The sequence below is a fragment of the Cyprinodon tularosa genome, unplaced genomic scaffold (assembly GCF_016077235.1).
Source record: "Cyprinodon tularosa strain WSP-4 unplaced genomic scaffold, ASM1607723v1 ctg830, whole genome shotgun sequence".
Classification (NCBI taxonomy): Eukaryota; Metazoa; Chordata; class Actinopteri; order Cyprinodontiformes; family Cyprinodontidae; genus Cyprinodon; species Cyprinodon tularosa.
Genome location: NW_024039597.1, coordinates 47,004 through 107,951, shown reverse-complemented (window position 1 = coordinate 107,951; position 60,948 = coordinate 47,004). Strand labels below are relative to the sequence as shown.

Sequence of the window (60,948 nt, the reverse complement as noted above, 5' to 3'; positions counted from 1 at the left end):
AGCAAAAATAAATCAAAGCGCTGAGCCAGTGCAATTAAGAAATAATTTTATTCAGTCTTTTTTTTTAAATCACATTCCTACTTTCTCCAATTTACTGCAAAGCACCTTGTCCCTGGGACACCTGAGCCAATGTTAAACATATACTTTGTATGATTAATGTCTTTCAAATAAAATAATAGGATGATTATGTACAATATGTAATACCACCTGTCTTCACACTTTTCATACCCTTATTCCTGTGATTCAGGATTTGTAAATATTCAAGGACAGGGTGTGAGTAAGTTGGCATACTTTTAGGAACTTCTGTGCAGTGACATAAAACAGAAAGAGTTTGCTAAGGGCGGGAACTACATCAGAAGCAAACTGTGTTTATCAGCTGCCATCTCAGACGACACAAAGGATATAGAAAACATTTAATGGCTTGGAATCACACAGAAGATCCACACTGAGCTATAGGTTAAATCACTTAGAAATTGGTCAAAAAGATCTTTGGTTTTCTGTCCACCTTCTATTTATTCTCTCTGTGTATTGGAAGGTGTTCTCTTTCAAGGCATCATTTAAATTTAGAAAAAAAATGAAGAAAATGCTTTCTGTGGAATCCTGGAACAAGAGGAGTTTTTTTATCCTACTTATTATTCTGACCTTGGTTTTGATTGTGCTAATTGTAGGCACTGCAATGACCACTCATAAAGGAGGTAAGTCTGTAGTTTCCTTTGATTATCTCTGTTTAAACAAGATTACATTTGAACTATTAACCAGTTTTTGTACTTTATTGTCTATCAGTAGTGAAATTCAGGCGCAGCACCATAAAGTCACAGGCAAGCTTAATCATTCAGTTTTATAGGTACAATTTTAAGAGAGTAAAAATAAGAAATTGTTCAAATTTACAGTATAAGACAAAATACTGTCTTCCTGATGAGCTTAACTAAATATCCCCTCCATGCTATATAGGCCCACTACCGCTCTAACATACCATGCCATAGTGTAGACGATAGCTGATACCCTAAAAGAGACAAAATGCTTGTACAGGAGACCTCCCAGCATTCCTAAAGACCATAGGGTCCTTAGCAGTTAGAGACACATCTGATCTTTCTTTATCAGTTCTGTGATGTCATGCCAATTTGTTGTTGGTAGGCACCAAAGTGAACACCAAGGGACTTACATGTTTTTAGAATCTGAATGTCACTGGATGTCTCACTGTATACAAAAACAATGAAACACCTGGAGGCAAAAGGGGCAGCATATTTTGTTAATCATTTGAGAAAGTAAATGGTGTGTGCAATAACATTACACAGAGAATAAATGTTCGAGAGATAAGTAAAATACACTCCATTCAGTGATTGAGGAAGTGAAATTCCTAGGGCGTTGTTTTTATCACTTTTCTTATTGAACCTGAGCCAAATTCTGTATTTGTCCATAAGAAAAAAAGACATTTGAATGAATGAGTCAATGAATGAATGAATGAATGAAAGGAATTTATTTCAGACGATTAACAAATACTGAAAATAATAATAATAATAGATAAATCAATTTCTAAAAATATTTCAAACAAACAACCATGTACACACTAAAAAGCAATTGGTTACAGGTCAAACATTAATTACATTTTTAAGTTTGAAATTAATTAAATTTATTTACCACATAAATACAAGCTAAGCAAATAAACATCATTTTTAATAAACTTGTCAGTGTATATCTTGAGATCTGACATTGATTATTCATGTTTGAGTATTGATTCATTTATGTTGTCTGAAAAGGGGTATGAAGAAGTAAAACTCATTTTAGTAGCTTAAGTAGCCTTAATGCTTAACTTCTCTGTTTTGGACCCAAAATTAACAAAACAGAACTTTATGGTATTGGGGCGCTGAAAATACTGCGCTTTAACAGGCTTCTGAACCCAAGCGCAGGTGCAGACAATTAGAGGGAAGATGGCGAATGTAACGAACGAGATGCAGCTTCCACCAAATTCGGTGAGATCCTTATTTATCTACCCGTTTGCCAGAAGAACATCCCTGTTGTAGGATATGAAAATTTCATGTCATGGTTATTGTGACTGTGACGAATCCACATCCTCTAACTTTGCGCGCCACACACACATTCCTGTTATACTGTGTTTGTGAGGACTAATACACTCGCGCTGAGCCCTACAGTAGCGGTCCATTAACTTAAAACACACAAGCTGTCCTGGTTACCTACTGGCATATTGAGGGTGCACACTTAATATTTCAGTGGGGTTAGCCGTGTGTGTGTGTGTGGGGGGTGTGGGGGTGTACGTGTTTATGCTATGGGGAGTTGTCATCTTCAGTCTGGCTGCGTCTTTGCTGGTTTCAAACCCAGTTTGGTGTAATTGAATAAGTCAATGAATCTGTGTAAAATAATTAAGTTGTAAAAATTATTTGTTTTTGGATATCAATTATTTGTGGAGGTGATATATGGACAAAACTGATTTATGAGAAGAAATCAGAAATAAGAGAGCCTGAGGGGAGGGGCTTAAACTATTTAATGAGGGCTGTGGGAAGAAAAGCGGCAATTTTTGTTTTCTGTTTCTTTGTTACATTGCTGGTAACTGGAGGGAGGCTGAGGCCCAGAGGATCTTGTACATGTTTAGTTTCTTTTGCACCCTGTTTTGAGTTTTTGAGCACAATAAATCACCAACACCAGTAACCAGGGGCGGATTTAGGAAATTTGGGGCCCTAGGCAAAGACAGGCACGGGGCCCCCTGAGAAGAAAACCCATAAAACAGACCCATTCTGCAGATAGAGAAATGTTAATAGAATAGACATCCATTATTTGTTCTAGGTTTTGTCCCTCTCTTCTTGTCCCTTTTTCCTCTCTATTTATCAGTGTTCTGATGGCATTTTAGCCAAAGGATTTTTATCAAAAACATAATTAATGTGCACAAATAAGGATTAGTTGTATTAACCATACATGGAAACAGAGTTTTATGGGGCCCCCAGGAACTTTGGGCCCTAGGCAACTGCCTAGTATTGCCTAATGGTAAATCCCCCCTTGCCGGTAACCCGACTGAGCCTGGATTCTTGGAGGCCAAAGAACCCTGTCACAGTGACCCAAATCATCACTGTTACTGTTATTATGTGGGTTCTCTCCAGGTACTCCAGCTTCCTCCCAAAATTAAAAAAGATGACTTTCACCCATAGACTGCTGAAGAAAGGCAAAGGCCTCAGCGTCCTAGAATTCATAACCACTTTTACGGTACTGTTGTTGAATATAATAATAATATAAAATCAAGGGGCCAATGTAAAAAAAAAAAACGGTGTTCTCCTTTAAGTTCTGTTTGTGAAACGGAAAACTCTGAGTTTCCCTGATTTCAGGTTTAAAAAACTTAGGCTGTTTCTCAATATGTGTACTTGTGCACTCGTTAAATGTCCTCAGTCTCAGCTCTAGTACTGTTCCACTCTTTGAGTTTTTACTGCTCTAGTGGCTCGTTTTTCTGACAGTAGGCGAACTGGACCACAGGTCGGATTCGAATCAAGTCACCCGCAGCGAGGACTAAAGCCTCCGTACACGTTTGTGCACACTAACCACTGCGCCACCTCCACACACTAAATCCATTATTTAAATCTGGCTATATTCATAGTCTTAAGCAGCAAAAGCACCATCATTATGACTAGTCAGTGCATTTCTCTGTTCCTCTTCCCTACCAGACATTTCTGGCTTTATAAACTTTTAAACTTGATCTTTATATCATCTTTCTTTTGAAGCTTCTGTCAAAGTGGTTAGAAATAAACCACAGCAAACCAGAGTGTGGTCTGAGGGGGCCATGGTGAATCTCCAAGATTGTTTTTAATGCTCTGACTGGAACATGTTCAAAGCTGCACCAACCTATGACAACAAAATAGATGCCATGACCGTGTCAGCCTACGTCAACAAATGCATTGAAGACTTAGACTTAGACTTAGACTTAGACTTCTTTATTTGTCATTTTGTATGCACAGGGTGCATACAGAACGAAATTGCGTTACATACAGCTTATGAACGTTGCATTGATATTTCACAATGGCACGAGTTATAGAAAAATACAAAAAGTGCAGCAGTGGTCAAAGTGTGAACAGTGCAGAGGATAAGAGACAGTGTGCAAGTTGCAGTGGTTCAGTGCAAAATGGCATTTGTGCAAAAAATGCGTTATTGAAAAATACAATGAGATGAACAATTTAAAGGGCTAAAAGTTAAAAGTTCAGCAGCATTTGATGCCCGATAATGTGCAATAGGTGCAGAGTTCGGATTGTGGATCAAAGGTTCAACAGTCTGATGGCAGTGGGGAAGAAGCTGTTGCACAACCTGGTGGATCTGCAGCGGATGCTGCGGAACCTCTTTCCAGAGGGCAGCAGGGAGAACAGTCCATGGTGGGGGTGTGAGGGGTCTTTGATGATATTACGGGCTCGGGACACACAGCGCTGTGATGAAATGTCCTTAATGGAGGGAAGAGGAGCCCCAATGATTCCTTCCGCTGTCCTCACCACCCTCCTCACATTCTTCCTGTGATGTCAGCATCACAAAGAACATCACCAACTGGGCAAACCAACAACCCTGGATGAATGGGAAGGTTTGGAAATCACTAAAAGCATGGAACTCAGTTTTCAAGTCTGGTGATACAGAGGCACTGAGGAAAGCATGTGCCATGTTGAAGCGTGCAATTAGATCAGCGAAGCAGAGCCACAGCTGGAAGATTCATCATCTTTTCCATGACGCCAAACTACAACACAACCTCCTCCCCAGTAGATGCACCTAATGCTGACTTCCTAAATGAACTAAACAACTTCTTTGGTAGGTTTGAGGCACTAAACAGCACTCCAGTCGTTAAAGCTTTTCCACACTAGGAACAGGAACCAGTAAATAGCTGAAGTGAGGAAAACTCTGAGGACAGTCAACCCAAGAAAGGCCCCGAACCCCGATAACATACCTAGGCAGATATACAAGGAGAGTGCAGGTCAGCTGGCTGGTGTCCTCACAGACAGTTTTAACACCTCATTAAAAGGGCACAAAAGCGCATGTACTTCCTGTGGAGAATGAGGAGAGCCCACCTGCCCCCACCCATCCTCAGAACCTTCTACATAGGCACCATAGAGGGCAGTCTGACTAGCTGTCTCACTGTGTGGTGTGGAGACTGCAGCGTCGTAGACTGGAAGAAGGGGAGAAGAGTAGTGAGAACAGCAGAGAAGAGTCCCCTTTTCCCTCAAAAAAAGACATTTCATCTCAGCACTGCGAGTCGCGGCCTGTAACATTGTCAATGAACCCTCACATCCCCACCATGGACTGTTCTTCATGCTGCCCTCTGGGAAGAGTTTTGCAACATTTGATGCAGGTCCAGCAGATTCTGAAACAGCTTTTTCCCCACTGCCATTGTCGTATCTCCTATTTTTAAGAGAATAAATCAGCGCGGACCAACTGTGTCTTGATGTTACTCCAAAGCTTTATTGAACAACCAACTTCCTCAGACGTAAGGCGTCCCACACCCCCGTGATCCCACACACACAATCCTATTGGTCTACAGTACTCCCTGTACGTAACCTGCGTAAAGCATTAACCCTTGATGCACAGTATTCAGATACACCACAGCCATCAGACAGCTGATCTGTTGAGAAAACTCTACATCATGTCACAGACATTGCATCACACTGACAACACCAAACCAAAACACTGCATAATTGCACCATATATATTTATTGCTCTGAACTTCCATATCAATGCATTTTTTGCACCATGTTTTTTCTTCCACACTGTTTACATTTTATCACTACTGCAGTTTAAGAAATGGAAATGTCATGAAAGCTGGACAAAACGAAAGTTTGTTTTTTATGCACTCTGTGTATAAAAAATGACAATAAAAGTTGTCTAAGTCTAAGTCATGTGTCACAAAAGATATTAAAGCATAATTGAAATAAGATGCCTAATATTTACTTCAGTGTTTAACATAGACACCCAGACCCTCTTGCATTATTATGTTGATAGCCTAACCATGCCTAATCTGTTCACTCCTGTTCTGGAAAGCCAACATATTCTTACACAATACTTCAAGTACCATGCAATAAACATTTGACTTTTAAAACACATACAGTTCTGGCACAGTATCTTCCTTTTCAAGCACCTGCTCTCCATCTATCTCTCTGTTCACTGCTCCTCTTGCTGCTAGGCCCAAAACTTGGTTTGACTTGGCATTTTTCTCCCTATCCTGTTTTCATTTCATCATATTAACATGAAATGAAATCTGTTTTGCAGGTTCCAGAGCAGCGATAAACAGGATGAATAATAAATATTAAATAAACAATATAAAAAATGCAAATTTAAGAAATTATATAAAATAAATGAATATAGGAGCCATTATGGAGACCCTTGAAGTTAGGGCAAGTTACCACAGAAAATATTTATTTTGAAAATTAAGAGGATGTTTTATTTTGTTTCTGCGCAGGACTTACTGTCCCGCACAATGTGCTCTGTGACATCTTGCTGCATTATGCTTCATCAACAGAACAGGTGTTCTATCAGAACAGCATACACTGTCAGATGGGCATACTCTTAGCTTTTATTAATCTTTATTAATTATGTTTCAACATAAAGCATCGTCAATGTTTTCATTGATTTTAACATGAAAACAAAATGTAACCAAATTTAAACTCCCTAACACATGTTTTTTTTTTTTACTACTAAAGTAACTTATTTTGCATTAATATTGAGTAAAATGATTTTAGATATACAGGCTTTTTCTCTCAACATCCCGGGAACTTCAGTCGTGTATGGCCGTTTCAACATCCTGGGAATAACAGTATAATCAAATATGATTTTACACTGTTGCTAAAATTCAATGGGAATAATTCTCTGTCGCGCATGTGCACGCATGTGTAAACTGAAAAATCAGCAATAAATATTAATTTCATTTTGAGTTCAAGAGGTCGCTAACATCTATTGCATATTGAATGTTGATTCCATTGCTTGAAATCAACTGACGAACTTTACTGACGGAGTTAATTAAACATTGGTTTGATGTTTCCTTGCTTTATGAGAAGTTTGCTGGGCTGAAAAATATTTTCTCCTTAAAATGCAGGTTTTTTTCCCCGTTATCAACACCTTAAACTTCTCTCATCTAAATTTATAGCTCGATTTGGTCCTGTTTCAGTGACTGCCATTAAGGACGAACTGACTAATGTTGTCTGTAGCCTGTGTGTGGCATGTACCATAGTGATAGTGCATGTATTCATGTTAATCTTTGCTCTTCAAATATAAAAAAACCTTGCAGTTTCGTGGGAGACCTTGATCATCGCCCTACATTCAGTTTAAGTGTAATTTATTTTTAATTAATATTACATTTTAAGCAAAATATAAATGAAAAAAATACAGATGACATGACCTCAGAGTTCTCTGTGGTAGCCTTGAGACCGGCATTAGATTTTTCCAATCAAACAATTGCTTTTTTGTTGTAGATTTTGGAAAATATTTAATCTGAACATGAATCTTACATTCAACCTAATTTTCTGTTTTCTTGTTGATTTACCAGAACTCAAAAATGGAAGGAAAAATCCTTCTGAAGAAGTAATGCCGACGCCACATTTCACTGACACGGATGAAGGGATTCAGGAAGTTTTGCAAATTAGACAGCAGAAAATTAATACGATTCATATAAATAACATGAATGCCTTGCCTCTGGACAAAGAAGGAAAAAAAGTCATGAAAAATTCCAGCACTGGAACAAAAATGTCATCCCTCAGAACAGAGATGAGCTCTACATCTACGTCAACCTTTCCACATAAAGGAGCATTAATGTCAGAGTCAACCCCAAATGAAGTTTTAACTGGGTTAAGCACAACATCAACAGTTTCCTCTTCCAGTACAGTGCATTTCCAGACTTCAGATCCAACTGTCTCTCCTGCCAGTACCCAAGATTCTCAATCAACCTCAAGTCACATCTCAAATACAACTGCGGCCAGAAGTACAACAAATTTAGACCCGTTGAATAGCCCTAACCCATCTGTGACAAACACACCCTATATCACAAACTCTTCTTCGGTTACGACAGAGAAAACGGCTGGAACATTGTCTTCTACTGAGCCAACTGCAGCAGAAACAGCTGACACAACTGCACCAAGTACAGGCCCATCAGAAAGTAAAGCAACATTTGCAACTGATTCATCCCTAACAGAGATGCAATCTACACGTTCTTCAACCTTTCCACACACAGAAACAATATTGTCAACAGAGTCAACAACAAACAATGTCACAAATGGGTTAAGTACACCAATAACAGATTCCTCTTCAAATACAGTGGATTTCCAGACTTCAAATCCAACTGTTTCTCCTGCCAATACCCAAGATTCTCAATCAACCTCAAGTCACGTCTCAAATACAACTGAGACCAGAAGTACAACAAATTTAGACATGTTGAGTAGCCCTAACCCATCTGTGACAAACACACCCTATATCACAAACTCTTCTTCGGTTACAACAGAGAAAACTGCTGGAACATTGTCTTCTACTGAGCCAACTGCAGCAAAAACAGCCGACGCAACTGTACCAAGTACAGGCCTATCAGACAGTAAAGCAACATTTGCAACTGATTCATCCCTAACAGAGATGCAATCTACACCTTCTTCAACCTTTCCACACACAGAAACAATATTGTCAACAGAGTCAACAACAAACAATGTCACAAATGGGTTAAGTACACCAACAACAGATTCCTCTTCAAATACAGTGGATTTCCAGACTTCAAATCCAACTGTTTCTCCTGCCAATACCCAAGATTCTCAATCAACCTCAAGTCACGTCTCAAATACAACTGAGACCAGAAGTACAACAAATTTAGACATGTTGAGTAGCCCTAACCCATCTGTGACAAACACACCCTATATCACAAACTCTTCTTCGGTTACAACAGAGAAAACTGCTGGAACATTGTCTTCTACTGAGCCAACTGCAGCAAAAACAGCTGACGCAACTGTACCAAGTACAGGCCTATCAGACAGTAAAGCAACATTTGCAACTGATTCATCCCTAACAGAGATGCAATCTACACCTTCTTCAACCTTTCCACACACAGAAACAATATTGTCAACAGAGTCAACAACTAACAATGTCACAAATGTGTTAAGCACACCAACAACAGATTCCTCTTCAAGTACAGTGGATTTCCAGACTTTAAATCCAACTTTCTCTCCTGCCACTACCCAAGATTCTCAATCAACCTCAAGTCACATCTCAAATACAACTGAGGCCATAAGTACAACAAATTTAGACACGTTGAATAGCCCTAACCCATCTGTGACAAGCACAACCTATATCACAAACTCTTCTTCGGTTACGACAGAGAAAACTGCTGGAACATTGTCTTCTACTGAGCCAACTGCAGCAAAAACACCTGACGCAACTGTAACAAGTACAGGCCCATCAGAAAGTAAAGCAACGTTTGCAACTGATTCATCCCTAACAGAGATGCCATCTACATCTACTTCAACCTTTCCACACACAGAAACAATATTGTCAACAGAGTCAACAACAAACAATGTCACAAATGGGTTAAGTACACCAACATCAAATTCCTCTTCCAGTACAGTGCATTTCCAGACTTCAGATCCAACTGTCTCTCCTGCCAGTACCCAAGATTCTCAATCAACCTCAAGTCACATCTCAAATACAAATGAGGCCATAAGTACAACAAATTTAGACATGTTGAGTAGCCCTTACCCATCTGTGACAAACACAACCTATATCACAAACTCTTCTTCGGTTACGACAGAGAAAACTGCTGGAACATTGTCTTCTACTGAGCCAACTGCAGCAGAAACAGCTGACACAACTGCACCAAGTACAGGCCCATCAGAAAGTAAAGCAACATTTGCAACTGATTCATCCCTAACAGAGATGCAATCTACACCTTCTTCAACCTTTCCACACACAGAAACAATATTGTCAACAGAGTCAACAACAAACAATGTCACAAATGGTTTAAGCACACCAACAACAGTTTCCTCTTCAAATACAGTGGATTTTCAGACTTCAAATCCAACTGTCTCTCCTGCCACTACCCAAGATTCTCAATCAACCTCAAGTCACATCTCAAATACAACTGAGACCAGAAGTACAACAAATTTAGACATGTTGAGTAGCCCTTACCCATCTGTGACAAACACACCCTATATCACAAACTCTTCTTCGTTTACGACAGAGAAAACTGCTGGAACACTGTCTTCTACTGAGCCAACTGCAGCACAAACAGCTGACGCAACTGTACCAAGTACAGGCGCATCAGAAAGTAAAGCAACATTTGCAACTGATTCATCCCCAACAGAGATGCAATCTACATCTTCTTCAACCTTTCCACACACAGAAACAATATTGTCAACAGAGTCAACAACAAACAATGTCACAAATGGGTTAAGTACACCAACATCAAATTCCTCTTCCAGTACAGTGCATTTCCAGACTTCAGATCCAACTGTCTCTCCTGCCAGTACCCAAGATTCTCAATCAACCTCAAGTCACATCTCAAATACAAATGAGGCCATAAGTACAACAAATTTAGACACGTTGAATAGCCCTAACCCATCTGTGACAAGCACACCCTATATCACAAACTCTTCTTCGGTTACGACAGAGAAAACTGCTGGAACATTGTCTTCTACTGAGCCAACTGCAGCAGAAACAGCTGACACAACTGCACCAAGTACAGGCCCATCAGAAAGTAAAGCAACATTTGCAACTGATTCATCCCTAACAGAGATGCAATCTACACGTTCTTCAACCTTTCCACACACAGAAACAATATTGTCAACAGAGTCAACAACAAACAATGTCACAAATGGGTTAAGTACACCAATAACAGATTCCTCTTCAAATACAGTGGATTTCCAGACTTCAAATCCAACTGTTTCTCCTGCCAATACCCAAGATTCTCAATCAACCTCAAGTCACGTCTCAAATACAACTGAGACCAGAAGTACAACAAATTTAGACATGTTGAGTAGCCCTAACCCATCTGTGACAAACACACCCTATATCACAAACTCTTCTTCGGTTACAACAGAGAAAACTGCTGGAACATTGTCTTCTACTGAGCCAACTGCAGCAAAAACAGCCGACGCAACTGTACCAAGTACAGGCCTATCAGACAGTAAAGCAACATTTGCAACTGATTCATCCCTAACAGAGATGCAATCTACACCTTCTTCAACCTTTCCACACACAGAAACAATATTGTCAACAGAGTCAACAACAAACAATGTCACAAATGGGTTAAGTACACCAACAACAGATTCCTCTTCAAATACAGTGGATTTCCAGACTTCAAATCCAACTGTTTCTCCTGCCAATACCCAAGATTCTCAATCAACCTCAAGTCACGTCTCAAATACAACTGAGACCAGAAGTACAACAAATTTAGACATGTTGAGTAGCCCTAACCCATCTTTGACAAACACACCCTATATCACAAACTCTTCTTCGGTTACAACAGAGAAAACTGCTGGAACATTGTCTTCTACTGAGCCAACTGCAGCAAAAACAGCTGACGCAACTGTACCAAGTACAGGCCTATCAGACAGTAAAGCAACATTTGCAACTGATTCATCCCTAACAGAGATGCAATCTACACCTTCTTCAACCTTTCCACACACAGAAACAATATTGTCAACAGAGTCAACAACTAACAATGTCACAAATGTGTTAAGCACACCAACAACAGATTCCTCTTCAAGTACAGTGGATTTCCAGACTTTAAATCCAACTTTCTCTCCTGCCACTACCCAAGATTCTCAATCAACCTCAAGTCACATCTCAAATACAACTGAGGCCATAAGTACAACAAATTTAGACACGTTGAATAGCCCTAACCCATCTGTGACAAGCACAACCTATATCATAAACTCTTCTTCGGTTACGACAGAGAAAACTGCTGGAACATTGTCTTCTACTGAGCCAACTGCAGCAAAAACACCTGACGCAACTGTAACAAGTACAGGCCCATCAGAAAGTAAAGCAACGTTTGCAACTGATTCATCCCTAACAGAGATGCCATCTACATCTACTTCAACCTTTCCACACACAGAAACAATATTGTCAACAGAGTCAACAACAAACAATGTCACAAATGGGTTAAGTACACCAACATCAAATTCCTCTTCCAGTACAGTGCATTTCCAGACTTCAGATCCAACTGTCTCTCCTGCCAGTACCCAAGATTCTCAATCAACCTCAAGTCACATCTCAAATACAAATGAGGCCATAAGTACAACAAATTTAGACATGTTGAGTAGCCCTTACCCATCTGTGACAAACACACCCTATATCACAAACTCTTCTTCGGTTACGACAGAGAAAACTGCTGGAACATTGTCTTCTACTGAGCCAACTGCAGCAGAAACAGCTGACACAACTGCACCAAGTACAGGCCCATCAGAAAGTAAAGCAACATTTGCAACTGATTCATCCCTAACAGAGATGCAATCTACACCTTCTTCAACCTTTCCACACACAAAAACAATATTGTCAACAGAGTCAACAACAAACAATGTCACAAATGGTTTAAGCACACCAACAACAGTTTCCTCTTCAAATACAGTGGATTTTCAGACTTCAAATCCAACTGTCTCTCCTGCCACTACCCAAGATTCTCAATCAACCTCAAGTCACATCTCAAATACAACTGAGGCCATAAGTACAACAAATTTAGACACGTTGAATAGCCCTAACCCATCTGTGACAAACACAACCTATATCACAAACTCTTCTTCGGTTACGACAGAGAAAACTGCTGGAACATTGTCTTCTACTGAGCCAACTGCAGCAAAAACACCTGACGCAACTGTACCAAGTACAGGCGCATCAGAAATTAAAGCAACATTTGCAACTGATTCATCCCCAACAGAGATGCAATCTACATCTTCTTCAACCTTTACACACACAGAAACAATATTGTCAACAGAGTCAACAACAAACAATGTCACAAATGGGTTAAGTACACCAACATCAAATTCCTCTTCCAGTACAGTGCATTTCCAGACTTCAGATCCAACTGTCTCTTCTGCCAGTACCCAAGATTCTCAATCAACCTCAAGTCACATCTCAAATACAACTGAGACCAGAAGTACAACAAATTTAGACACGCTGAGTAGCCCTAACCCATCTGTGACAAACACACCCTATATCACAAACTCTTCTTCGGTTACGACAGAGAAAACTGCTGGAACATTGTCTTCTACTGAGCCAACTGCAGCAGAAACAGCTGACACAACTGCACCAAGTACAGGCCCATCAGAAAGTAAAGCAACATTTGCAACTGATTCATCCCTAACAGAGATGCAATCTACACCTTCTTCAACCTTTCCACACACAGAAACAATATTGTCAACAGAGTCAACAACAAATAATGTCACAAATGGTTTAAGCACACCAACAACAGTTTCCTCTTCAAATACAGTGGATTTCCAGACTTCAAATCCAACTGTTTCTCCTGCCAATACCCAAGATTCTCAATCAACCTCAAGTCATATCTCAAATACAACTGAGACCAGAAGTACAACAAATTTAGACATGTTGAGTAGCCCTAACCCTTCTGTGACAAACACACCCTATATCACAAACTCTTCTTCGGTTACGACAGAGAAAACTGCTGCAACATTCTCTTCTACTGAGCCAACTGCAGCACAAACAGCTGCCGCAACTGTAGCAAGTACAGGCCCATCAGAAAGTAAAGCAACATTTGCACCTGATTCATCCCTAACAGAGATGCAATCTACACCTTCTTCAACCTTTCCACACACAGAAACAATATTGTCAACAGAGTCAACAACAAACAATGTCACAAATGGTTTAAGCACACCAACAACAGTTTCCTCTTCAAATACAGTGGATTTTCAGACTTCAAATCCAACTGTCTCTCCTGCCACTACCCAAGATTCTCAATCAACCTCAAGTCACATCTCAAATACAACTGAGACCAGAAGTACAACAAATTTAGACATGTTGAGTAGCCCTTACCCATCTGTGACAAACACAACCTATATCACAAACTCTTCTTCGGTTACGACAGAGAAAACTGCTGGAACATTGTCTTCTACTGAGCCAACTGCAGCAAAAACACCTGACGCAACTGTACCAAGTACAGGCGCATCAGAAATTAAAGCAACATTTGCAACTGATTCATCCCCAACAGAGATGCAATCTACATCTTCTTCAACCTTTACACACACAGAAACAATATTGTCAACAGAGTCAACAACAAACAATGTCACAAATGGGTTAAGTACACCAACATCAAATTCCTCTTCCAGTACAGTGCATTTCCAGACTTCAGATCCAACTGTCTCTTCTGCCAGTACCCAAGATTCTCAATCAACCTCAAGTCACATCTCAAATACAACTGAGACCAGAAGTACAACAAATTTAGACACGCTGAGTAGCCCTAACCCATCTGTGACAAACACACCCTATATCACAAACTCTTCTTCGGTTACGACAGAGAAAACTGCTGGAACATTGTCTTCTACTGAGCCAACTGCAGCAGAAACAGCTGACACAACTGCACCAAGTACAGGCCCATCAGAAAGTAAAGCAACATTTGCAACTGATTCATCCCTAACAGAGATGCAATCTACACCTTCTTCAACCTTTCCACACACAGAAACAATATTGTCAACAGAGTCAACAACAAATAATGTCACAAATGGTTTAAGCACACCAACAACAGTTTCCTCTTCAAATACAGTGGATTTCCAGACTTCAAATCCAACTGTTTCTCCTGCCAATACCCAAGATTCTCAATCAACCTCAAGTCATATCTCAAATACAACTGAGACCAGAAGTACAACAAATTTAGACATGTTGAGTAGCCCTAACCCTTCTGTGACAAACACACCCTATATCACAAACTCTTCTTCGGTTACGACAGAGAAAACTGCTGCAACATTCTCTTCTACTGAGCCAACTGCAGCACAAACAGCTGCCGCAACTGTAGCAAGTACAGGCCCATCAGACAGTAAAGCAACATTTGCACCTGATTCATCCCTAACAGAGATGCAATCTACACCTTCTTCAACCTTTCCACACACAGAAACAATATTGTCAACAGAGTCAACAACAAACAATGTCACAAATGGTTTAAGCACACCAACAACAGTTTCCTCTTCAAATACAGTGGATTTTCAGACTTCAAATCCAACTGTCTCTCCTGCCACTACCCAAGATTCTCAATCAACCTCAAGTCACATCTCAAATACAACTGAGACCAGAAGTACAACAAATTTAGACATGTTGAGTAGCCCTTACCCATCTGTGACAAACACACCCTATATCACAAACTCTTCTTCGTTTACGACAGAGAAAACTGCTGGAACACTGTCTTCTACTGAGCCAACTGCAGCACAAACAGCTGACGCAACTGTACCAAGTACAGGCGCATCAGAAAGTAAAGCAACATTTGCAACTGATTCATCCCCAACAGAGATGCAATCTACATCTTCTTCAAGCTTTTCACACACAGAAACAGTATTGTCAACAGAGTCAACAACAAACAATGTCACAAATGGGTTAAGTACACCAATAACAGATTCCTCTTCAAATACAGTGGAGTTCCAGACTTCAAATCCAACTGTCTCTCCTGCCACTACCCAAGATTCTCAATCAACCTCAAGTCACATCTCAAATACAACTGCGGCCAGAAGTACAACAAATTTAGACCCGTTGAATAGCCCTAACCCATCTGTGACAAACACACCCTATATCACAAACTCTTCTTCGGTTACGACAGAGAAAACGGCTGGAACATTGTCTTCTACTGAGCCAACTGCAGCAGAAACAGCTGACACAACTGCACCAAGTACAGGCCCATCAGAAAGTAAAGCAACATTTGCAACTGATTCATCCCTAACAGAGATGCAATCTACATCTACTTCAACCTTTCCACACACAGAAACAATATTGTCAACAGAGTCAACAACAAACAATGTCACAAATGGGTTAAGTACACCAACATCAAATTCCTCTTCCAGTACAGTGCATTTCCAGACTTCAGATCCAACTGTCTCTTCTGCCAGTACCCAAGATTCTCAATCAACCTCAAGTCACATCTCAAATACAACTGAGACCAGAAGTACAACAAATTTAGACACGCTGAGTAGCCCTAACCCATCTGTGACAAACACACCCTATATCACAAACTCTTCTTCGGTTACGACAGAGAAAACTGCTGGAACATTGTCTTCTACTGAGCCAACTGCAGCAGAAACAGCTGACACAACTGCACCAAGTACAGGCCCATCAGAAAGTAAAGCAACATTTGCAACTGATTCATCCCTAACAGAGATGCAATCTACACCTTCTTCAACCTTTCCACACACAGAAACAATATTGTCAACAGAGTCAACAACAAACAATATCACAAATGGTTTAAGCACACCAACAACAGTTTCCTCTTCAAATACAGTGGATTTCCAGACTTCAAATCCAACTGTTTCTCCTGCCAATACCCAAGATTCTCAATCAACCTCAAGTCATATCTCAAATACAACTGAGACCAGAAGTACAACAAATTTAGACATGTTGAGTAGCCCTAACCCTTCTGTGACAAACACACCCTATATCACAAACTCTTCTTCGGTTACGACAGAGAAAACTGCTGCAACATTCTCTTCTACTGAGCCAACTGCAGCACAAACAGCTGCCGCAACTGTAGCAAGTACAGGCCCATCAGACAGTAAAGCAACATTTGCACCTGATTCATCCCTAACAGAGATGCAATCTACACCTTCTTCAACCTTTCCACACACAGAAACAATATTGTCAACAGAGTCAACAACAAACAATGTCACAAATGGGTTAAGCACACCAACAACAGTTTCCTCTTCAAATACAGTGGATTTCCAGACTTCAAATCCAACTGTCTCTTCTGCCAGTACCCAAGATTCTCAATCAACCTCAAGTCACATCTCAAATACAACTGAGACCAGAAGTACAACAAATTTAGACACGCTGAGTAGCCCTAACCCATCTGTGACAAACACACCCTATATCACAAACTCTTCTTCGGTTACGACAGAGAAAACTGCTGGAACATTGTCTTCTACTGAGCCAACTGCAGCAGAAACAGCTGACACAACTGCACCAAGCACAGGCCCATCAGAAAGTAAAGCAACATTTGCAACTGATTCATCCCTAACAGAGATGCAATCTACACCTTCTTCAACCTTTCCACACACAGAAACAATATTGTCAACAGAGTCAACAACAAACAATATCACAAATGGGTTAAGCACACCAACAACAGTTTCCTCTTCAAATACAGTGGATTTCCAAACTTCAAATCCAACTGTCTCTCCTGCCAATACCCAAGATTCTCAATCAACCTCAAGTCACATCTCAGATACAACTAAAACCACAAGTACAACAAATTTAGATATGCGGAGCAGTCCTGATCCATCGGTGACAAACACAGATTATATTACAGACTCTACCTCTGTTATAACAGAAAAAACTGTTGGAACATTGTCTTCTAGTGAGCCAACTGCAGCAGAAACAGCTGACAAAACTGTAACAAGTACAGGCCCATCAGACAGTAAAGCAACATTTGTAACTGATTTGTCGACATCTATTTCAACCTTTTCACAAACAGGAACATTAATGTCAACAGAGTCAACCACAGATAAAGACACAACTGGGTTAAGCACACCAAGAACAATTTCATTCTCAAGTACAGGGGTTTTCAAGACGTTGACTTCTAGCGAAACATCAGCCCCACCTACCACAGAGAAACCAACACCAACAAGCATCAGTGATCAGTCCATAACAATGCAACCTTCAATAACTCAGATTGCTTTATCAACTTCACCAGACTCACCTGTAAGATCTACAGTGTCATCAGGAGGTACAGTAACATTTCCAAATGACTCCTCCCTGACAGAAATGCATTTTACATCAATAGCCACCTTTGCCCCCTACACAAGCGTTACAATCAACAGAGTCAACTACAAATTAAGTTACAAATAGTTTAAGAGCACAAACTACTGTTTTCTGAAGAAGTGTCTAAGAATTTATATTTGTTTTATTTTTAAATCATGCAGCTGGTACAAATTTTATCAGATCAACACCTTTAAATTTTGATATTTTTGATAGTCTTAACATATCTTTAATGACAAATGGTCTTTTATTACAGATTCTATAACTACCACCACAGTGAAATCTACTTTTACAGATTCCAGAACATATACTATGACCCAATTTGCTCCTTCTTCTAGAGTTTAAGTAAAAATAGCCGAACAATCAAGTCTGAGTCTTGAAACATCTTCACCAACATAACAATTTTCCATTAATATAGTAACATCAGATTTCCTCAGTTTAAACTCTGCAACAATTGTTGATAAGCCATCTTTTCCTTCTGAACTCTTCTCAACAGTTGCTACAACTCCTCATTGTAAAGACTGTCAGTGCAATGGGGGGGAGTGCTTCTTTAATATGACTCTCGGGGATTGCCAGTGCATATGTCAAGACTTTGTCTTTGGAGATGTCTGCTCTCATGGAGCCAATGAAACAACTCCTCACATTGGTGAGATGATTTATACTCACACACATGTAATGTTGATATACAATATTATGTTGTTACACTGCTGAAAAAAAACAAGGGGAACCCCCTAATAAACCATCTTGGATCTGAATGAAGCAAATATTCTCACACAATACTTTGTCTGTATAGTTGAAGGTGTTGACAACAAAATCACACAATAATCATCAATGGAATTAACCAATGGAGGTCTAGATTTGGAGTCACACACAAAATTAATGTGGAAAAGAACACTACCGGCTAATCCAACTTAGATGTAATATGTGTGGCCTTTAACTTGCCTGTATGATCTCCATACAGGCAAGTGAAGCACTGAGATCTAAGGTCGTACCCCAGGTATTCCACTGATTCCTAAGCTCTGCAGACAGTATGCATCACGGAATCACCCCTGGAGCATTTTAGAGCAAAGAGCAAGGATTTCATTATCACACAGTAGTAGTATACATGTACGCTTTACATAAAACAATAAAGTGGTTATTTGGACAGTACAATCCCTGTAATGCATGCCTGCTCTTTATCTGGCCAACTTACCTTTTAGCCTGTGCCTCTTCCTTTTTGGGGTTATCTTTATAAAACACATGAGTTGTGCATAAAAAATTGAGTGCTTTTCTGCCACCATAATAAACAATTTTATCTATGGTGCCGTATGAAGTGAGATTATCCCGTGGCTCTGTTCTGGAGTCACAGGTAATGTTGTTTTGATGTTTCAGAGTAAAATGCCATCCACAGTCTGCACATCCAGAGTTTAACTTTAAAATATGCTTAGTTTTTTAGCAAACTGATGTTCTGTCTGAATGATCCGCTCTACTCCCGATTGACATGAAGTTGAGGTTTCAAGCATGAAACATAGACTAGCTGTGGAATTTAGAAATGTGTCTAGTGACCAAAGCTTCTGGGACGCTTCAGGGAAGCTCCACGGCGTACCTTCTGGAACTGCTCTGATTAACTACAGTAGAGTGGCTGCAGTGGAGAGTGGACGTGGAATGGATACTCTGCAATGCCAACACGTTTAGTTGAAGAAGTTTCTTGCAGGAAGGCCAAAATTTTCTACAAAGATGACACACAAAAACAAAAAGACTTATTAAACTTTTCTTTTTTTTTCTACCTTGATTATTGTGATGTATCAGGAAATTTATAACAATCTCTTTTCTTTTTAATCTACAGGAGCTCTGCCAACTCGAAATGCAAATATTACGTTGGAAATTTACATTGATTATCAGGATGCGTATAAGGATATAAATTCAAATGATGCATTAGAGTTTATAAAGAAATTACAACCAGAGGTAGAGATTTTATTTTATTTCATTCCATTTTTATCGCTAAATATTGCATTGTTAAATAACTTTCTGGTGTTTGACAAAATAACTGCAGGCAATTTTAGGTTTGTTAATCATTATTTAAAAAGATAAATCGTATCTTATGTCATTCAGCTGGAAGCACTTTGCAAAAGAGCGGACCCCGAATCCTTTGAAGCTGTCCAAGTTATAAAATTAACGTATGTTTCATCAAAGATTCCTGCTTAAAATATATATATATATTGCTATTAAATCTAAATGCAGAGTTCGTGACTCTTTCAAATAACATCTTTATAATTGCTTTATAACAGAAATGGAAGCGTTATCTCAGAGAGTGTGGTGATGTACAGCTATCAAAACAATGACACACATATAAGGTTTCTCAATACCCGGCTTGAGGATGTGCTGACTGATATCTTCAATGACACAAAAAACCTTGACAATGTTTATCAGGTTTTCAGTACCAATGTGTCATTTAATGGACTCAGCTTGCACCCGCCAATGATCACAGGTAGGTTTTCTCTGAACATGGTGTCAATTCTATTGTTTCATTCCCATATTAAAACGAAATTCATGTAAATTTTTCTATGAACCAGACATTGAACACCTGGAGCCTTTTGTCGACTGCTCCCATTTTAAAAATTACACTGCTGAGATCATTAGAGGTGTATGGCAGTGCGTTGGACCCTGCAAAACTAATCATGATTACTGCCAACAACGTGGAGATTGTTTTAATGACATCAATAAAGGACCCGTGTGCAGGTAAACTACAACATATGTTTGTCACCTGTTTAAGATTAAACCAGTCGTGTAGCTAGACAATTTTCTAGGGGTGACCAGGCAGGGACTGATGGGCTGCTACAGAGTGTTCTGGACAGCAAATCATAAAGGGAATGTTTTTCAAACAGATCAATTTGAGCACACATTGGCTAAAAGGTGGAAAGAGGCAATGAGGGAGGTTAAAGGGTTTTTTTTCAATTTGTGAATCTCATACACAGGCTTCAGCACATATATGAGTGTTACAAAATGTTTATAATGTGAATTCTGCATAATATGGGACCTTTGATTCACTAACATTTAAGATATTATTTAGTTGGGACATTCCACTTTATAGTATCACTGCTGCCATACTCTAGCTTAGAGGGGAACTGCTTGTTACAGTGGTGTTGAATTATGTCCACAACAACCATCACATTGTAGGGGTTGTATGGCCCATCCCATCTAGCAACACCCCTTCTTGATATCCTTATCATAACACAGTCGTTATTCTATGTACTCTTTACCTCAGGTGCTATCAAAACAGTTTCGAACAATACTATGGTACAAGATGTGAGTCCTTCCGCAGAGGTCCAGGTTTCTATGGTGCACTGTTTGGATCTCTGGCTATTGCACTCCTGCTTTTGATCACCATTATCACCATTGTGAGGTGGCGTAATGGAGGATTTTGGTGGGTTATTATCGTTAATTAGCGTAATATTACAAACTGGTAATATCTTTGTTTGTAATATTTAATTATTAAGAGAAAACAACATTTTTGTCTTCTTTTCCAGGAAAAGACAGTCAATCGACATATCACTACCTTTTAATGAAGATTTCTTTGATTTCTCCAACAGACGTAAGAACTGTAATTCTATTTTCTGTCATGTTCATCAGCATATTCTAAATTTCGATTACTAAGAAATTAAATGTTTTCATTTCCAGGGAATCGGGACTTTGATTTACAGGGATCTTACACCCTACACGGTTTTTAGAAAATATGAAACAGCTTTGCAGGTATTCTTATTTGCTCTGTATTCCTATGTATCTATATTTATCTATTCAAATAACAACATTGTTATATTTTTGAATACCCTATAAGATAAGAAAATCCAATGCAATAAATTGCTTACATTGTTCCCACATGTATACTCAAAGATATGCTCTGAATTATTAACATTTTGTTTGTGTGATTAAAAAAACATGAATGCTGTTTGGTGTTGGTGCTGAAAGGTGTTTCTTTAAAATGTAAAAAAAAACAACAACAAAAACTCCAATACATCACAGAAAAAACTGAGTATATTTATCAGGAAAAGAAAATATATGTTTGATTAATCAATCGGTTTTTAAAAAGTTTTGAATTTTGGTATTTTTTTCAAAAATTGACTGTAATCAAATGTACCATTTATGTGGCTTCATATAAAAACAGTTCAAGAGTAGAATAAAAGAGTGTAATAAAAAGAGAAGGGTCGTGTTTGAATCATGAGAAGTGCCGTCACTCCAGGAACCTCCTCAGTGTCTGGTGTCTGATTTGAACTTAAATCTAAGACCATTTTAGTAGAACGTAGATCTGAGATATCATTAAAATTACAGATATCCTATTTTTTTGTATTTTACCAGTTGATGCTACATCCATTAGTATGGATAAAATGCTTGAGAATGTGTTTATTGCTTAAATGCATTAAAGGTTAAACTAATTTTGAAGGACCTTCTGTATATCATGCTTATTTCCTCCTAACAAAGCTTGTGATAAAGTAGTGGCTTTTGCACTACAGGGTATTGTTGAGCTATTTTTCTAACCGGAGGAAAGACAGTTGCCTTCACCTCAGTGCCAGCTCTCCCCTTGGGTGGTGCATATTTTTATAATGTCACACTGGAGCAGATGCAGCATGATTTTATCCCATTTCTGGTGATTAAACTCTGCTTTAGGAAGGCTGAAAAAAAATTCTAAGACCCCTTGAAGCTGAGAAGCTCATTTTCAAGACTTAGACCCTACCTTAAAACACTCTTCTACTTATAATGGTGCAGACCAATTTTTTTTTATGAAGATGAAGGGAAAGCTGTTCAGAGAGAATAATTCATGATTATTACTCAGTACTTATGGTATAGAAGTTCAGCATGTTTTTTGCAGTAGTTCTTCCATGTTTGTTTCCTCTATTTTCTCTTGCATCTCTGCTATTCATCTCAATAACCTAAGAAAAGACGGAGGGCCAATCAGGAGCTTGTGGGTGGGCTAAACTAAGGGAAGTGGGCTTCAGCTTGGTACTAGTGCTTAACGAATGTCTGCGCACTGTAGCGTAATATTGTCTTTGGACACTAAAAAGTGTGGGGGACCAAAACTGACTTTTAAAAAAAAGTGCTGGGGACATTTCCCCCTTTTCTCCTGCAAAATCAGTCCTACTGTTAACAATAAATTCAGTTTAGTTCTAATTTAACATTAATTAACATGCAGACGGCCAGTTTAGAAACCCATGCACCACAACTGACACATTCAAGTTTGATTAAAACTTTAAAGTTACCTTAATGGCAAACCAAAATGATGGAGAAAAGATTCACTATACACAAAAGAGATTTAGCTTCTGCACCAGCTGTGAAGCACGACGGTGCAGACATCATTCAGAGCATCTCTGGACAAAAACAAACAACTATTTCAAGTTCAAATTGTATTATGAGTCCATATCTATCGCTTTGATCCTCTGTGTAAATATCCAAGATAAGTATAAAACTTATGCTGATTATCACCAGTTACCTTTAGATCTTAATTGTTTAAATATTGACCCTCATATTCAATATTTATTTCTCAGTATGCAACAGTGGAGGCTAACAGTGCAAATGTGAATTGTCTTTTAACAGGACAACATCTGCTAAAAAAAAACAGACTGTTTAATTTTGTTAGTCAGTGGATGCTAGAAAAATATCAGAGCCAAACAGCTACTGACAGCAATAATGGGAGGTTTCTCAGCAGCCAAGGCTTATAACTAAATGGGTGCTTTGAGGTCGCCACAGTAAACCCCAGGCCTAAATGTAGAAAGTGTGTCCGCTTTGTGAACTCATTGCTGGCAGTCGGTTCTACACGAGAGGAGCCCGATAACAAAATCCTCTGCTCTCATTCTACTTTCAGATAATCTATAATCCAGAGGTAAGCCTGGAGTCTGTGAGCTGGCTGCTCAAACTGAAGGTTATGGGACCGTAGGGCCTTTAAGATATGACAGATTTTACTCATTGAGAGCTATAGTAGACCTAAGATTTTTTATTTTTTGTTGCAGTCTTATAATGAGACAAGCAATCCAATAAATCCTGTTTGGCCTAATCTGTTCAAAAAGATCTTAAATTTAGCTTCCCAGGATGTGAATATACATGTAGAGTAATTTTATGATGGTGTGTTTTTGAGAAAAAGCAAGGACTGTTATTTATAAAAGATTAATTGAAAAGAGCCGGACAAACTGTTGCCAAAATATGCGTTGGGTTTGAGAAGAGGAGCAATGTATCCTGACCAGTTTATCACTGAGTGAGATTTTTCCAATTCACTCTGACAAAATACAGCACAAACTGTAGCTATAAATAGAACAGTGCATTTTAAAAAATCTGTCTGGTCTTTCACTTAGGGTTATATTCCTTATATTGCATCCTAGTATTTTGAGGATGTTTTAAAATCCACAAATAGTCTATTCTCTAGCTTTTATGTGAATGTGAATAAAAGTATAATCCTTTTTCTTGGGGTGGATGTTTGTCCATGAATCAGTCCAATCAAGTGTCTAGGTAAAAAGTAAACGTCTTATATAACAGCTTAGACACTTGTTTTAAATGTATATTTTTTCCCCCTTTTTAAGCTAATGATCTGATTATAATTAGTTGTACATTCATATTTTAATCAACAATAAATTCCCACTAAAACTCCTTAATGGCTGTATCAGCCTCCTGCCACTAGATGGCGGGTATGTTTTTACTAAGAACTTTAACTATCAAAAGGGAAAAGATGAGAGCTGAGAATATTTATGCATTTAGGATTTTAAAGGATATATTTAAACTATTGTTTTAAAAGTGATCCGTGTGTAAAGCAACTGTGATTTTAATAAGAATATCTTACAGTATAATGTAATAATCGCTCTCTTTATCTAAGGAAGAACCATTTGACAATACAGTTTGGACGTAAGAGTCTGAATGAAAACATAAATGATCTTTGTCTCCATCTAGCGGCCATAAACTATGTATCAACCTTTTTTTAAACCTAAGAATACATTTACCAAGCAGAACCTCAGGTTGGCTAAATTCAGAGCAAATTACAAGAAAAATGCATCCAAACAAAAAGACAGGCCTCCTTATATTTAAGATTTGTGGCAATGTACTTCACAGGTAAAATCTTATCTGCAAGAGTCCTAATAGGCTCTGCTTATTGTTTTTGGATGTTTTATTCAAAGTATCTTCGAGAAAATTAGTTTGAACATATTATTTTCTTTTTCTGAATACATGTTGTAATGATGGTCTCAGAAATAATTGAAACAAAGTGGGAGCCCTTATAAATAGTTTTATCTTATCAGATAAACTCTTTATTCTTGAATATATGCGCTTGGTAAATTATGTGTTGTTCATTATCACCTTTAAATTGTTAAAATAAATTGCTGCTGTAGCAACATTGTTTTTGCTTTGAATGTCTTTTATCATTTCTATATAGGTAAAACCTTATTAAATAAAAAAAGGCCTTTTTCTTTACAGTGCGCAATAAATATTAATTGGACTCAGAGGGGTGTTTAATTTCTGCTAACCAGGATGAATATGGCTTTCAGCTAATCATCCATACATTCTTTTGGTAAAAGGTACACCATGAACAGATCACTAAAGTATAACAAGCCGGCACACAGATGCAGAGGACTAATATTTATATACTCATCCAAAAATATGAGCCATTTTAGTAAAGTTAAATTTCCTAACTTTAGTATTTTTGAACTATGGTAGAAAGGTGAAGTATTTAGGTAAGTATGTGTGTTTTAACACACATGCAAAATCCATGCAGAGGGATCGAGCTAACAGGTAAAAAAAATAACCAACATTCAGTTTCTTTGAACAATCTGAATATGTTATAATGAAATGTGACATCCAAATCCCAGTTATCCAGCAGTGACAGTGAGCCATTCCTATTAGCTGTTAACGAAATGCTGTGTCCAAGGATATCTACGGTGTGGAAGGTTGTGTGGAAGGAAAAAGTCTGTTCCACATAAAAAGGACAGCATACACAGACATTTGCTGCAACTATTGCAATACTTTTGTAAAGCCACTCCTGAACCACAGACAATGTCAGGAGTGTCTTATTTGGACTAAGCAGAAAAGGGGTTGGAATGTTGAATTCAGTTGAAAAACACTTTATTAATGTGCTGAAAGCTGCTACTGAGGCAGCTCAGCTGCTCTAACACCTCAACCTTACTGACTGATGCAGTAAATCATGCAAAGCAAGTCTCAAGTATATAAATAACATTGTTTGGACAAAGTTTTAAGGAAGGCTGACATTTTTATATTGAAGATATGTTTTTATGCATCATTGAAATATTCTAAAAAAAAAACAAATTCAAAGTTGTTGGGGTTTGTTTGTTACATAAAAACCCGAAGTAACATTTGACATGTATCAATTTTATATAAATCTATATTAGTATAGATTTATATACCGTATTAAACAACCTCTGTTCATATGATTTACATTCAGTTGCATATCGATATATTTTTCTCAAAAAACATAATGTGCCTTTTCTTAGCTAGCCAGTAGAGGGTGGGAAACAATAACCGAGGTTTTAATCATATTTATAATAGTTTTTATCTAGAGAACAAGCTTCACCTGTCTGACAATTAGTAAGAACGTTAAGGTTAGAATAAAAATGTTATGCCTAAACTAAATTCACTTAACGGCATTGAATTAAAGTAAAACAACTTAGTGGTGAAAGAGAAGTTATGACAAATTTTTGTGCTTGAAATAAGGAAAAAGAAAGCGAACATAAATAGATTGTCCCGCTTAACTAATTAGAGAAATATCCCTCATCCTCTTAAAATAAGACAGAAAATAAATCACACAAAATCCCTTACATCCTTTTTTTTGTGGTCCAAAATCCTCTTCCTGAGTATTCAGAAGTTCATAATAAACTCTGCCTATTTCCAACATAGCTAATGTTTCAAACGCATAGTCTTTGCTTCTTTGGTTTTCATTGTGGGTGCTCATGCTGTCGCCTAGCATGTTGCCTGAGTGAAGCAAGAGAAAGGGTTTGTGCATTACCTGAACGGATTAAGCTCCCATCCTTTGTTAAAAGATAGATAAATAAACCAACACTTAATCTGCAGAACCACAAATTATAGCTTGGCTGAGAGGTTTTAATGGGTATAATATAACAGCAGCTGATTTGCTGCTTAGTTAGGGGAAATTTGACCTCCATGTGTCAGCCACCTGTACTCTACACAAGAAAAAAAACAAAAAAAAACAATGTTAAGTGGATTGAAAAAAAAAAGACTTTTGTTTGCAAGGCTGGGTGATAGAGAGAACCTAAGCAGTCACGCAAGGAGGAAATTGCATTTTAACCAGGAAGAGGAAGATTGTACACCTGTCGCTCTTCTTTCTCTGGATAGAGGCCAATAACAATAAAGCACAGCATGAGGGCGTGTGGGTGATAAAACAGGCCAAACAGCTGAAAGGAGCTGAGTTCATTCAGATTCAAGAAACAAGACTGAAGCAACCTCATAAATAAGTCATTTTATTTTGGCTTTCTTTTAAAAGACTTCGCTATTCAAAATAACAAATGGAATTTTTAAATACTGTACAAAGCATACTAAACTCTCCCAGTGCATTTCATTTCAACCACAGCAGAGAAGTTATTTCTTGATATACTAGTCTTCATTTAGTTTCATTATTTCTCATAAGACAAACGAATACCTTAAGATTAAATAGTGTGTGATGTAAACATCTCAGATTTTTAGGTCAAAAAGCAACATTGTGGATGGCAAAGCCTGTGAGAAAGAAGAGGATGGAGAAAGGAAGGAAGAGTAGACTTCAATGACTGACTGACCTCAGAGGTTATATTTCCAAAAATCTGAACACCATGTTTGATACTGAAGGGGTTACTTCTATGCATGCGCTACAATTTTCACAACATCCGGGTGCTTGGTGAATAATCTACGACAATAAAACTCATACGTTCTTCCTGGCTGCCAGCAGCCAAAGTCTTTAAGGCCACACCCACTGCAACCACATAAGGTTAGGAATGCATGTGCAGAACAGGAAAGTCTGTGTCAAGCAGACAGGAGGGTAAACCCTGTGCTGTCTCTGCAATGCATCTGTATAAACTGGTTGGACTGACTTATCTGATTTTCAACCTGCCTGATTCAAAACCCCATTTATGGATATCCGGTTAGAACTAAGTCATACATTGAGCTTTCTACCACATCTCTTTGGACAACTTTAGAGGAAACATTAAATGAATAGAAACATTTGGTAATACTTTTTCACAACTTGAACCATAAGTAACCCTGAGCTCATCTTGCCTTGATAGTCAGATTTGAGAATGATGAGAAGTTGTTTTTGGATTTGTTGCCCAAAATCTAAAATACAGCCGAAATACAATATATCAATTTCTAATTTAAGCATTCAAACATTAAAATGGGCATGTTCAGGAAGTTTGAACATAAGTTGCAGAAGTGCTAACAGACAAACAGTACCTGGAACTTTCGTTATGTTTTAGAAGTGCAGAGGCCAAATTGAATATCACTTGGGGGGGTCTTTCTGTTGATTTTCTGACAGAGAACTTGGAAAAAAAGATATCTGTACACAAATAGAAGCAACTATTGGTTACTTTAAGAGTTCAAGGAAATTTCTGTGAGTATAGCAAGCACAATTGCTGTGCAGGAAATCAGACCTGGAAACAGACTGAAAGTAAATGAACTTGTGCGTGGAAAGAAAATAGCACACAGTAACAGGATGCATTGAGAATTCTCTACATATTGCAGAAGGTTCACCTCTAAACTACTGTATATCACATGCACAAACACAAACGCTCTCATCAACAGACAACTTCTCCATATAAGCTGCACCAAAGATTCCTTTGGAAACAAGAATAGCTACCAGAAACAAATTGCCATGTGGAGAAAACATGGCTCAAGCAGAACTGGAACTACATTTCAGAAATGTTGCAATACAACATCACACTGCTGGCTAGGATCCTTCATTTCAATAAAAAAAAGTTCACTGGGCTTGGGTTTAGACTTCATATATTAAGTGTTACATGGTTTACATTTACTGACCTTTTGTCCCTTGCAAGATACAAAAGCAGCATCACAGAAAGCCCGATGTGCATTACATAAAAAAAAAAAAACATCCCCACCATTCTAAACACAAAACACTGTGCACATCAGGTGCAAGGCCCGCTTGCACCATCGGATTGTACCACATCATTAACCACAGCTAAAACAAAAAAAAACACAATACAGTAATGAATGTTATGAAATAAGATCATATCAAAAATAAGCTCTACAATGCTTTTGATCACAATCTTTAGTCCAATGACGCATCTTAGTTGTGATAGCTGTTCAACATTAACAGTAACTACATACAGTACACACATACCCTGTGAGTTTAGAATACGTGTGGGTATTTAGCCAAAAAAAAAAAAGAAAACAGTAAAAAGCAGCAGTTAGACGGTTGTTAGCGTCTTCTTTCATTGTTTTGTGAAGTGGTACAGTCCCTCTACTACTTCAATCAGAACCTCTCAAATTAAACAAAATCTACTTTCCTCTTGGTGTGGCAGTCACAATCTGAATCTGCAAACACAGACCTCTGAGGCATAAGGTAGTAATGTGTGTGGCTTGTCTCCCCATCCACCATGACAGGGAGGATGCATGGAGAACCCTCGCTGTTCTGTCTGTGAAAACAACGCCCGCTGACGTACTTTGGGTCTGGTGCAAAACTCTGGGTGGGGGGCATGATCCCGTTTGCATATGTGGGGATGCTGGATGGGCTTGGTGTTCGGGAGATGCCTCTGGCCCTTGGGGGCAACTTGGGTGGTTTGTCCTCATCACTGTAAGCCCCAGACGAGACCTCTGCTGACCAGCGGCGCATGTCCCCGGTCTTGGTATTGCGGGGTGGGATTGGCGGTGGCACCTCCGATTTACCTGTGCCATTGGTGTAACGCTTTTGACAAAGGCGCAGCAGTGAGGGTTTGTGTAAAGATCCTGCCGGGCCAGAGTGAGAACGTCGCAACTTCCTTTGAGCTTTGTCTTGCTGTGTTGGACAGACCACATGCTTTGGTGGCTCTTGTCGCTGCTGTTGTCGCACTTCATGCGGGGGATGTGTCTGGTGGTGCTGGGGTTGGGGCTGCTGCTGAGTTTGTGGTCCTAAAGGTCCGTCGTTATAACCATAGTTTATTTTTCCGGGGTCCCTCAAGCTCCTTCTGCTAGAGAGTCCATATCGAAAAGAAGGTTTGGAATACTGCTCTTCATTGGACACAAGGCGACAACTGTCATCCGTTCTAGTAAAAAACTCCACCTCACTGTCCATAGCCTGCTCAGCGGAGATGTCCGTTTGTGGTGGGATGGGCGGCAGGGGCTTTGAATATCTATCTGGCGTTGAAGGTGGGCTGCTCTCATAGAAGGACAGCCTCTTAAATGAGGGAACCACCTGGTCATCATCTGCAGGACTTGGGGTGGATGGTTCTGCACTACTGGACAAGGACAGATGGGAGGGTCGGGATTTCTTTGGAAGTAATCTTTGAGACTTAGGACTGCTATTAGACTCTACCAAAGAAAAGACACAGCACAGAAATCAATGAATCAGTGTCACAAGACTTGAAGATAAAATGTGTCAATGTCAGTGAATGTCAAAAAAATGGAATGTGTTTTCAAAAGAAAAAAAAAGAAATCACAAAAGGAAAACATTTAAAACATTAAAAAAAATGTGCACTTACTCTTATGACTTTGAGGTGACCCTCTTTGCTGACTTTGGTAACCTCGGTCTATATGTGTGTCCATGCTGAAGTAGAAACTGTTAGACAAAACATGATGAATGTTAGATGCTCAGAATTTCTAAGGACACAGATATACATCTTTTTGTTCACAATAAATATGAGACCAAGCTAAACAGTTTCACTTAAACATATTTTGTCAGAATACCTAAGCCCCACAATGGACTTTTGGAGCTGAACACTCACTTGTCTGTGGGTTCATGGCGGTAGCTCCAGGAGGGCTTGGATCCAGCCATGCTGTGACAATTTCTGCCCTGGAGGAAGGGGTATTCTATGGGAAAAGAGATCTCCTGGGCAGTCAAGCCCACTGTGGACATGCTCCAGGCACAGTCGGATCGCATTAAAGCCAGGAAACACTTTGATCACCCGGCTGGCTGCCCTTGCCTCTCCGCTCTACCTAAAAAACACAAAGAGCAAGATGGTTAGAAAATAAAAACTGAGGAAAAAGAAGGGGTAAAAGGAAACAGCTAGACCAGGAGTCTTCACTAATGGCTTGCGGAGGTACTACTGGGAGTTCAGGAAATCTTCTGGGAACCAAATAATCAATTCAGGCAACATAACATCTGCAATACTTGTTACCTTTACACAAGAATCAAAGGTTTACGTTAAGATCTGGAAACTGTGGAGGTAGTCTTGATTGATTTTGTTGTATATTTTTCAAGTGAAAATTAGTTCTATGACAGTTTTATGCTAATGTAGTATGTGTTTATAGATTTAATTAAACCTCTTTTTTTATTCACCGTCTCTTCTCCATGTTTGACTGATAGTTAGTGGCTTTGAGAGTAAGTGCCAACTTTCAATTTTCTTTTCTGCGCTTCACAATGGTTCTAGTTTATTTTAAAACTTGACTGTTCATGGTCCAGTGCTGCAATCCTGCTCCTCCTGAATAGGAAGCTATAAGGGGCTCCTCCTGTTACTGCGTATTGGCTCGATGTTGCAAGAACTCCTAGTGACCTGAATGCATGTGTCGTCAAGTATGTGTGAGGCCTCAGCACACAATGGATACAATATTCAGAGGGGTGGAAACCTTGAAGCATATTGATATTTCTGGGGTCAATTTTGTGCGCTGGGAGCAAAACTTGATCCAGCTTTTGTGTGACGAAGAAACCATATTTACATATGTCACTGTTTAAGTTGAGTTGTGCTCAGAATGGCTGTTGGATTTTTGTAGTTTCTTTACAATTTCAGCATATCATGTATAAACAATAGATAATTTTTAACTTAACTTTTTTTTTTTTGCAATATTTTACCAAAACAACACAACCTTCTCTTCTTCAGACAGGTTGTATGAGTTCCTAAACAAAATCTGATTTGGGGGACCTTCCAGCAAAAGCAAATGACGACAATTATACATTTGATTTGTTATGGAAGTTGGATCTTGGAGTTTTGAATGACATTCCACAAAGTTCGTTGCATATTGATGGTCAGGAAGACAATTTGATATGACTAATTATTTCAGATGTTTAGATTAAAATATTTTGTTTTTTTATAACTATTAGTACCAATGCCAGATGATAATATTGCCATTTTCTTTGTTATATACATCCAAACACAAAAGAAACCTATTTGTAAATAGAGGTTGAGTTTAACAATTATCTGCTGTTTAAACTGTATTGGTACCATCAGAAATCCAAACAGAAATATTGCACCTGCAACTTTTATACGGTCTTATATGTAGGGGTTCTATATTGGAAGGTGAACTTGAGTCTGTCTTGCAAACCCCCACTTTCACATTGAGGATCATGGCTTCAGGGAGGGATATTATTTGATTTTCCACAATCAAGATCAAAGTTCTGTTTACAATAACCAATGGAAAACATGCAATTAATAATATTTACCTACTTACTAACAGCTTCAATGTGTATGCAACCCCAGCCTAGTCACAAGAAGCCGAAAACATATTTCCTATTTAATCATTGTGTATTTGGCTTGTGTGGGAAAGCAAAATATCAGATGTAGGAATTACTTGACCAAGTTGATCATGTTCAATTTGCAGTTAAGGAAAAAATTGCAGAATTTGCCAATTGTGGTGCTACCACGACTACCATTGCCGTTTAACAACACTTATATAACAAGAGATGTTTTTTTCTCCATTTAATGGATTTCAACACTAAGAAAAAATGTTCACTAGTAGAGGTTGTACAAAACTATGTGTACCACTTCTAATAAATAATAACAGCTTTCTACATGCTTCTGTAACAACATTTAAATATCAGATATGGAAGTTCTCAAAATCTCACATCCTTCCAAATCCGGCAATATTGTGATGTAAGGAAGTTTCAAGTTTAATTAAGGGTGTTTGTTTATCAATCCAAATTCTAAAGATGCTCCAGTCTAAATCGGCATCGTCCAATTTTACTTTCCTTAGCACTGAAAACTCATCAATAAATCTAATATAGGTCTAAACGAAATTGGATAAATGAATGGGGAGGTTATTGAAATTCATACCTCTATCAAATGGCTTGCAGCAGATTTAATTTATTTTCATTATTTAGAGAATTAATTTAAAGCATACAGGGGAAAAAAACGTAATTACATCTAAAACAAAACATAAAATCAAATCAGCCAAGAAAACCCTATTTTATGCATCTGTATAACAAGCATGTGTGCAACAATCCAGTTTAATTAGCACCATTAATGACTCTGTTATAATACCTTTACATTATAGAAGTTATTATGTGCAACTGGTGCATGTTCCTACACCAGTCCAAGTGTTGCAAAGATTGCTTATACAGCAGGCTTGCTTTGTGAAGGAGTGATGACCCCTGTTTTCCATGAGCCTCATATTTATGTGTTGACCTGACAGCTGTTGAGAAACAAAGCTCTAAAACAACAGGAAGCACAGGGGGGTAACAAGACGAGCCGAACTGCCCAACAACGCATGCAGGATCCCCAGCCCCCCTCTTCCTCTCCCTCCTCCTCATGTTCTGAGCTGTCGATTCGGTTCGGCGGAGACGGGAAGCAACATGATCCTCGATAATGAAGCCCCTGAGGCTTGCGCTTCCTCTTGCAACAGGTGCAAAGACTGTCCATTCTGGCAGCCAACCAACCACATGCGCATTTACAGGCAACATGATTAAACAAAAGATGTACCCCCCCCCCCCCCCCCCCCCCTTCCTTAGGAGAAATTCTTTCAGTCAATTAATTCTGACCTTCTGACCATGTGGGTCTTTTTACGCATAAGGAGTTCCACAAAGTCTTATTAACAAATAAATAATAATACAGATAATAGGTCGGTTATTCTCTTTGATTTTAAAAGCTGGTAGTAGAAGTCAGAGGTTTAAAGCAGCGGTTCACACCCCGCTCCTGACACCCCTGCAGCAGTTTCCGAGCAACCATACCCGCTCTACCTGTGCTGCAAGCAAACAGCGCGCACACCCCCTCACTTTACCGGATTGAGATAATAATGGTTAAAAGCCCTGTAGCAGCCAGGTGACTCACGTCACAACACTGGGCAGATATTTTGCAAGGCCGAGCAGAGAGATGATACACAATGTATTATTTCCTTTTTATCTATAGATGGGATCTGGAACTAAGACTGCAGCCCCTAAATTAAATGCTTCTTTAAATAGGTATAAGCGATTAACAAATAATCACTTGTTTTATTATACTGGCATAATAAAAAACATGTGATTATAAATTTTGTTTGTAAGTTATTTGTCAGAAGTAGGATTTCAAAGTTGCGCCAATTTCGTTTGTTTTGTATGTTTAGTTAAAAAGTACATGAAAAAAATGAAATTAAGTAGAGGTAAAGAGTGTGATGATAAGGCTGCATCAAGTAGGCTATTCCCCAAACAGAAATATAACATTACAAACTCACCTAAATAACTCCTCTAATCTCCCTCGCTGTCTGACGCGCACAGTCCTCTTTTCTTATAATAATTTGCTATTTTTCTCCGGTTTTAGTGGAATTGTTAAAATCTTCAGATTTCTGGTGCATCAACAGGACGCCTACAGGCTGACGGCGCTCCGGCTTTACTTTGACACTTCTAGATCTCTCTGGTGTTGTGCTGGGAAGCGTTTTATAACGCCACACCATGGAGACGCACTGGCTCCGCCTCTGGCCTCTCTTAAAGGCGCAGTCCATCCTTTGCGCCAGTCATCTGATAGCACGTCAGTTGAATATTGATTGGAGAATCGCGCTGAAGCACATGCATAGGGACACAAATATAGTCGATGAACTATTTAGAATAGGCTTATTAGTATCATAGTTATTCTTTAAACTTGCATATGCATGGAATCAAATTAGACAAAATAAATGTTTCTGCAGAATCTCATGATTGCATGTAATATCCAATCAAATTAGACAAATAGACAAACAAGTGGTTTTCATTGATCACTGTAGTGTCCTGCTACTCATGAGGTGGACACCGGGGCTTTTTCCATCTTCCAAATTTTACAAGATCCCATTAAGGACTTGGTGTGTTTCTATTGCAGGTTCCCCAATGTTAAACTATTTTTGATCTTTTTTTTTCTTTTTTGTGTCCTTTTTTGCCAACATTGCTCTGGGAATGTCCCAGAACTTGATGATAGCCCAATAATTTGTTTTCACCAGCAGACCATTATGACTGTTGCCATAAGGTTCTTTGTGGTACTCATGTTTAAAACTTTAGTGAAAATTATTATGCTTTTTAAATAAAATATGTATGTCCGCAATTTGTTCTTGTACTGTAGGTGCAAAATCCAAACAATGTTGTCAGAGATGAAAAAAAATCATTTTAGGACAAATCAACATGTCTGATTAGTCCATTGTTGACAAGCCTCCTGGTCTGATTGACAATTAATTCTTATCAATCAGCAAATCCAGCAGTTTTTTGGTCTGCAACTAGAACCTCTTTACTCTGGGTGTAGCTTGCATCATATTTTAAACTTTATAAACAAACCAAAGGCACCTAAATAATTCCATTGTGTCTGGGCTTAGCTCACATTCAAATTTAAACAGTTTATGAGCAAGGATTAGCCTTTTTTTTTTTACCTGATAGTTCGAACTCACAAATAAGCGAGTTCAGTAATGACTTCAGTAATGAACATGGATGTAATACATGTAAAGTGGATTGGACGTTACTGCTATATGGTTTTTAATGATTATACTTTGTATCAAATTAAACTTGCAAGTAGACTTGGATGTTTCTTGGTTCAAGAATGTGACAAATGATTGAAGAAACGCATAATTACAAGGGACTTTTAATGAAGAATCCTGCATAGAGCCTCAGACAACCTTAGGTTAGGCTTCTCAAACTTTCCCTTGTATAAATGTGTTAATTAAATACATACAATTATAAGCCTGAGTCTGCAGTGGCAGAAGTACAAAGCTGCAGGAAGTGGGGGGGTTATTGTTGTTTTTTTAAATCTTACTCTTTTTTTCCCGCTCAACCAGAATTGATTTCAGTACACCAACAGTGATGATCCCTTAGCACAGATGCATGAGAGTACTGACAGAGAAAAAGAAGTCTCATTAACCTGAAATAAACACAATCTTCGATCCCAGTCTGTCACACTAAACATTTCTTTCCACTTAGCCTTGTTAGGCCATAAGTTGTGTTGAATTAACTCTGTAAGCTAGCTGAGCTAAACAAACCCAACAGTGGCATGCACACTACGCCAACACAGTGACACAATGGCTACAAACAAGTGGATTCAACAGAGTCAGAAAAGCAGAGGTGTGTTTGTGCAGAACGAGAAAGAACAGACTGTTCCTCTTCTTGAGTTTGGGAATCCTTTGCAGCTTGTCCCCCTCTGTGTCCAAACCCAAGTGGCTTGTCATTACTTGTTTGGCCCTTGTACAGGCCAGACACTCACTAATCCCCTTTATGATTTCAGTTGCATTTTTCAAATTCCTGCAGACAAGATGTGACCAATGAAGAGAAAATAGGTGAACTCTATAATCTACTTTAGCAAAAAGTCAGGATTCGAGTTGGTGAGTTGTGCAGAATAAAGGTAAAAACTGGACAGCTAGTTCAACAACTTTGTTAGTCGGTTTTTATTTTAAATTACACAGTGTATCCCCAACTGAGTGGGTTTCCATGTGCCGCCAAAAACATAAATAGACTTCATGTCAAAGTGATCTCTCCTCCCTACATTTCCCCTGTCCCCTCCCTTCTTCTAAGCACTCTGTGATGTCATTGCTTACAGGAAGTGCCTTTTAAAGGTAGTCATTAGAGGAAAAAAACTAAGCCAGGGAGTAAGATAAGCCGGCACAGCCAGAGGCAGTCCTGATGAGAGGTTAAGATCTCAGATCTTGTGTCAGAGAGGATATACCCTCCTCGGGAAACATTTCTGTCTTCTCTTTGGGTTTTTCTTTATAATGACTCATGTTTGGGCTTTGCCTGACAAGTTTTTCTCAAAGACTGGACACCTTTGGCTTATTTCATCTCAGCTGGTGTAAAAATACAAAGAAAGGTGTCTCTACTGATCACATTCCAGCATATCAGAGGCTATACATGAAGCTCTGCTTCTGTCTCAGCTGATTACTATAAATCCTTCACTAGCATGAAAAAGGGTGGAGTTCTGTCACGTAGGCACAAAAAAAATTACTATTTTTGTAAATGATTTTTCTCTTTGGAGGTCAGAGCATTAATTGCCTCTGTTGGCTGAGGTAATTAGATTACATATTCAGTCTGCTTCCAAAGTTCACTCTGATATTCACACGGCAGCAAAAAGCAGTGCAGTGTAGTGATGGACTACAGTCTAATGATTGTAAAAAGCTCACTTTAAAAATAGTGCAAGAGTGACAGCCAAAAAAAAAAAAAAACTTTTTCAGTGTCTGTATAAAGAATAATCAGAAGTCATACTCAGCATTTTTAAGCAAATATGGCTGCAAGGTTTGCTCTGTTTGTAATTGTTTGCACACTTGTCAATTATACTGTTTCAGGTGGTTCATATTCGTTTTCTCCCCAATTTGAATGAAAAAGAATGCTTTGTTTTACATTTCAATTTCCTGTTACTTTGGTGTGTCCACAAAACACTAGAGTAGCCTCTTGATTTAATAAATTAATAGTTCTTTAATATAACAAAAACCCGATTTGCTGAAATTTCAACCATAAGATGCAGCCTTTTCTACCTGCTCACTGAACTGACCCAAGTGTTTGTAGCTACTGTTTATTTCCAATGTGATCAATGCTAACATAGCAATGAACAAGCTGCAAAACAGCATTTGCAGGTGACCCAACAAAATCCCAACTAATTTTATCTCAAGTCTGATTACACAAACATAAGGACTGAGTTATAATTTTTTCTTTAAATGTCGGCATTAAAACAAGGAAGGGTGAAAACAGTAGACCAAGCTTATGCATAGCTTGGCCAACCTGATTGTCTACAAGGGGTGTAAATCCGCCAAGTAAAGCTAAGACTCTCCAGTCTAAAATAGACCAATCTGAAACACACTTGCATCAGAATTACCCGTATACCACAACAGTCAAGATTGCAGCCAAAATGGAGTAATGTTATAAGGATGCCTTTTATTATGTCTGAATGTGCTTGATATCTTTAAAATTTCAACAACTAGCTCCTGTAAAAGATTTTTTTAAAAGATGTCTTTGCATAACGGCCTTTTTTCATGATCTTCTCACTGATGTTCGGACTGATTACTCATCTGACACATTTGCTTAGCTCTGCGCAGTTCTCATTTTCTGTTTATCTGATCCACCTGTACTAGTCTTTATTTAACCAGCTGTCAGACCAGTCATCAGTGCCAGATTACTTTCGAGCCATTGGTGAGAATTATTCTAGCGTACCTGTGTTCTGACTGCCTTACCCTGACCCATTCTGCCTCTTGACCTCTGAGCCTGCCTGTCCCCATCTGATCTGTTTGCCCGACCTGTCTTCTGACTCCCGCTGAATCTCTGCCTGTCTGTGCGCCGAACCTGGAACTGTGACCCGACTCCAATCTGAATTCTCGCTTGGCACCTTACTGAATCTCTGACCTCCTGGCTCTGAAAACCGAGCACATCACTGGCTTTGGCTTTGCCCTCTGGATTGCATTCACCTGCTTTGTCCCGATCTCCTGCCTGACATCCGACCACCGATGCATCAGTTTCTGGATCTCTCCGTGCATGCGGCCACCGCTATGTCCCGTTGGCAGCTGACTAGCTGGAACTGACCTGGTTAGTGCCTTACGTTTGTTATCAACCACTTCCAGAAAGACGTGATCACCAAACTGTTGTCTCCACCTGCAGAGGTTCCTGCTCACTTAGGTTCAGTTTCCAATAAATGCATTCGAACTAGATTAAGTACCAGGGAAGGTGCCATAAGCTTGCTGTAGTATTCTTCTTTAACTGTTTACTGCAGTAAGCCACACTGTCCCCCTACCAGGGATAAATGGTTACTGGCTTGTAACCCTGACACCGGTGATAATGATATGCATAGTCAGACTGGTGTAACAGCATGCCAAGGCCCACATCCTCATGTGCCCAAAGACCCCAACCATATTTAAGGATACTGTTTGTTGATTTTATCTAGGCATTACTTGAGTCCCAGCCAGTTGAATCATTAAACTGCTGAAGGTGAAATTATAAAACTTCCCTCTCAGTGAATCAAGTGAGGACTTCCTGACTAAAAGATCCCAACATGTTAGGAAAACCTCCATATCCTCCACCATTTTTCTGTTATGTTGTTGTTACATATACCGGTTTTCTGATCATCAAAAAGCAATATCAAGGCCATACAGATTGAAGGTCCAAACACTTACAATCTCTGCAGTAACCACCACCACAGCTTAACATCAAGAAGATGAAAGAGATTTGATTATTTACTTCTGGAACTCAATGACATATACAATTAATCTTCTACTTATTGTTGCATACTGTTTTGAGCTATTTGACCGATAATCATTTTGTTGAAAGCATTTACTAACATAGTAGGACCTATATAATTTCTCCAAGCATTTCTATGAAATATAAAGTTTTTAAACTTTAAGTAATTAAACATTAGCCGTGCATTTTTTATACATCGGATACTATAGCATATGGGATCTAATCCACATCTAAGCTTGACTGTCATAGATTGTTTTTGTCAAAGTCTTGAGCTCATAAAGTTTTTTCAGTTATATCAGAAATTGTCATACTATTACCAAACAATCTTGCCAGCCTGGTCAGTGAGGCCAGGTAGTTCTCTTTTCCCACTTTAATGACTATTACCATTGGGAAACATACATGTTTGAATGCCAAATTGCTGGCAAGGGAAAACGTTGTTCAAACCTTAAGCCAAAATTTTGGACTGTTTGCTTCTTACAAATTCTATGACAGATGAAGTTTTAATAATTGTTGTTATTTTTGACATTTAAATTCATACTTTTTTGTATCATTTAGATGTAGGCTACCTATGTAAAGTGGTCTTTTTTTAGCATTATAATATTACATTTACATCTTTTTAGCATTTTTACCTGAAAGTGAATGGCTTAAAACCTTATCTTTTTTTAAGACCCCCTGAACATAAAATGCATGTAAAATACATAATCTAAAATAATAGGATATTAAATAACATAAAAAAAAATCCATAATTACAATACAAAAGCATGGAGGTGGGGGTGTCAGGGTTTTGGGATGCTTTGCTGCATCAAAATTTGGCCATCTCACCATTATATAATCAAGCAAACGAGGATCTGTAACACCAATTCCATCGAATGAAAGTGTAATGTGCAGCGTTGCAAGATGTACTGTCATCTGTATAAAACGAATACTGAAGAGACAAAGGCGTGGAAGAGTACTAGTAAGTCAGATTAATAGGTCAGGTTAGACTTTACAAAGCCAAGACAGTGATTATCTTAACAGGTAGCAAAAATATATATGTACAATACGTAAAACACGAAAAACCAACCCTTAACAGGAGAAGTGGCCTCAGGTGTCACCTCTCCAACACCTACAGTGTGTGTAGAGTCAGCTATGACTCTCCCCTCCAGGCAATTTCACAACCATTCACACTTCGAAACATGTGACCAAAACACCTCACATGTCGAAAGGTAAGGTAAACAACGCACAACTGACAGCGACCAGAACAGCCCACAAAATTGACAAGTGGTGGAGTAACAAACACGTCACTCAAAATACACTGCTGATGAGCCATGCTGGAGCTTCCAAGGTTGAAAAATCCCTTAGAGACTAAAAAAGCTTTCCATAATGTTACATTTTTTTTAACAACCAAGAATTATTAAGTTAACTTCTAACTTGCTAGTAATAGACTCAGATTCCCTCTCCAATCTATGCAGCCTGATCTGAAATGTGTACCTCTGTGCTCCAGATTTACAGTTTAATCAATAGGGTTTCTTAAACTATTGTTGGTTATTTAAGTTTTTTTTACTAAGCAATGCAAGAGTCCTAACTGCTTACAGAGAGAATGAGCAGTTAATCCAGTTTGTACAGCTGTAAGCACTAAATTTTAAAATGACACACATTTGCGTCTGTGAAGTGCTGGATTTTTTTCTTAGCTCCTCTTATTCTGGTAGACAGACCCTTGGCTCCTGTCATGGAAACAAAATACAAAACCCTAGGCAACACTGTGTCATTTCTCGCCTCCATATGTAAATAAGGCCATATTAAAGCACTAATGTGTCATAACAATACCAAACTGGTGAGGGCCACTGGGTACTTCAGTTATTAATCACTTCCTGTATTGAGACTTCTGGTAAAAGGTGGGATTTCAGAGGAAATTAGATCAGGCACAGGTATTTCCTTTTTTGTTTTGTCCCGCAGAGCGATGTAATCAGAAGCAGCAATATGAAAACATTATTGCATCACTCCTCAGCATTTTTACATTGAGTAGTTCAAGTGCAGCCAGGAGTCTGTGGTTAGTAATGGGTAGAGCAAGACTCATCCACCTCTCTGTGATGACAGGGTGTGTTTAGTCTCCATGACCCGAGGACAACTTCAGATGAAGATGGGGGAGTTGTTGCTGAGCTAATCCTATGACTGAAACTAACAGAGTCAGTAGAACAGGCACTAATAATTATAAGTTTGGCTTATAAAGTCTGCCATAAAAAAGAGGGAGCATATTTCTTTGATTACTTATACAGTCATGCATAATCCCTCACACAGACATGCTCATAAACAGAGTATTTGTGCCTTCCTTTTTGGGTGAAGCTGTGAAAACGACAGCTGTGGAGGCCGTAATACTGCTTGGATTTTCTTTCCAGCTGCATCAGAGATTTTAAGAAAAGTCTCCAAATGCAATATGGCAGAGAAAAAGAGACATTTTTTATCAGGCAAATTTGGGTATAAAGTTATTTGAACCAGACCAAATTTATCAACTTATTAGTAACGAAAATCCTGAATTTTCCTAAATTTGGGAAACATTGGTATGGGATGCAGAAGTTTGTCCTGTAAAGTGGAGGGTTGCTGTTTTAAATGGCAGCTATGTTTGTCTCAGTTGTTGTATCCTTGGGCTGGACACTTCATCTGCATAGCCTATTGATGATGGTCAGAGGGCCTGATGAGGCATCTGCAGAGTAGCCTCACTTCTGCCAGTGTTCCCCAGTACAGCTATGGCCGCATTTTAGCTCACCACTATCAGTAAATGACAAAGTACAGTGTAAAGCAGTTTGGAGTCCCCTGACTTGAGGTGCTAAATACTGTACAGGCCATTTGTACAGTACAGGTCATTTGTACAGTACAGGTCATTTGCCATATTCTTTCTAACTGTCACTGATCCATAGTACTAGAGTTTTCAATAGAGGGAAAACTGTTGCAGCCAGTTTGGATTAGCTGAAAAAAAAAAATCATATTTCTTCTATTTTAGCTTTCCTTAATTGGCATCCTATTAAATCCAGGGTAGAATTTTTTATTCTACTTCTCACATATAAAACAATAAATAATGAAGAAGAACGCTTCACTCTCAATCTGGAGATTTACTAGTGCTTTCTAAACTTTCCAAAAGTAGAATGGGAGGCAGATCTTTTAGTTATCAAACTCCTCCCCTGATGAAACAACTACCTGTTTTAGTCTGTGTGGCAGACACCCTGTCTACTTTTAAAGCTAGATTCAAAAACCTTACTTTTTGAGAAAGTTTATAGTAAATGTGGTTCAGATTATCCTAAGCTATCTCTATAGTTACATATGCTGCTATAGGCTTACGCTGCTTGAGGACACAGGGACCACTTTTTAAAATTCTGCTTTATTATATTTCTATTCTCCAATTCTTCTTAAATATGATGTCAATCCCTAACTTTATGTTTGCTGTATTTCCCATTCCAGTAGCCTGACACTATCCTGAATGAGGACATCAACTGGACTGCTCGCATCTTCCATTGTGAATCATAAAGTTGGGTCTGTTTTCAGCGTTTAGTCCTGTGTCTCTCTTAGACGTGACAATAGGCTCAGCTTTTACTGTGACTAACTGTAGGTAATCTTGTTTATTCTTTTTGACATGAAAACCGCTTCAGAGCTCAACTGCATAAATGTTACTTTCCTAGACAGAGATATTTTACTATTTCCTTTTTTTTTTTTACATTGAAATTTTTTTGTGGATCAGTTTTTCTTTGTTCCTCTTCTTCTGTTTCCTTGAACCCCTAGCCAGCCTTGGCTCAAGGCCACTCACACTGCGCCTAGTTCTGCTGGAGGTTTTTACCTGTCAAAGGGAGTTTTTCCTCTTTCTTGTTACTACATTCTTGATGACAGGGATTGCTGCAGGGTCAATGACAAAATGCAAGTGAATATCTACAGACACCACATGCTCAGTTAGGTGGAGCAAATTCTGCATCTCAGTGACTTGATGCAATTAACTGTGTGTTCTTGAAGAGACAACATCTAAAAGATCTTTCTGTATGGTTTGATTGAACGGTCTCCGTAAACAGCCTTGAGATGGGATCTGTTGTGAATTAGCCCTATAAAAATAAATTTAATTGAATTTAGTTGATTGAAAGAAATGTGCTCACATATCATTCTAAAAACACTGTAAACACTGTAAAAAAGTTCTATTCATGCCGGTAGTAACTTTATAAAAACAAAGGGGGGGAATCTGACTGTAACTGCGTTGGACTGCTGAGAAAGGTCTATGAGTGCTTAGGGCCAGGGTAGGGGCCCAAAGCAGACCCCAATGTGACTGGTTGCATTTTAATTTTAAAATAGTTCCTAAAAGGGTATAAGTGCTAATATGTAAGCACCGGTAGGATGAGTTTTTCTTTAAACGACTTTGAGCCACTTTCAGGGGTCCTGAAGAACTATTAGTCAAGACCACTATAAAAGATTCCAAAAAATGAAATAAGGGATGACTTAATCCTTTGAGCAGCACACTTCATATCAGCTTCCTGCTCTTGTCGTTAGATGCTCTCAGGTGGCCAAAGTGAAAGAATACATTACATGTATCCTTCAATGTAAGATCTGTATTGGCTTTCAAGCACCAAACAGGTGTTTCTGGCATTAAGCCGTCAAGTTTTCCAGGTTTCCGGTGTTGCTTGTGCTAGCCTGTGGACAAGAAGAGCCAGGCTCCCTTGAAAGTAGCAGTATATTAATCTTAGGTAACATCTGAAAACTGGGGGATGTTTCTCTTTCCCAGATATCCTGGTTAGGCCTCACTCTTGGGAGGCATTGAAAGACAGCCCATGGTGAAGCCCAGGGCTAACATATCATGTGATAAATATTTCAGATGTTGTGGAGGAGATCATTCCATTTGCCATCTTAAGGAAAACAGAGAGTATATGATGAGGGAGGTATAAATCAACAGCTGCAGAGTCACGAAAGGATTATTCTCTTGGCACACTAAGAAGACAGAAAACATATGCAAAAGGAGAGGAAGAGTCCACAGATGATGTAAACCTTTGGGCTGAACAGGTTCTATTTTCAATGTGTCTCTGTTTGCGCCTGATGACAGACACTGAGTCATTTGGGGCAGAGATGCACTGGCAGAGCCTCTTTTTGTTCCATTCCCAGATGGATTTTTTTGTGCCTGGTTTAATCAAGCAGGCCGATCTGCCGTGGGGCTGCAGGGCCATGAATTCCTCCCAGAACCAGTGCTATGGGTCACCGCTTTCAAAAAAGTCTTAATTAGCAGTTTTAACAAGATTAGACATGAGGTCCAGCTCCTGTTTTCCATCCCCTGCAAACAGGTTGGCTGTGCAGATGCATATGTAAGGATCAAAATGTCCTGCTCCAGGGAGAAAACCTTGCGTGGGATGGAATGCATGGGTTCATCCAATTGTAAGAGTGCAATAATGGTCTTGAGGCTGCATTTTGGAAAGCAGGCTGGATGAATAACTAAACTGGCAACTGGAATTGGGTTCAACTGCATTAGTTCCTTCAAAATGCAGTCTCAGCTTGCCCTTATTGGAACAACTCAAATAGTTTGAGTACCTTTTTATCATTTCAATTAGCAGTCTGAAAGTGTATTTCTAAAAGCTAGCATTTATTAAGTTAATCCTATTTCAGCTGTACTTTGTTTAAGGTCTCAATTCTTACTCTTCCATACCTCATTAATGAAGCAAAATCTTATTTTCCTTTGACTCAGCTTACAGACCAGACCATAGTTACAGATTTACATGTAGTGCATGTAACATATCCAGCATGACTACAGTATCTGAGATCATTTAGCAACAAAAAAAGAAAAATGATAAGAAGAGCACCGTTCAAAAGTATTGAATCATCTATTTTATGGTGGTCTTTATTAATCAGTCTTTAGAATCTTTGAAGGTGGTTCAAAATGTTCCTTTGATTCTGGTCTGCAACACATCTGTCCTTGTCCTTCTGCTAATTCCGCTGCCTCACCAACCAATTAATACAAACAAACAATTTAGGCAAAGTTAAAAACTACTTAATACTTTTTTTAAAGGCATAAGTTTCAGTTTTTTAGCATTGCAACTCATATTTTATTAATCTGCTTATTGCGATATTTAGCAGTCTTAAAGGTATTGCTAAGTATCTTTAAAGTCTTTATGGTCTTTTGTGTGACAATAGCTGAGTAGGTGCCTTACAGGCTGGATGTTTAAAATATTCTGATGCTTACTGTATCCATGTTTGGTTGGAATCAACAGTGGAAAAACAATCCTAAGGTACTGTCTTACTTGTGGTGTGCCAGTATCCAGGATTACTATGTAAAGTCACAAAGATAAATCTAAACTAATATAACATTTCTATTATTTATTAAAAAAAAATCACAATTACTATAAACAATCGGATAAATTCTTATCCCTAATCCATAATGCTTTCAGTCTGGCACAAATCATAGCAGGAATAATAGATTATGTTGGCTTTTTCACAACAATATTTTGTTGACTTTGATCCAAATTATTGAGTTGTTAACTAAATAATTTTCCAGGGATTCAGTTTCTTCTTATGCAGAGAAAATTCCAGCAAATGCAAACCTGTCACCACAAAACGTGTGAAAACATTTACTCCGTCGATCTGAGAAATCAAGGGGAGGAAAATTCTAATAATAATACAGGAATGAGATAGCTGTGATGGACTGGCAACCTGACCAAGGTGTTTTCAACATTTTCAACCAACCCCCCCCCCCCCCCCCCCCCCCCCCCTGTCTGGATAGACAGATAGAAGCGGATGCTCTTTTGCAATTATAGAAAACACATGATTTTATCATATCATTAGCTTGTTTATTGGTACTTTATCATGATTTCAGGATAATGCCTTGCAGTTGCATAAGCTTTACAGGGGAAAAAGTTTTTTCTTCTGTTTATCGCACCTCACTATGCAACACAAACTTGGCCAGTGAAAGGCACTCTGATGAAGCTAGAGCATACACGTGTCGCTATGTCTGGTCACATTCACAACATAAAACAAACCTTACTGTTTGATTGGATACACAGTAAGACCATCTGCTCCAAACAGTCTTGTATGGTTGTTTTGTTCAACACCTGAGTACAGCATTGCCTTGACCTAAACACAAGTTGTTAGCATCAACCTTTGTTAAGAAGAGTTATTGTCTATAGTATTCCTACAGTTTTATAAAGGCCTTTATCTCTCTGAATGGGAAACCGAAAAAAGTTTGACTTAAATTTGAGACTGTCAGACTCTTCATCTTGGATGTATATTAATATTGAAATGATTTACAAATCTTTCTGTGCAGCATCCCTGTTTGAGTGAGGTTTAATTAATGCAAAATTACACAGTGAGGAAAGAGTGATGTGGAATTATGTCTGGATATACAATTTGTCAAACTGTAGCGTGATATATAGGTTTTATTATGACTCAAAGAAATGTAAATATCTTATAATCTTGGATCAGTTTTGTTGAGCTTTTCATTTCTAGTTTAGTTTGTTGTGTGAATTAGAGCTTTAATTTATTTTATGGTACATTTGTGAGCAAACTGAAAATATTTAATCTATGGTTAGGATTTTTATTAACATGGATAAATAAAACCAGGTTTTAACCTTAATAATACATACATGCAGTATTAGTCTACTCAAATATATATGTATTTTATGTTGTACATATTTTACTGCAAAATTATAGGATTACAAGTTAGACATATTCCGAGGGTTAATTTTAGGCAGCAGTTTCTGCTATGTATATATAGCACAAAGTGGAAAGAACATTAAATGCCATCTTGAATATAAAAGCTGTAATTATCATGGAGCCAGCAGATTATTCTTAACTCAAGGAAAATAATAGGTTATCCCTCCTCTGCACTTTATTTTTAAAACATGTAACATGCAAAGCTTAAAATGAGATAAAGCGTACCATCTTTATGCTGGATATTTTATACCTTATAAAATAAACTCTGTGAATCCTCCCGCCTGTCTGCGTTCTTTGACTCCAGAGACAGTGTCCTTTGTGCATCGCTGTGGTCCCTGGCAGGAAGTAAATCAGCCAAGGAGCCGCCAGAGACCAAACACTGCGAGGACCTCTGGAGCCTGAAGGCGTGTGGGAGGTGTATACACAACTCATAGGCCACAGTCAGCTTGTTACTTCCTCGTCAAGTAAGAAAACAGACACTTTGCTCAACAAGCAGATGTGATTCCTAACTCATGCTTGGTAATGAATTCTAACTGTCAAATATTCACATATGTTCATGAACAAACTTTTATAGTTTTGAGCTGAAGGTGCTGTTGATGTTGTTGTCAACCTTTAATTTTTTTGAAGCTCACAAAATTATTCTGTCATCCAGATTCCTTTGGGAAGTCAAAAAAAATAAATTATACATATTTGTAAATATCATACCCACTTATTTCACCTTTAACAGTCTTTGTTTATAGATTTCTAGTTAGCACGGGCAAACATGCAATGCATTCATTGTTTTCATATCCTTTGAACTTTTTCCACATTCCTTAATGCCAAAATCACAAATATTAATATATTTTTTTCAAAATCAATGTCATTTATTAACAGAATTTAAACTTTGAATTTTAAATATTGAAATATTGAAAGGGTTAATGTTTTTAAAGTAAAAAAGAACAAGAGTTCTTCAAGAGAAATAAATACTTGAGTATGATTTAATCTCAGTATTTTTTTGGTGATGTTTACTTTACTTTAATGAATGAACACATCATGGAGGGAACACAGTAGAAGCCAGAGCAGGGTTATGAAATAGTACATCTTAACTCTAAACATTTTTAGAGATAAGTTTTCATGATGTGAAAGTAGCTACGTTTACATTTGACACGAATAATTGGAGTGAAGGCCTGATCGGATCAAAATGTTTAACGTAAACACTGAAGAGTCTAATCCGATTTGGTCAAATCTGATAGAACAGTGTAGCAGTGGGTAGCACTGCTGCTTGCAGCTAAAAGTTTCCGAGTTTGATTCCCGTTCTACATGGAGTTTGCATGTTCTCCCTGTGCATGCGTGGGTTCTCGCCAGGTATTCCTGCTTCCTCCCACTGTGCAAAAAAATGACTGTTAGGTTAATTGTCTTCTCTAAATTATTCTCAGGTGTGAATGGTTGTTTGTCCTGTTTGTTTCTCTGTTGCCATGCGATGGATTGGCGAACTGACTAGGTTGTACCCCGCCTCTTGCCCATTGACGGCTAGAGATGGGCAACAGCACCACTCACGACCCCAGCAGGGATAAGCATGATGGATGGATGGATGGATGGATGGATGGATGGATGGATGGATGGATGGATGGATGGATGGATGGATGGATGGATGGATGGATGGATGGATGGATGGATGGATGGATGGATGGATGGATGGATGGATGGATGGTAGAAATTTAATTCTGAAAGAGAGAGATGTTTCATTCTGAACATGCTTCAAATTGGTGTTCACGTACACACCCAGTTGGATCCTTGGAGTAAGATAATCTCCATTGTATATGTGTGCGCCATCAGTGTGAGCTTTTTCTCTTTAGTCCTAACCTTTATCCACTGGCTCCTGGTCCCTAGGGAAGGAGATGGCTCTAAATGTAAAATGTGGATGGACATGCAATCCTGTTCTCTACCCCTGAAGCAAAGGAGCCATTAACTTAACTAACGTGACCACCATAAACAAAAGTATGGATACAAAGATATGAAAAAGGATGGAAATGACTAAACGACTAAATGGAAAAAAGTACATAGAAAATGACTGAAGTACTGAAGAGTGAGAAATGTGAAGGGGAAGCATAAAAATACATACAAATTCAAATTGCATGACGAAGTATGGTAAAAATATCCTTTTTTGTATGGAACTAAAATTTTTAAAGAGTTAATATGAATGTCGACATAAATGAAAGTCTAACTTTGTTTTCTATTCAGGAGTGACACAAGTTGCTCTTTTTTAATATTAATCAATAAACAAATATTCAGTGGTTTAAGTAATGGACCTGCTACATCTGCTTCACCTGAGCACAAAGATGAAGATCATTTAGCTTATTCATCTGCATCTAAAGACACATTACTTTTCTGTCAATTGTACTTTTGGACAACAACAACTGATCATCTCATTAGTTATTATATTTTCTTTCACAAGAATAAGCTTGAGCATTTTTACAAGAGACTATAGTTTTATACCTTTTACAAATCTTGCTTGTCTATTTCCTCCATTTAATCAAATGTTATTCACAGTTAGGGAAAGATTCATAACACCTTAAGCATCTACCTGTCATTGTATTTTTCTGCACCTCTTGAAGCAGAGTTTGCATGTTTGATGATTGGGCAATATGACGAACTTGCATTGTTCTTGTTCAACAATGTGGTGCTGTATTGTGGCTCTTTGCTTTGTGTTTGTCCTGTATAACTTCTACATTTGGAGCTCACTAAATGGTCCCACCATATTAACTCACTAATTAGGTTTACGCTCATTAAAATGATGAATTTTACACCATCTGGAACTCATAAAAAACCCAAATCAAATGCTGAATAAGTCTTTCAGTCGAAGCCTTTTCAGGTTAGGAACAAAGCAACTTATATGTGCCTACAGTGCACAGAAAGTACTGGATTAATTCAATATCTCAGAATGTTTCTGCATAAAAGGCACCACAGTGATTTGCAGCTATCTGCAGCTGTGCAAAGTATTTACTATTTGCACAAGCAAGGGAAGCTGAAATCTTCCCAGCACAGAACTACAGTGGTGGATGCATACCAAACTTAGGCCAGATAAGATTGTGAGTCATTGAAAGAGGTCCAACACGCTCAGCTCTTCCTCGCCTGTACCGACAGCTCCTTTCAGGGATATCTCTACTTGGCCTCATATCAAGACAGGAAGCACCCAGCACAGAAAGACAAAAACAGCTCTGCTTCCACCGGCTTCTTCCTGCGTTGGGAAAATCAGCCAACGGGAAGTGGATTACCATCCTGGAAATGGGAAAATGTTTGTGAGACTGAGTCTTCACATGAAGGTGTGTTATCTCCACGTGCATTTATGTGCACAAGAGCAGGTAAAAAAAAATGTCAAAGGACAAAAACCTGAACTCCAAGCAGTAGCAGGACATCACGGGAAATTGTCAGCAATTTATTTACAGTTGGAATAAAAGAAAAAAAGGAAAACTAGATGCGTTTTCCCGGTCTGTGTTGCATGTTTCTCAGATCAACACAAAACAAAATTGGATTTAAAAACTGGAAAGACTTAAAATGGAAATGCTTGTGGTATGGAACCACCTTACAATACCTTGTGCCAGAATTGATACAAACAACTTTCTTTTACAATTTTCTATATAACAATCACAAATCCTCAGTGTATTCTAACAGAATTTCCCGATAGACTGATGCAAACTAGGTCATTGCTGTGAAATGGAAGAAACGGGATACATGGTTTACAAACTTTTCGTTGATAAAAATCCCAAGAGTGTAGGGTGCATCCTCTTTTGATTGATACCACTGAATAAAATTAAACACAATCAGCTGTTTTGGTAGTGTTAGAAGTAATTAAGACTAGATTAGTTAACCAGTCAGCATGCCCTTTAACAGGCCTGTGGTTGAATAAATGGCAGGAAAGTCACATGTTTGGCATTTATGAAAAACTAGCAAGGACAAAAAATTTGTTGAAAGAAAAAAATACGTAGCCACGTTTCAAGTTTGAAGTCAGACAAGTAGGAACACCGGTGACATGGCATTTTTCCAGCAGAACAATTATTTTATTGGCACACCACAGATGTGGCTTTTATCCTGAAAAGGGGGAAAAGAAAATCACTCTCTGCAGGAAACCTTATAAATCCTGGTTTACAGTAGCCACAAGCCTCATTGGGGACAACCAAAAATCTGAAAGGTGTTCTGGGGAGATGAGACCAACAGTTTAGCCAAGATGCAAACAGCTGTTTTTGTTAATAAAACTGACAGCACTGATAATTTTGAACTTACAATTCCCTCAGCAACATACCTTTCTTTGCCATATTATGCTGTTGGGAAGCCTTTCCTCGTTGGGGGAGCTTTTAAAGGCTGAATAGAAAATGGTTGAGCTTAATACAGGCTAATCAAGAATTAAAAAAAACAGTCAGACGCTGAAAATTCTGTAACTCACACAGATGTACAGCAGGACAATAACCCTAAGCATACAACCATAGCTACAATGGATGGGTTTGAATAAAAGCAAATGTATGTGTGAGAATGGTCAAGGAAAAGTGGGCCATAAATGAATTTTAAAATTTGTGGCAACAGATAAAATATGCTGTATTTTAATTTTGTACTTTTTTATGGGCAAATAATTAGTCTTTAGAGGTCTACAGCTGTTGGAGTTTTTGTCATATTGAATTGTGGCACATTTGTTTTTTTTTTGTTTTTTTGTTTTTTTAAATAAAAATAATAATATTTTCCCATTATGCATTGCTTTGTGTTTAACCGTTTGTTTGATCTTTTGATCTTTTTACAGTAACATAACAACATGTGGAAAAGCTCAAGTGGTGTGAATACTTTTGCAAAGAACAAAACTTACCAAGTATGAGACACCACTCCTAGCTGTCCAGTAGCTTTTTAGTCTGCTTTGTCTCTTCTGACGTAATGCAGATTTCTCATTTCTCATGCCCTTAGTTAAGCAAACAAAGATCTTCAATCGTTCAAAGGCTATGACTGTATTAGTAATATTTAGGCTTGCAGTTGAAATTATGACCAGGATATGAAACAAAACTTTTTGTAACGCTACATTCACCCCAAATATTAGGCTGATTCATAGGGACAAAGACAGGAGTAGAGTGCCAGGGATTTGGAGCTAGATGGGTCAGGGAGTAGTCAGAGGAGGGAAGCCACCCACTCTAACCACAGGAGCCTGACTCATGCGGTGTAGCTGGCACATGGCAGGGAGACGAGGAAATCACTCTGGGACTTCTTCAGAATGTGCTGCATGACCCTTAATTAGGCCAGATTCGCTAAGCTGGAAGCGCCCAAAGTTTTGACAGCAGCTCTCATGAATGCAGCCAGAGGGACTCTAAACTCTTAAGAAAACATGCAACTGTCTCAATCATAACAAGCTGTACAACCCTAAAGAGAGAACACTCTGAAACTTCTGCTGTAAGACAATTATCACGCAGGTTGTTATGAATGTTACTCTTACAACATCAGGTACAGTCATGGGGAAAATGACAGCGCTACAAATTGAAATAGACGTTTTCATTTTCTCATGGCCTCTCTGATTACTGAAAAGAGCGTTTGGGCTACTCTTCTTAAAAGCATTGCATTAGTACATTGATATTTGTGGTTTGCAAGCATCAATTTAATCAGTTCAGTTCAGTTTCCATTTTATTCCAGCCCCTCTGCTTTAGAAGGTCCAGTGTCAGGATGCAGACCAAGGCCTTTCAGAAGGGATTTGCACGTTCTTCTGCGGTTCTCTTTTCGCACTTTGGCTTTCCCCCACAGTCCAAAAATACAACTGTTTGTCATTCCGTAAAAATTCAAAAAATATCCACTGGACTTGGTTTTCAAGATTTGAAGACGTTTCGCCACCTCTCCAGGAAGCTTTCTCAATTCAAATGTCTGGATCCGCAGTGAGTTTGAGTCTTATATAGACAACGCCTTGTATCGCTTGGAAACATGCAATGGTAACCGATGAATGGGTCGTTAGTTCCATCGTTAGCCTGTAATGGATGGAACTAACGACCCATTCATCGGTTTCTATTGCATGTTTCCAAGCGATACAAGGCGTTGTCTATATAAGACTCAAACTCACTGCGGATCCAGACATTTGAATTGAGAAAGCTTCCTGGAGAGGTGGCGAAACGTCTTCAAATCTTGAAAACCAAGTCCAGTGGATATTTTTTGAATTTTTACGGAATGACTATGACCTGGATGACTGAGAACCTTCATCAGCACAACTGTTTGTCCCTCTATTTTTTTATTGCATGCATAAATGTGTGTGAATGTCTTCATCACATGGACTGTGTTTGATGGATATGCAGCAGTTCGTTCGAGTAGTAGCTTCCCTCCCACCCAGTCAATAAACTTGTATAGACAATGGCATGGATGAATGGATGGATGCTGTAGATGTCACTACTGTCACTGGGATCATTGACCAGATGCTGACCTAATTGCAGCCAAGCTTTAGACATACCCAGTTAGTCTCATATCTGAGCGGTTAATTCAGATGCAACTTTGAAAACCAAAGTCCTACTGCCATATTCGTCCTTGAGGAAAAGACTTCTCCTAGGAACCTTTGCAGGCATATCGAATTTGTTTAGTCGCTCTTAGTAGTTTAAAAACTTTAGCAGTTATGCTGACTAAGGACTGGAGAGTCTGAAAAGCTCCCAAGATTTTGTCAATTTCTCTCTGTTTGATGAATTTCCTGGGATGCCTAATCTGTGGTAGATTTCCAGCACAATACACAAGTAAAGAAAAGCTCTTTCTGCCAAGCATTGATGTGCCCTTGGGCAAGGTGCTCGATCCCAAATTTCTTACTGACCTGCATGTCGATGTTTTATTACTGTCTAAAGAAATAAAATAACACAATTGTATTAAAGGTTACTTCAGTTGTGGTATCTTAACTAAGATAGTAAGATTTTATGAGTTTTGTGATTGCATTTAATTTAGTAGAGCATGTCTTTTTAATTCTTCCTTTTTCAAATCTCCAATCTAAAGCCTTTTATTGTGTAAAACTTCAAAAACAGACGTTCTAGAAATGTATACTATTTTTTCTACCAAGCAGAAAGAGAAAATTGTCAACGTGAGTAAAAATCCAATTTATCTTCTTTTTTTAAATGTGAACTTCACTCCAGCAGATATGCTCACATGTAACATGGGATGTTTGGTTTTAAGCACCTGGCTTTCTCTTCCTGTTTTTCTCTCTATGTGTCATTCAGGGTATGTTCTGTCTCTCCGGGTTGTATTTCCAAGCTGATAAAACTCTCCCTCCCATGGAAGCTCAGATAAGAACTGCTGATTGTGACGCTTAGACAGTGTGTGTGCACAGTAAAAAAAGAAAAAAAAGCTCAGAACCCAGGTGGTGAGCACACACAAAACTCTGTCCTGTTTGTAACATTTTTTAAACCTTTACAATATACACTAATATCTCACTTTGACAAAAAAAAAAAAAGGTTTATGTTTAAAATTTATCTGTTCAAGCTTTGAAGGTGCTTGACAGAGTTTCTTGATTCTTTTCATTTTGAAGAGGTGACGCAAAATATAAAAATGTCCCTGAAGTGCAGCCCATAAGCTGATTGCTTAACTGCTGGGAGCAATGAAGCGGTATCATTCTTGAATCAAACCAGGAAACCAAGAAAACACATAGCCCAATGATCTACAATTGCCACAATAAATAGTGACTTAAAATAGTGCAGCTCTTTGCATCACCATGCTGCTATGCCACAAAGTTATAGGAAAGCCTGGGAAAACTCAAACATCTCAGTGCCAGCTCACACCAGATAAATCACCCCTTTGCTGGAAAAACATCACCTCAGCCCAAGTTTTTTGTTTTGTTTTGTTTTGTTTTTTTTTATACAGGGCTTGTTGGGATAATGCTGTGGCAAACCCACGTGTTTACATAACTTGCACATTGTGGTAAACATGGATCAAGTAAAAAAAATGTCTGACAACTTCTAAACTCCCACCACCCACACTGTCTCACAAAGGCAGGATGCGGTTAAAAAATACAACTTAAAGCGGGTTGCAGGTCCTTCTTCTCTTCCCACCAACTCCATTCCGTGTGGCTGACTGGTTCCAGTCTAGCGTTTCATACACATACAAAACCCACACATTGTTTGTTTTACTTGTTGCCACGGTGATCATGGCATCTCTCAATGCTTGACCTGAATAGATGCTATCGGGGCAGAGCCGGGCAAAGCTTAATGTGCATTACCTCTGGAGATTAGAAGGGATTAGAAATATTGCAGACTAATAGAGTGGAAATTTGCTCCAGCAAATAAATTATGCAGGGTGTTTTTGATCTACTGTGTCAGCTGTGTAAAGACTGTGTCAGCTGCATTAGTCCCATAATTAGGGTCAAAATCAGGGCACTCTTAGGGGTGAAGGTTTGCAGTGGGAACCAAAATCAACCTGAGCTGGATGGCAAAGGGCCCCAGAGCTGCATACTGTTTGTTCCTGGATCAGTAGGGTGTTTCTTTCCAACTCTGTTAACTATATGATAGGCAGAGGGACATATTACTGCTGTTTGATTGTTTTACAACCTATTGGCACCAGACGGTCTGCCTCAGGTATGACCTAAGTGTGTGCATTTAGCACGTTTTGAATGGCTTTAAGAGAAAATACACTAGTACGAAGAGACAGCCCGGTTCTTTACAAGTAAATGTGGTCAGGGCATAAAACACAACTCTCTTCTGAGAGCAAACCATAAACTTGTGTGTGATATTTGCAAAAAATAAAACTAATGCAAGGACTTAAAGCAAAGAGAAATGAAAAGCTCAAGAAATTGAAATGCTTCAAGGAGTTGCACCTGCAGAGGAGTCAATCATCTGTCTGATAATCGTGGAGCAAGGCTGAGGGTTTGTCATCTGTGACTGGTTAGACCTGATTTGTCACATGTATCTTTGTCCTCTCGTTGAGCACAGAGGGTGGGGTTTACCTGTGGCCTGTCTGTACAGAAAGAGTTTAAAAAGGATTGAAAATCTCCTTTTGTTTTTTTTCCAAAAGTAGAAATATATAATCTTATTTCTAATAACATAATAATACCTTAAAGAATCTCAAAATCAAACATATTACACAATTTCTTGTGTTAGGTTAGCTAGGGTTTTTTAGAATTGCCAGTGTTATGATTCTTAAACTATACAGGTTTAGGTATGGTTTATTAAAAAAAAGTCCAATTAGCGGCATTGTAATAAACCTCATTCTCACCACTTATAATACTACATAGTATAATACTATAATAGACTTGCATGTTGCAGGAACTCTCTGCAGGGAGAGAGAAAAAAAAACAGGTCAGTAAGTTGCGCAAAGACTTGGCATTGAGTTTGCAGACTGTGCCAATTATTGTGTGTTAAAAACATTTCCTTAATCTCATAACAGTTATGTTTTACCCATTTAAACATGCATGTTCACAAGCTATCTGTAAAGTGGTTCATTGTATGAATTTTTTGAACAATCAGCATGTTTGGCAAATTGAACTTGGCCTTTTTTTTTTTAAGTGAATCTAAAGATTAAGACCAAGTCATAACGTCAAACAGGAAAGTCAAGATTTTAGGTGGCAGAAAAAAAATATGTGGATGTGAAGTGCAAGGTTTATAGAATAAAACACATAAAACCTTAACCAGACCTAAAGCGCAAGTCTTATGCATCTCATTCCCCCCCATCAACACGTGTCTTCTAACCTCTGAAGTTGAGTGCAAATGTTTCCATCACCTGTGTGAATCCTGCAGAGTGAGTGTGTGTGTCATATGGCTGCAGTTTACAAACACAGTTTGTCTCCTGTTACCGGACACCAAAGCTATTCTGGCCTCCTCCTCTGATGCACTCCATCCGGGTGTCTGGTCTCTTTGTAGAAGTCTGCAAGTCAAGGTCAGCAGGTCACATTCCTCCAGCTCTTTGGCATCCTGCCCCAGACTTCAAGTAGTGTGGAAGGGGTATGTTTGTGTGGTGTGTGTGTGCCATGAGTTGTTTGCTTTTCATGCCACAAACTTCCATTCACCAATTGGTGCTTAGTTCGGAACCAACACCACTTGAGCTGTGGAAAAGATAAAGAAGAGTTCCCTATTCTGAAGAACCCAAATATCAGATGAGATGCAGAAATATGTGTTATACAGAGTTTCCAATGTGGCCAATGCAGACATATGCAGTTTAAAGATCAAGCAGATGAAGAGTCAGTGCCTGTATAAGAAATAACACAAGCTGCATTACATCTCTGGCAGGAAAAAAACAAAACAAAACTCATGATTTATTCAATTTTTTTCAATATTCCAATTAAGTTTTTCTGTTTTAAATACTGATCAATGATAGCTTTTAGGCCCATAATGATTCAACCCCTTCAGATGAAGATTTAAATAAATCTTTTCTTTTTACCAACATGTTTCTTCCAATTAGAAAAAAACCCGGATACTTTGAAGTAGCCTGGCAAGTTTCCCCGATTGATTGCAGCAAAGAATTTGTGGAGAAAGGTAAATATTAAGGTGATGGCAAGGAGCCCTTTCAACAACCAAAAGCTTGAGCTCATTACCAAAGATAAAAGTAAATCAAATAAGATGATCGTACTTACGTCTGATAATTGGTAGGGAAAAAATATTAGTCGGTAATATTGCCTGGAAGCATTGCACCTGATTCACATCAGTTATGATTTGGATTTAAATAGTAATAACTGGTAATATGCATTGTGATAATGTGAGTAACAACAACATCTAATTTCCCTGACAATTAATATATTTAGTGAATATTACAAAAATAAGCACTAATTAAAACAGAAAGGTAGCATTGAAAATGATTGGTAAGCAATTATCTCACAGGGAGGTATGAATAACATTATAATCATTTAGATTAGCATATAAGTTCAAAATATGTTCACTGTATGTCTATTTACAGTTGAAAGGTAATTTAGGTTTCTGACAAAGCCCTATTAGTCCCAGAATATTTTGCTTTAGATGAATGACGTTGCTCTTAAAGTAATCTCGTAATATCCTCCTTACTATGACAATGTGCTACACCCAAATCTGACTGTAGATATGGAGGAGTGGATCTTTTACCCGTGGTCATCTTCTAATTTCTTTAACTGAAGTTCAACACACGCGGGACTCACTTAAATAGCATGTCCTCTCGTCTTTCCCATTTTGAAGAACGGCTATGGGAGATAGACATCTAGGGGAGCATTAAACTTCAAGGAATAAGGACATTAAATAATGCTATTACACTGAAGACTGATTTTTCTTGAGGCATATTATATATCTTTACTAACTGTGCCTATAAATGTGAAGTTTACTGAATATACAGTGGGCCATGCAAAGTTATGCTTGGAGTTTGTGATTCATCTACAATCATATAGCAAAAAAAAAAAAAAGTTATGAAATTGTTACTTTTAAGTCCAGTGCTAAAAACAGCTATGAAAAAAAAAAAAAACATTTTAGGGATGATTTCATACAACATTTGACTGAGAGTACAAAAAGAAGAAGGAAGAAATATGAAATACCTCAAACACTGAGAAACTACTGTTTTCTATGAGAGATACTATCTCAGAGTTAGAAACACCTGGATAAAAGTATTCATTAACCAACGAATTGACGTTTAAGGACGTCCTCAGTAAGTTTTGTTCTCTTGTTATTTCTTAATGATTCATCATTAACATAAAACAAAAAACAAATGATTAAATTAACTAAGAATAAATAAATAAATGGCTGAGTGAATAACGTTTGGTTATCTAACATAACCCCAGTTCTTAGAATAATATGAGCGAGGTGTCTCGCTATGGGATGCAGCCGCCTGCAGCCCTGATAGAAGCATCTATCTCAATCTGCCAATCCTGATTGGCCGGTGGAAGTGCCCATCATACGCCACGCCCCGTAGCTCCGACTACTAAAGCGTGTGCGGATCACGGCACTCCAATTCAACAAGCAAACCTCTTCTCGCCGCCCTGCAAGAAGGGTCGTCTGGCGAGACACCTCGCTCATATTATTCTAAGAACTGGGGTTATGTTAGATAACCAAACGTTCTTTTTCATAATATTCACTCGGTGTCTCGCTATGGGATATGGTAGCTCCCGTATTGCCAGACAGCTTATCGAACAAGAACCGGCCGATGGGGAAGGTCCACAAGGTCAGTTATGACTCTAGGACCGCACTGGCCATGCACGGTCCTGACACGTCAAGCATGTAGAACCGGACAAAAGTCAGAGGCGAAGACCAATTCGCCGCTGAACAAATGTCCTGAACGGACACTCCCCGAAATAAAGCCCAGGACGCAGCCATCCCGCGGGTAGAGTGTGCACGCAGACCCGCCGGGGGCTGCAGACCCCTGCTTCCATACGCCAAAGCTATAGCCTCCACCACCCAGTGGGCGAGGCGTTGCTTTGTGATCGGCTGTCCCTTACGGGGCTCCGCCCAGGAGACAAAGGGCTGATCACTCCTCCTGAAGCTCTGCGTCCTGTCCATATAAGAGCGCATGGCTCGAACAGGGCACAGCGTGTGCGCTCGCTGTTCACCTGGGGAGAAGGCGAACGCCGCTAGCTCGATCGGTGAACAAGAACCAACCACTTTAGGAACAAAGGCCGGGTTGGGCTTCAGAACCATACGCGTGTATTCCGGGTCGAACCGGGTACATGCGGGGTTCACAGAGAGCGCATGAATGTCGCTGACTCGTTTCGCAGAGGCCAGGGCCAGTAACAGCGCTGTCTTGAGAGACAGATGTTTAAGACTGGACCCCAACAACGGTTCAAATGGGGGTCCCTTAAGCCCCTCCAGAACCACCGACAAATCCCACGGAGGCAGCAAAGGTCTGGAGATGGGGAGGAGCCTGCGGGTGCCCTTCATAAACCGACTAACCAAAGGGTGTTGGCTCGCCGTTTTGTCTCCAAATCCTATATGGCATGCTGCTATAGCTGCCAGATAAACCTTAACCGTGGAAAAAGCTTTTCCTTTATCAATCAGTTCCTGTAAAAACGACAGAATCGCTGGTACAGAACACTGAAAAGGAACATAGTCCCGTTCAAGACACCACCGCTCAAACAGTCTCCACTTGGAGCCATATAGGCTCCTAGTAGAGGGAGCCCTGGCGTTTTGGATAGTAGTAATTATACTCTGAGGGAGTCCCGTAGTGGTTAAATTAAGCCACTCACGGGCCAGGCCCACAGCTGCAGTCGCTCCGGGTGTGGGTGGAACACTGTCCCCGCACCCTGCGAGAGCAGGTCCCTGCGCAGCGGCAGCTCCCAAGGCTGGGCGCACAGCATCTGGAATATCTCCGCCAGCCAGTGTTGCGCTGGCCAGTGCGGAGCTATTAGGATCAGTTTGTGATTGAATGCCCTCACTCTGGCGAGAGTGGGGGGTATCAGGGCCAGCGGTGGAAACGTGTATAGCAGCTCGTGCGGCCAGGCGTGTGCTAGTGCGTCTACGCCCAGAGGGGCATTCAGAGTGCTCAGAGAGAAGAACAGCTCGCATCGAGCGTTTTCCCTGGACGCGAACAGATCCATCTGAGCGCGCCCGCAGCGCGCCCATATCTGCTCCACGACCTGTGGGTGCAGCGTCCATTCCCCGTACACTGGCGCGCCTCTCGACAGCAGGTCCGCACTCGTGTTCAAGTCCCCCGGGACGTGCGTCGCTCTCAGGGAGAGAAAGTGGGCACTGCTCCAGAGAATCAGGTCGCGCGCCAGATTGTGCAACATGCGGGAGCGCAGGCCCCCTTGGCGGTTGATATACGCCACTGTTGTCGTGTTGTCCATCCTCACCAGGACATGGTGACCCGAGAGGAATGGGAGGAAGTGTCTCAGAGAAAGAAACACCGCCGAAAGTTCGAGAAAGTTTATGTGAAGGCGCTGGAGGGCCTGGCTCCAGCGACCCCTCACAGACCTGCCCTCGTGAATGCCGCCCCAGCCTGATAGGCTGGCATCCGTGGTTACCACTTTCCTGGACGAGACGGTGCCCATAGGCACCCCTTGGGTCAGGAAGGACGGGGCTCGCCAACAGCGCAGAGCTGTTATACAGTCCGCTGTGACCGTT

The 60,948-nt window shown here is 39.1% G+C and overlaps 3 protein-coding genes across 3 annotated transcripts in view; 1 reads left to right on the top strand and 2 right to left on the bottom strand.

The window, feature by feature from the left end:
- Nucleotides 1-421: 421 nt before the first annotated feature.
- Nucleotides 422-22,101, top strand: LOC119774780 (mucin-3B). Its single transcript, XM_038272460.1, has 8 exons — nucleotides 422-695; nucleotides 19,721-19,839; nucleotides 19,987-20,051; nucleotides 20,163-20,362; nucleotides 20,448-20,613; nucleotides 21,140-21,298; nucleotides 21,402-21,466; nucleotides 21,553-22,101. The coding sequence occupies exons 1-8, from the start codon at nucleotides 575-577 to the stop codon at nucleotides 21,600-21,602; spliced, it is 945 nt and encodes a 314-aa protein (XP_038128388.1). The 5' UTR covers nucleotides 422-574; the 3' UTR covers nucleotides 21,603-22,101.
- Nucleotides 22,102-27,314: 5,213 nt separating this feature from the next.
- On the bottom strand, nucleotides 27,315-34,597 carry errfi1a (ERBB receptor feedback inhibitor 1a). The gene is made up of 4 exons (XM_038272462.1): nucleotides 34,414-34,597; nucleotides 30,780-30,990; nucleotides 30,537-30,613; nucleotides 27,315-30,366 (listed from the first exon to the last, which is right to left on the bottom strand). The coding sequence occupies exons 2-4, from the start codon at nucleotides 30,932-30,934 to the stop codon at nucleotides 29,348-29,350; spliced, it is 1,251 nt and encodes a 416-aa protein (XP_038128390.1). The 5' UTR covers nucleotides 30,935-30,990; nucleotides 34,414-34,597; the 3' UTR covers nucleotides 27,315-29,347.
- Nucleotides 34,598-59,058: 24,461 nt separating this feature from the next.
- LOC119774782 overlaps nucleotides 59,059-60,948 on the bottom strand; it is a 3,680-nt gene continuing 1,790 nt past the window's right edge. Inside the window, exons 3-4 of the mRNA XM_038272461.1 lie at nucleotides 60,072-60,948; nucleotides 59,059-59,886 (exon numbers count right to left, since the gene is read on the bottom strand). The exon at nucleotides 60,072-60,948 is cut by the window's right edge and continues 1,342 nt beyond it. Coding sequence (XP_038128389.1) covers nucleotides 59,059-59,886; nucleotides 60,072-60,948 — 1,705 coding nt within the window. The remainder of the gene's footprint in view (nucleotides 59,887-60,071) is intronic.

Excerpts from the sequence above, each read along its gene's own strand:
- LOC119774780 (XM_038272460.1), top strand. The coding sequence starts at position 575 with ATGAAGAAAATGCTTTCTGTGGAATCCTGGAACAAGAGGAGTTTTTTT. Across the intron at positions 19,840-19,986 it reads TAAAGAAATTACAACCAGAG|CTGGAAGCACTTTGCAAAAG; the intron begins GTAGAGATTTTA and ends TATGTCATTCAG. Across the intron at positions 21,467-21,552 it reads CTTTGATTTCTCCAACAGAC|GGAATCGGGACTTTGATTTA; the intron begins GTAAGAACTGTA and ends TTTCATTTCCAG.
- errfi1a (XM_038272462.1), bottom strand. The coding sequence starts at position 30,934 with ATGCGATCCGACTGTGCCTGGAGCATGTCCACAGTGGGCTTGACTGCC. Across the intron at positions 30,614-30,779 it reads CGCCATGAACCCACAGACAA|TTTCTACTTCAGCATGGACA; the intron begins GTGAGTGTTCAG and ends TTTGTCTAACAG. Across the intron at positions 30,367-30,536 it reads GTCACCTCAAAGTCATAAGA|AGTCTAATAGCAGTCCTAAG; the intron begins GTAAGTGCACAT and ends TTTCTTTGGTAG.